Source organism: Arachis hypogaea, chromosome 1 (assembly GCF_003086295.3).
Source record: "Arachis hypogaea cultivar Tifrunner chromosome 1, arahy.Tifrunner.gnm2.J5K5, whole genome shotgun sequence".
NCBI lineage: Eukaryota > Viridiplantae > Streptophyta > Magnoliopsida > Fabales > Fabaceae > Arachis > Arachis hypogaea.
Genome location: NC_092036.1, coordinates 58,640,424 through 58,712,512, shown reverse-complemented (window position 1 = coordinate 58,712,512; position 72,089 = coordinate 58,640,424). Strand labels below are relative to the sequence as shown.

Below are 72,089 nucleotides of genomic sequence, written 5' to 3'. Positions count from 1 at the left end.
GGAGGTGGTTGTCAGTTACGCATTCATAGGTGAGAATGATGATGAGTGTCACGGATCATCACATTCATCATGGTGAAGTGCAACGAATATCTTAGAACAGGAATAAACTGAATTGAATAGAAAATAGTAGTAATTGCATTAAAACTCGAGGCACAGCAGAGCTCCACACCCTTAATCTATGGTGTGTAGAAACTCCACCGTTGAAAATACATAAGTGATAGTGGTCCAGGCATGGCCGAATGGCCAGCCCCCAAAATGTGATCAATAGTCTCCTAAGATGAATAATAGAATAAAACTGAGACTAAAGATGTGGTCAAAAGACACCAGTACAATAGTAAAAGGTTCTATTTATACTAGACTAGCTACTAGTGTTTACAGAAGTAAGTAATTAATGCAGAAATCCACTTTCGAGGCCCACTTGGTATGTGCTTGGGCTGAGCTTGAGCTTTACACGTGCAGAGACTTCTCTTGGAGTTGAACGCCAAGTTGTAACGTGTTTTTGGCATTCAACTCTGGTTCATGACGTGTTTCTGGCGTTTGACTCCAAAATGCAACATGAAACTGGCGTTGAGCGCCAGTTTGCATCATTTAATCTCGAATAAAGTATGAACTATAAAATCCATAAAATCCATTTCGAGTGTAGGGAGGTCAGATTCCAATAGCATCAACAGTCCTTTGTCAGCCTTTTATCAGAGTTTTGCTCAGGTCCCTCAATTTCAGCCAGAAAATACCTGAAATCATAGAAAAACACACAAACTCATAGTAAAGTCCAGAAATGTGAATTTAGCATAAAAACTAATGAAAACATCCCTAAAAGTAGCTAGATCATACTAAAAACTACCTAAAAACAATGCCAAAAAGCGTATAAATTATCCGCTCATCAGTATTATTTGTGATTTTAAATGCATGACATGAACAGTGCATATTTTAATTTAAATCAAAGGATGTTGATGTATAAGGAATAGGAATTTAGAGAATTATTATGACTTCTCTGAAATAAACAAAAATTTAATCCTTGAATCAAAAGAAACAGCAAAAGAAAAAAACTATAAAAGCAAGGTCCAAGGCTCTGAGCATCAATGAATAGGGAGGTCAGACATGATTAAAAGCTCAAGGAGTTGTTTTCCTAGTCATATGCTTGTTGTGTGATTGTGTCAAGTAATCCTTGAGACAAAACACTAAGAGTCAAGATCAAATGCATTTAACAGAGTATGCCAAAGGCTATGAGTACCACTGTCTAGGAGTAACTAAAAGAAAAATTAGAACTTAAAGAGAGTTCCCCAATTAAGTGCTTGTGGTGTTTCTGTGTCAAGTAACCCTTGAGACAAAACATTTAAAGTCACGGCTAGGCTCAAGGTGCAAAGCACCAAAGAAAAGAAAATTAAAGTAAATTTTGCTGTGTTCAAGGTTTAAACTGGAGTATAAAGATCAGAGACTTCATAATATGATCCAAATTCTAATTTTGAATGACACTGACATTCCTCTTATTCAAAGGATAGTGAGATGCCAAAACTATTCAAAGTTACAACGAATAAACCCCATTTTAAGAACAGACTTGAGCATGACTAAACTCTCACTTCTCATGCAAAATCACATCTTAATCAAGCACTTATTTTGGTTGCTTGAAGACAAGCAACAATTCAAGTGTGGTGTTGTGATGTGTGAGCATCTTTCTTATCTTCTTCTAGTGAATTTGCATTTAAATTGTTGAGTTTAATCAAGAATTAATTATCTTTTAGCCACTATGGATGATACTTTGAGTCTCGTGCAATTTTGTTTATTTTAGGTAGCATTTGGCTTGATTTGATGGAGAGGAAGCTTGCACAAATGGAAGGAGCACAAGAATTAAAGGAGATGATCAGCGAGGAGCGACGCGTGCACGGACCTGACGCGTGCGCGTGATTTGGAGATTTGTGTAGCGACGCGTGCATGTACCTGATGCGAACGCGTGACACGCGAAGAAGACCATCGACGCGTATGCGTGGCTGACGCGTACGCGTGACATGCGCCACATGCAGAAAATGCTGGAAGCAATTTCTGGGCCCCATTTTGGCACTTAAGTAAGGCACAGCTCTCTACCAAGATAGGCGCAGATCCAGTGAAGCCAAGTGGTCCCCACGTTACAAGGCATGGATTATTTAATTAATTCTGATTTAAATTTAAATTTTAAAATAGGAAAAGATATTATTTTAATTTTAGAAATTAGATTTTAAATTAATTAGGATTAGATATAAAAGATAATATTATTCTATTCCAATTTACATTCCGCACTCTACAGTTTACCTGAATCCTTATTTTCTCTCTAAGTCATGAGCAACTAAACCTCCACCGTTAAGGTTAGGAGCTCTGTCTATTTGCATGGATTGATACTATTATTTTTCTATTTTAATTCATGTTTTGATATATATTTCAAGAATTATTTTCGTTCTTTATGTTATGAAATTGGGTGGAACGGAAGTATGACCCTCTTTCTAATTGAGTTCTTGTATAACTTGGAAAAGCTCTTTACTTGAACAACAGCTTGAAAACATATTCTCCTAAATTTCTAATTATCTGAATTTAACGGGATACGTGACATATAATCCTCTTATATTTGGGTAATTAGGATTTTTGTAGCATAATAACTAGAATTAAACTTCACCCCCTACTTGGAATTAATTGACCAAGGAATTGGCGGTTGATGAGAATTAGAGGAGACTAGAAAGGTCTAAGGACTTAGGGTCTAGTCACATATAGTTTGTCATGAATTAAATCTTGCATGATTAAAATAAATTAATAAGAAAAGTCAATCCGAAAAATAGATAACTTTGAAGCCTTAATTGCCTTCTTCATATTTTTTCTCCCAACTTATTCACTTGCCTGTCTTTCTAATCATTTGAATTTAGTGTTTATGCTTTTGAATCTTCAAAACTATTTTCTGTTTGTCTGACTAAGCTAATCACTCAATTATTATTGCTTAATCCATCAATCCTCGTAGGATCGACCCTCACTCACCTGAGGTATTACTTGGTACGACCCGGTGCACTTGCTGGTTAGTTTGTGGTTGTAAATTTTGCACCAGCAACGGGGCGGGTTTTTGCTCTACCCGACCTTATCCCGCCCTATAATAACTCGCATAGAACCCGCCCCGTTCTTACCCGCGAATAGTGAAAAGTTGAACCCTAACCCGCTCCGCCCCCGTGAGTACCCGTCCCGCCCCTATAATTATTAAAATTCAATTAATAAAATTAAATTTCAAAATTTATATAACCATCATCACATACATAACATAAAATAAAGTAAAATTTTAAATATGATACAATATTATTAATCATTTTACTAATTATTTTACATATATTACACATTATATATTAAAATTATATATTATATATATACCGGGGTGGATAGAGGCGAGTATTACCCAAATCCGGCCCCGCCCCGTCCAAGAACCCTCTCCGAACGGGTAGGGACAGGATAGGTACCCGCGGGTTTGGTGGTGTTGCCATCCCCTAATAATTGACAATGCTATCGAGGATAAATATTACTTCATGAGAGCAATAGCAACCTCAATGAAAGAAAAATTTGAGAAATATTGGGGGAGTGCAATATGATAATATCTCTAGCTTGTGTTTTGGATCTAGGTAGTTATTAAATTCTATTTTTCTTTAATTTACATATTTGAGATTGAGGTTTAGAAGGGTCTTGGAGAAAAAGGCATCAACTGGTTAACCAAGCTTTTTAATGAGATTTTAAGGTCAAAAAAAATGCCTGATGAGTGGAGAAAGAGCACCTTGGTACCTATCTAAAAGAATAAGGGGGATATACAAAGTTGCAGAAACTGTAGAGGGATTAAGCTTATGAGTCATACTATGAAGTTATGGGAAAGGGTGATAGAACGGAGGTTGAGAAAAGAGACACAAGTAACAGAGAACCAATTTGGATTTATTCCAGGAAGATCTACCACTGAAGTGATATACCTATTAAGAAGGATGATAAAGAGGTATCGTAGTAATAAAGGGGATCTACATATGGTGTTTATTGATTTGGAAAAAGCGTATGATAGGGTACCAAGGGAGGTCTTATGAAAGGTTTTAGAAAAGAGGAGAGTAAGGATCGCATATATTCGGACAATTAAAGACATGTATGATGGGGCCACAACTAGTGTGAAGACTCAAGGTGGTGTGACAGAGGAATTCCCTATTGGTATAGGATTACACCAGGGATCATCCTTAAGTCCATACCTTTTTACATTAGTCTTGGAAGTACTCACAGAGCACATCCAAGAGCCTGTGCCATGGTGCATGCTTTTTGACGATGATATCGTCCTTATGGGAGAGTCAAGGGAAGACCTAAATAAGAAGTTGGAGTTATGAAGAGAAGCTTTAGAAGTGTATGGTCTGCGCATAAGCCGTAGCAAGACGGAATATATAGAATGTAAGTTCAGTCTGAGAAGGAAAAACCCCAATATAGAGGTGAAGATTGGAGAAAACATCCTACGAAAAGTTAAAAGTTTTAAGTATCTTGGGTGCATCATACAGAATAATGGAGAGATTGAACAGGATGTAAATCATAGGATCCAAGCAAGTTGGTCAAAATGGCGGAGTGCATCTGGTTTTATATGCGACAAAAAAGTGCCTTTAAAACTTAAAGGTAAATTCTATCGCACCGCTATAAGACCGGCTATGTTGTATGGTACGGAGTGTTGGGCGGCTAAAGGGGAGCATGAACATAAGCTGAGTGTGGCAGAGATGAAGATGTTGAGATGGATGAGTGGTCATACGCGATTGGATAAAATAAGGAATGAAGATATAAGGGAGAAAGTTGGAGTAGCACCTATTGTAGAAAAGATGGTTGAATCGCGTCTCAGGTGGTTTGGACATGTGAGAAGAAGACTGATAGAACATCCAGTCAGGAGGGTGGATAAGATGGAAGATGGACAAAGGGCGAAAGGCAAAGGAAGACCTAAGAAGACCATCCAGGAGGTGGTCAAACGAGATCTACATGTAAACGATCTCTCTGTAGACATGATACATGACAAAGCATAATGGCGTCGTTTGATTCATGTAGCCGACCCCACTTAGTGGGACAAGGCTTTGTTGTTGTTTTTGTACATATTTGAGCTTGTACCTACTAAAATTCTATAACAATATATAATGCCAATACATATGTTTGGTGTCCAACATTTTTTTCCAATTTTGCCATTCCTAATAATCTATCCCACTATATGTAAGTTAAAAAACTTCCACTACCTTATCTTCTCTCTTATCACATGCATTCACGTTCTCTCTTATCTCATTAATTCACAATCACGGAACTTCTATAATTATCTCTTTCCTGTCTTACTATCATCTCCTAGATTACTGTTACGGCATAATAGAAAAACTTTTTTCTTTTCTTATTCATCTTCTCTTGCATCCTTCTCACTTTACTTAGATATAACATAAAACCTAATAAAAAAATAATTGGTGTCTAAATTTAAGTTCCAATATTGCTTCTAAAGAAAAGTTTATTATTAAAAAATTCTTTCATCAGTCACATTAAATAAAAAATTTTCTATCCATTTTTCCACAGTAATATTATTTAAGATTTTTGTATTAGATGTAAATTATTGTTGCAGATTTTTTTATTTGGATATATTTTTAAAGAATAAAAATAAAATAGTTCAATAGGGACAATTTTTAAAAAAATAAATTTACACAAAATAATTTTTCTCTTATCATACCCTTCTAATATACTCTAGGTACCTACACAATATATAATGTCAATTGGCATCTAGATTTAAGTTTCAATATTACCCTAGAAAAGTTTATTATTAAAAAAATTTCTCCCATACATCGAATAAAAAAAATTTTCACACATTTTTCACAACAACTTTATCAAGAATTTTCTATTGGATTTAAATTATTTATGTAGATTTTTTTATATGAATATTCTTTTAAAAGAATAAAAGTAAAATAGTTTAACAGAAAAATATTTTTTTGAAAAAATTTACACAGAATAATTTTTGTACTAATATATCAAGATTTATTTTATATATAATATTTATTCATCTGAGTTTATTCATGGAGTACCTTATAAAAATTATATTTAAGTACTTTTTTTATCTTATAACCATTTTATATTTTGGGATTCAAAATTTTGTATTTTTATTTTTATTCAAGCTTTATTTTTATGTTTTATTTTAGTTCTGTTAATAAAAAAAATATTAACATTAGTTTTAATGTTTAACTTTTAGGATAAATAAAAAGATGGGATCTTTTTTATAAATTTGATGATTAAAAAATTATTTATTATAGAATAAGTTAAGTCTATTTTTAACTATAGTAATATATATAATTTACTCTTGAATGTAATCAAAATAAATATATATTTATTTAATTTTTAAAATTTTATATTAATTATTAAAATCATGATATAATGGATGTACTCCTATAAAAAAATAAAAATTGATTTCATAACTATTTTTTTGTTGGAAAAAAACATGACTCAATCACTATAGAGTATAATTTAAATAACTATAGATAAGTAACATAAGTAATAAAAAACATACATAAAATTTAACTTTTTTGTTATTTTGTACAAAAATAAATATAATAAAATAAATCAATGTTCTGATACATAATAACATAAAATTTAACATTATCCTTTTCTAGAGTTATCTATTTTTTTAGTTTTTATCTTTATTTTTGTACTTTATTTTAGTTTTATTAAATCGAAAAGTACTAATATCATTTAACTTTAATTTTTAATTTTATCATAAATGAAAATATGTGACTTTGAATGTATTAGATAATAAAAAAAACTCATAGTAAAAAAAAAAGTTAAATGTACTCATTTGTTACCTTTATAGGAGTGTAGATGATTCACATAAAAGTTACGAGATTTTTTTTTTTTGAGTAATTACCCAAATCAGTCCCGAAGAATTTTAAAATTAGACATTTTAGTCCCCAAGAAAAATTAATACACAAATCAATTCCCAAGGATTTACTCCGGCAGACAAATCAGTCCCCAGTTCATTTTCCGGCAAAGTAATTACCCAGATCAATCCCCAAATATTTTAAAAATGAACATTTTAGTCCCCAAGAAAAATTAATGTACAAATTAATCCTCAATATTTCTCTCTGTTAGACATAACAGTCCTCCGTCCAAAAATAAAATTATTATTATTATTATTATTATTATTATTATTATTATTATTATTATTATTATTATTATTATTATTATTATTAATTGTACAATAATACTGTACCATATTTTTTTGTATTTTTAAACAAAAATAATGATAAATTTATTCATTATATATATATATATATATATATATATTTACTCAATAATAATAATAATAATAAAATTATTAGAGATTATTCTACAAGAAATTTAAGATTAAAACTATTTGATATTTTTGTATTTAATATAATTAAAAGATGTGCTATGTAAAAAAAATATGTTTGTATTAAAAAATATTTATTAAAAGAAAATATTTTAATTTGGATTTATATTAAATACATGTTTTTTTTAATACAAACATATTTTTTAAAATAGTACATCTTTTGATTATATTGAATACAAAAATATCAAATAGTTTTAACCTTGAATTTTTTGTAAAATAATCTCTAATAATTTTATTTATTATTTATTTATTTATTCATTTATTATTATTATTATTATTATTATTATTATTATTATTATTATTATTATTATTATTATTATTATTATTATTATTATTTGTAACACTCTACCACACAGGGCTTTACACCTAGGATGTAAAACAGAGGTGGCGAGGCGCTACGACCTCTAAAAATAGAAATTTAATATATAATATAGTGAAAAGGACTTATATCTAGGATCCTTTGAAGGAAGGGATAAAACAAGATTCAATAAATCGAAAAGCGTAACGCTCACGAAGCGATAAAGTAGACAGTGCAAGATAGAACAAGCTAAGGAGTTGATATACCAAGAGTTCCATAATACATATAACAAAACTCAAGACTCGGCTCGCGAAGATAAACCGGCCCAAATAAGTGTATATACATATGTAGATATATAGGAAAACTCAAAAGAAAATCCAAAATACAGTTACAAAGCCTGAGTCTCCAAAATCACCTCTAAGAGGAATTAATACAGCATATATATAATAGGTGGAGATAATAAGAATCTAAGCAAATACAAATGACCAACATAAACCCAAAAGATGAAGATCTTCGCAATATCAGAAGCTTTCAGCATGCCTCAGCGAGGAGCCTCACGTCCTACATCTAAAAACCACAAAATCTGCATGGGTGAGAACCAGAGGTTCTCAGCATGGTAACAGTGCCCACATATCTAACATATAATGTCTTGGAAAAGCCGAAGGCAATCCTAAAACTTCCAACAGATAATCAAAGATTATCACATAACTAAACCATAAGGATAAAACAGTCAACTAGCTAAGGGTCTTCAGAACTATCTAAAACTCCCATTTCCAACTCCTGCAAACCTCCCAACCTCCACAGTAATAGAAATGCAAACACAAGTATATCAAGCAAGGAATGTACAAGTAGGAAGCAGATAAGTCAATTAGGCAATTAGCAAGAAATAATGCAATCAATTAGGCAATCCAGACAATTCACATATAATGTATATGATGCATGTCTGTCCTAGTAGCTAATGAGTCTCATTTGTCGGTTATAGAGCCAACCCGACAAGTCCTAGTAGCTAACCATCAGACGGTCCCTTTGTCGTGCATCCCCAACTCGAGAAATTCTCCATCATAACATATTTATCATCATAATCATCATCATAATCATACAACACCCACTCTTGGTGTTTATCACGGGGGCGAACTCATCCAGACCTTTCACAGTGTCCGGCCACACTTATGACATAGGGTCAGTAGAGTATCAAGTCTCAACCTGGAGTACGTGGTGGCTAGTCACTGCTTTCATCCAGGAAAACTCGTGTCTCAGATAATCGTTTCACATCCATCCATACACATTCCATAATCATTCTTTACAACCATATCATTACTCATCATAACCCGGGGCAAGTGGGACGAAACCACAACCCTTGCGTCCACCCGAAGAGCCTCTATACTAACCAACCTGGAGCAAGTGGGGCAAAACTACAATCCTTGCATTTACCCAAGAGGTACGTTCTCATATGCCCAGGAGGAACCAAGGAGGGGATCCTGTCCTCCCACCATCTCACTGGGGGCGATTTTACATTACCAGGAGGAACAAGGAAGGAGATCCTCACCTTCTACCATCTCTCTGGGGTCGCACTTTCGAGAAAGAGAACTCAATATAAAACAATCATCCACATTCAAATTTTCATTCCCAGCCATAAATTACAATTCATCATAGCCATCCAGCTTAAAATCACAATTTATACCAAGCCATAAACCATTATCACACATAGCCATTCGGCTCATATCATATACACAACCATTCGGCTCAAATCGTCTACATAGCCATTCCACTAGCCTCCTCCACAACTCATAACCTCATTATAAATCATAACTTATCATTATACCCACTTTCTTCACCCACAAGCTACCCATTTTCTAGCTACCTCTCAATCACTATGCATTCCACATTGATCTAAGATTTAAAGGGATAAATTGGGGGTTTATAAGTGTGAAGTAACACCTTGGAAGGTTACAAACTTGTTGGAAATGCGAAGAACTTGAAAATAGAAGCTTTAGTAAAGAACTGGGTTACGTGCGTACACACAGCGGTGTGTGTGCGCACACCCAGGAATATTTTTAAACGTGTGCGTACCCACAGGTCTGTGCGTATGCACAGAAAGCAAAATCTTCAAGGTGAGGCGCACGCACAATGTGTGCTAGTGCCGCCACCAGTATGCCATTCCCAACATGTGCGTGCGCACATGTCTGTGCGTACGCACAACTCGAAATCCTTCGTTAGTTACGCGTGCGAACACAGGGCGTGCTAGCACCACCACCAGTAGCCCTGTCTCCACGTGTACGTGCACACAAGACTGTACGTGCGCACAGGATCCAATTCTCGCGGAGTGTGCGTGCGAACACAAACCAGAAATCACAAATCCTGCAGAAGTTGCAGAATTCAGATTTTTAACCGTAATTTCCAACGATCATATCTCCTTCCACAAAATTTGGATTTTCACCAAATTCAAACCATTTTAAAACTTGTAAAATTATCTTTCTTTTGATATAAAAAGTATCAAATTCTAAAAACAATGGCTTGAGATATGATCCATTGAAGTTCACTAAAAATTCATTTTTACCAACTTCATAAACCTCCAATTTCCCGAAACATGCATTTTCCAATTTCATTCAAAATCAACTAAACCTCAACCATTCTAACTTCAATCATATTTCAACTTCCCAATCCAATCCACAACCTACCAATCCTCGTCCTTCATCAATCACAACTCAATAATTCAATCTCAACACAGATTCAACATTCAAATTTGAACCACATTCAATAATCTTGAATTTCCACAATATACAAAATACTTTATCAATCTCTTATGACAATTTCATCATCAATTTTACTATCAACATAATACCAAAAATAACTCCATTTCACTAACCATCAAACACACACCAAGGCATACATATCTTGCATACAACATCTCATCAAACCTCCAAAAACCAATATCCAGACAATCATGCCACAATTCCAACAACCAATCAATCATAATCACAAATTTCATTCCTATCCTATAGGTCACTAGCCTAAGTTTTCACAGCCACATTATATTTTAGATACAGGAAACCAAAATCATACCTTGACCGATTCCCGTTCCACCCGGAACACTCTCAAATTCAACTTCCAAAATTTCCAAACTCCACCAACAGATTTCCAAGCTTGGGATTCTACACTAAAGCTTTCCAAAATCACCAATCAAGCTCCAAAACACACATATATAATGCCTAAGCCACAATATCACATCAAAACACACTAACTCAATACCCAATACCTCAAATTCAATACTTTCACTATGATTTGAGATATCTTACCTTATCCAAAGATTAAGAGAGAAAGAACAAGCCTTTCTTTCAAACTAATTTGATTATATAACACAAAGGAGTTGAAAATCTCAACATTATCACCCAAGAAACTCGAAACTCAAGGCTAGAATTTCGAAGAAGAAATTGCTTATATGGATTTTGTAGAGCTCAACGCCATGGTCGCGTAGCCGCAAACGGTGTGTCAATCGGAGCTCCGGATCAAAAGTTATGATTAATGAAAGTTTGGAAGTGAATACAAGCAGGGGTTTCTAATCTTTCCCCATTTTCCCTTTGTTTCAGCGTGTGTGTGTTAGAGAGGGGAGAGAGAGTGCTGAGTTTCTAATAAAAGAGGGAGTTTGGCTGGGCCTTGGGCCCAATTTGGGTCAGATTGGTCCGGTTTGGCCCATTCGACTCAATTTTGAGCCGATTTTCTTAAAATTGGTTTTAAAATTCTCGTTTTAATTTTCTCTATCACATTAAACTATAAAACCCTCATTTCTCACTTTCTAAAATATATTTTAATTTATGGGTTAATTAGGCATAAATTTACTGGGTTTTACATTATTATTATTATTATTATTATTATTATTATTATTATTATTGAGTGACTATATATATATATATATGAATAAATTTATCATTATTTTTATCTAGAAAATAAAAAAATTATGGTACAATATTATTATGTAATTAATAATAATAATAATAATAATTATTATTATTATTATTATTATTATTATTAGAGATTTTTATAAGAAATTCAAGATTAAAACTATTTGATATTTTTATATTTAATATAATCAAAAGATGTACTACTTTAAAATATGTTTGTATTAAAAAAATATGTATTTAATATAAATCTAAATTAAAATATTTTCTTTTAATACATATTTTTTAATACAAACATATATTTTTTTTTTACATAGAACATCTTTCGATTATATTAAATACAAAAATATCAAATAGTTTTAACTTTGAATTTCTTGTAAAATAATCTCTAATATAATATAATATTATTATTATTATTATTAATGAGTGACTATATATATATATATATATAAATTTAATGAATAAATTTATCATTATTTTCGTTGAAAAATACAAAAAATATAGTATAATATTATTATGCAATTAATAATAATAATTATTTTATTTTATTTTATTTTTGGATGGAAGACTATTATGTCTAACAGATAGAAACGTTGGGGATTGATTTGTACATTAGATTTTTGGGGACTAAAATGTCCGTTTTTAAAATCTTTGGGGACTGATTTGGGTAGTTACTCTGTTGGAAAACGACTAGGGACTGATTTGTCTGCTGGAGTAAAACCTTGGGGATTGATCTGTTTATTAATTTTTCTTGGGGACTAAAATGTCCGATTCTAAAATCGTTGGGGACTGATTTGGATAATTACTCTTTTTTTTGAACTTTTATTTTTAGAGTAGTATTCACTTCTGAGTGTAATAATTATGAACTAATATATGTTGGTAACTAATTGCGATTGAAGAGAAGATAGAAAGAGAATAAAAATGGAGGAAGAAAGAGAGAACAAGCTAATATAAGAGTGGTGGTGAGGCATACGTAGATAGATAACGATAACAAAAAACAATAATAAAAACAAAAATTAAAAATTCTAAAAGAATAATAAGATTAAAGATAATTTAAAATGTTGAATATAAAATTATAAGAAATAAAATTTTTTTAGCTATTAAAATTATGCGAGAAAAAGAGTGATTTAAATATAAATTTTTGTATCTACTTAAAATTAAATATAATTGAGAAATAAATAAATTTACAAATATTTATAAATTTTTATCTTCATTGTTACACATATAGTAATAACATGATGATTTTAGTATTATACCTAAATTAATTTAAATTCAATTATTCTATATATTAAAGAAATTAAATAATTAATAATTTTTTTATTTTTTATTTAATTATTCTATACAAAATTTTTGAATGTTTGATATCTTAATTTTTTTTAAATGATAAAATATGACTTAACAAGTAAGTATGAAAAATTAGTATCTTTATAATAGTTATACATCTAGATATCTAAGTCAAACAAAAAAATAATTCTTTTAATAAATCTTTAACAACTCAAAAGTTAACACAATGGATATATATGGATCAAAGTGATAAACAAAAATGAGAGCTGTGATTATGGTAATATGATATGGTGGTAATTGATTGCGGTCGGAGTTATTAGAAGAAGAAAATAAAATAGAAGATAAAACAAGGCAACATAACAGTGACGACGAGACAATAATAGTTATACATGTAAAAAAATAATAAGGAAAAATAATAGTGTATAATATGATAAGATGATATAATCAAAATAAAAATTAATAATTTTAAAATAACAATAAAATTAAAGATAATTAACGATGTTCAATATAATATTAAAAAAATAATTTTTTATCGATTAGAATTATGTATAAAAGAAAGAATGTTTTGAATATGAATATAAATTTTTAAATTTATTTTAAATTAAATAGAATTAAAAAATAAATAAATTTAATATATAAATAACTAATTTTTAAATAATATTAAATTTTTATCTTGACTTTGTTACATATAATAACAACAAATTCTTTTTTTAATTTTTAATTTAAATTTATTTATTTTATATTTTTTTATATATATTAAATAACTTAAAATATTTTATTTTTTATAATTTATTTTTTAATTATTAATATTAAATTTATAATTTTAAAAATAAAAATATAAAAATATTTTTTTAACTCAATAGAAAAGTCTATTGAGCCGCTAGTAATGAAAATACCGAAGGTTTAGTATCCAATTCTTTTTTCTTATTCTACTCTCATTTTTATAATTTAAAATGATAGATTCTGTCACGTACTCATGTTCTCTAAATTATGTAACTGCTTTACTTTCAACCTTTCAAAGAAATTTAAAAAAAATTGTTCACCCTCAATCGTAAGATTATAAAAGTGGCTCCAATTGCACAATAGTTTAAACAAGGTAATTTTATAATTTTTTTAATTATTGATATTAAATTTATAATTTTAAAAATAAAAATATAAAAATATTTTTAACTCAATAAAAAAGCGGCTGAAAAAATTAAAGTAAAAATATTATAAATTAATAGACGACATTCAAAACTTTTAAAGAAATATTATAGAAGCATTATCATTTTGAAAATACTTTTGCATAATTGAGAATAGAAATCTACTCTATCGAATATTTCACTTCATATATTAACTAGAACTTTAAATTAGGACAATTTTATATTACTTTTTTATTGTATGCTTTTATAATTTAACATTTTAAAAATTTTTTTTAGTAAATACTTATCAAATAAGATCACATTAATATATATAAATAAGATCACATTAATATTAAAATAAAAAATACTTATCAAATAAATTTAAAAAATAAATAATATATTAACAAAAAAATAAAATTAATTTCTTAAAAATAATAGAAAAGCGGCGGCCTGTTGAGCGATAAAGTGAAGAATATATTGCAATAAATATACGATGAATATGCTAAAAAAATTCATCATAAGACAATAATAAGTGATGGAGTTAACACTAATTGTGTAGTTGCTTCTTCTTCTAATGTAGTTAGTTATGAAATAAGTGAAATTAATGAAATGCTGAATATAGTTTGAAAAAAAAAAGTTTAGTGTCTATTAATGAAAGTGCTTACATTTTTTAACGCAATTCTAAGTCTTTTAGTATTTTGGAGCGGTGAAAAGATCATAGTTTAAGTTTAAGATTTTATTTAAATGGCAGCAGATATATTAGCAATTTCTGTCTCAACGGTGCGCTTCAGTGTCTTCATTTAGTGCTGGAAAAAGAGCTATTAATGAATATCGTTCTTGATTAAATCAAAAGTCCATTGAAGCTCTCATTTGTGGAGGAAATTGGCTTCGCAATAAGTATGGTTTGAAGAAAAAATCAAAAGTAAAAAATTTAACTTTCAAATATTTCTTTTTTAATTAGGTATCATGTTATAAAAAATATTTTTCTTCTTAAATGTGAAAAAATTTGATATTGATATGATGTGAGTAGTTGGAATAACAAAGTTAAATTTTCTTAATATATGAATGAGGTATCATATAACTAATACTAAGATTATAACCACAATTTTTTTTCAATATTTTTTTTGTACTAATAAAAAAAGTGTTTATGGTATTTACATTGTTCAAAAATCTAATAAAATGTGTATGTGTGAATTTTTTTCAAGGTGTTAGAACAAGAAGATAAAATCACTTTTAAATTTGGAGGATTAATTAATTAATTATCCAATATTTCCTTTATTTTGTTTTGATTTAAGTAGTTATTAACTTTTATTTAATGTTATATTAATTTATTTATTATAACTCTGGATATTGATAGATTCTTTTATTTTGATATGTTACGTATCTTGGAAGTAGTCAAATAAAAATATATTCCTATACATTTTTTTAATTAATGATAGTTATTTATCGATAATTTTTTATAGTGTCTAAATTTTTTATCAATATTATCCTTGAAATTGTTATTTTATATTTTATAATTTTAAAAATTAAATTATACCTTAAATTTAACATTGTATATTGATATTATTTATTTATTTATTAAAAAAAATAAATTTATTAATAAGTTTCAGGTCAGACTAGATTTTAAAACAAATCAGGCTTAGTACTTATTAAAAAATCTTTCAATAAAAAAATGATAAAATCTTATGTTTGAATAAGTAAAAATAATATCACAACGTAAATAAAAATTAAACTTCAAAAAAAATCTTCGACGGAATAAAATCTTAACTGATAAATGATAATTAATATTATAACAATAAAAATAAAAAAAACAATGACATGGGAAAAAAGAAAAAGCAAATACAAAAGAAAAGAGTCAAAGAAAAAAGGTAAGAAGATGAAGAGAGTGACAGAAAAAGAGAAAAGATAATTGTGTGGAAATATGAGCCTGTTGGTGGACGAAATTGTGATTCATACTTAAATTGTTGTTCGAAATTGATTCTCAGGTAATGGCCCCAAAAACTTGGTGCTCAATACCATGGTCTAAACATAATTTCACAACTTCGCTCAACTAACCAGCAAGTGTACTGGGTCGTCTAAGTAATAAACCTTACGTGAGTAAGAGTCGATCCCACAGAGATTGTTGGTATGAAGCAAGTTATGGTCATCTTGTAAATCTCAGTCAGGCGAATAATAAATGGTTATGGAGTTTTTGAATAATAATAATAAATAAACTGAAAATAAAGATAGAAATACTTATGTAGATCATCGATGGGAATTTCAGATAGGCGTATGAAGATGCTGTGCTTCTTCTGAATCTCTGCTTTCCTACTGCCTTCATCCAATCCTTCTTACTCCTTTCCATGGCAAGCTGCATGTAGGGCATCACCGTTGTCAATGGCTACATCTCATCCTCTCAGTAAAAAAAGACCAAATGCTCTGTCACGGCACGGCTAATCATCTGTCGGTTCTCGATCATGTTGGAATAGAATTCCTTGGTTCTTTTGCGTTTGTCGTCACGCCCAAAAATCACGAGTTTGAAGCTCGTCACAGTCATTCAATCCCAGAATGCTACTCGGAATACCACAGACAAGGTTTAGACTTTTCGGATTCTCATGAATGCCGCCATCAATTCTAGCTTATACCACGAAGACTCTGATCTCACGGAATGGAAGGCTCGGTTGTCTGGCGAGGGCAACCATGCGTCGTGCATCAGGAATCCAAGAGATACACACTCTAGCTTTCGCTTGTAGAACGGAAGTGGTTGTCAGGCACGCGTTTATAGGGACGGATGATGATGAGTGTCACGGATCATCACATCCATCAGGTTGAAGTACGAGTAGTATCTTATAACAGGAATAAGATTGAATTTAAATAAAATATAGTAGTAATTGCATTTAAACTCGAGGTACAATAGAGCTCCACACCCTTAATCTATGGTGTGTAGAAACTCCACCGTTGAAAATACATAAGTGATGAAGGTTCAGGCATGGCCGAATGGCCAGCCCCTCAAAACGTGATCAATGTCTCCTAAGATGAATAATGGAATAAAATCAAGACCAAAGATGTAACGTGGTCAAAAGACACTGAATACAATAGTAAAATGTCCTATTTATACTAGACTAGTTACTAAGGTTTATAGAAGTAAGTAGTTGATGCAGAAATCCACTTCCGGGGCCCACTTGGTGTGTGCTTGGGCTGAGCTTCAGCTTTACACGTGCAGAGGCTTCTCTTGGAGTTGAACGCCAAGTTGTAACGTGTTTTTGGTGTTCAACTCTGGTTCGTGACGTGTTTCTGGCGTTTGACTCCAGAATGCAGCATGGAACTGGCGTTGAGTGCCAGTTTACGTCATCTAATCTCAAATAAAGTATGGACTATCATATATTGCTGGAAAGCTCTGAATGTCTACTTTCCAACGCCGTTGAGAGCGCGCCATTTGGAGTTTTGTAGCTCCAAAAAATCTATTTCGAGTGCAGGGAGGTCAGAATCCAACAACATCAGCAGTCCTTTGTCAGCCTTTTATCAGAGTTTTGCTCAGGTCCCTCAATTTTAGCCAGAAAATACCTGAAATCATAGAAAAACACACAAACTCATAGTAAAGTCCAGAAATGTAAATTTAGCATAAAAACTAATGAAAACATCCCAAAAAGTAACTATATCTTATTAAAAACTACTTAAAAATAATGCCAAAAAGTGTATAAATTATCCGCTCATCACCTATATATATGTTTGTTTATTATTATGAAGGATATAAGTTTTTAGAATTATTTTATTTGATTGACTTTTGATATTTTAGCACAAATAATTAAATATATTAAAAATATAAAAATATGCATATATAATTAAAAAGACAAATAACTTAGTGATAAAAATATTACAAAAGACTCATTTATTATTGTATTTTTAATAATATAATAAAACTCTACATAACTATTCATAAATCCAGGCCAGTTAAAAAATATAGACTTTTAAATAGTACTAAGTTTGGATTTATTTTTATCAGACTAAATCAAATTAGGCCAAGTTGCGGGCCTTTTAACCTTTTTCTATCCTTATTTATTACTAACACAACTATTTTACACGTACATATAAAAAAATATATCACTCATTAATTAACTACCATATAGAGAATTGAGATATATATTTGGTATTATAAAAAATTGATTATATTGATAAAAAAAACTTTGATTATGTTGTTGTAATTGATTTAATTATTTGGGTAAAAAACCCAAATGAGCCAAGGGGAGCTCACTTTAACCCAAATCAGCCAAATCAAACTTTGATACCTCAATCCACCAGAACTCATTTTTATATAATTCGAATCAATAGGATTCGAATCAGGTTTCCACGTAATTTGAATTGATTTAATTCGAATTACTTTCAAGAACTGCTCCAAGGTAATTCAAATCAATAGGAATCGAATTATGCATGCAAAATTCCTTAGTAATTCAAAACGACTAACTTCGATATATAATAGGATAGTTTGAATTATATCAATTCGAATTAGCTGGAGAAGGGCACACGAGTGAAGTTCGAGTCATATTGATTCGAATTAGGTGAAGTTGGTGACACTAAGTAATTCGAATCTACTTGATTCGAATTACAAGGGTTTCGGCTATATAAGGAGTTCGAACCATGTTCATTCGAATCACTTTGTCATTCTCATACCCCACCAAATCCCAGAGAAAACGACCAACATTTGGGCCGAGTAAGACAAGAGAGGCATATTCAGGCGATGGGGGACGATCCGGGGAGGCTTTATCGTTTGGATGGAGTTGCTCATATCGCTGAGGTGATCAACGACGAGGTTAGTGGTTTATGATGTTACGCTGTTGATAGTGTTTTTTGTTAATGGTTTATGGTAGTGATTGATGAAAGCAGTTTATGATAGTGGTATTTGTTAATGGTTTTTTATAATAGTTTATGTTACTGTTAGTGGTTTAGGATAGTGGTTTAGGATAGTGGTGTAGGCAAGTGGTTTTTGTTAATGGTTTTTTATAGCGGTGTATGATAGTGTTAGCGTTTTAAGGTAGTGGTTTAGTCCAGTGGCGGGAGACGACGTGGTCGTGGAGGCAGGAGGAGGGGGGCTGCTGCTAGAGAGGGTGCCCATCAGCCTGGGGGGGATGCAGCTGGAGGAGGTGATGCAACTGGTGTTGATAGGGCCCATCAGGGGGGCATGATGGTGAGTGGTATGGTTCTGGCATGGGAAATACCACGAGTCACGCTGACGCTGGCTTGGGGGTGGACCTCTTGGAGATTATTTCGTCGGTGTTCCCGGTGACGATCAGACCCTTTAGGAGAGTACTCCATGGGTGAGTCCGGGCTCCATGTTTCCAGACTTCCTTGCTAGTGATGGCATTGTCGCCGAGTTCGGTGGACCGCGTTTCCTTGAGGACATCCAGACCATCATGCAGGAGGATGAGGCTGCACGAGGACGGGTTCACACGACAGGGACACAGGCACCGCTAGATGTAGATCTGAACGAGCCTGCCACGGTTCCTCCTGTGCATACTTTTGCCCTGGGTGGGACGCCAGCATCGGCCCAGACTCTGGGGTCACATTCAGTTGCGGGCCCGTCATTATCCAGACCCGTGCATGTCCCGCCCAGGACCCCGGCACAGCCAGTTCCGGAGGACGACGACGACTCGATTGAGGATGAGGAGCCACTTATACGGAGATGTTACAGGACACGGGTTCTACGCCGTTGTGGCACGGGGTCGCACCTCTTTAGATGATTTAGGGATAGTGGTGTATGTCATATTATTATGTTTATATTATGTACCTCATTTTTTGGTTATCAGTATTATGTATGGTTTCCTTAATGTATTTGTTCATCCAGCAGTTACTTTGATGTTATGTTATGTATTATCAATCATCCCATCAGATGGTTTAGTTTGTTTAAGTAACTTAACTCCATAATTAGAAAGACATTCAAGATACATATGTGGTACGAATTACAACTTTCATCACTTATAAAATACAACTAAGTTCCACGTAGAACAATGGTTGCTAACTGAAATAAAATACATGTGCTAATACTAAAAGAAATAAAAACATACAAACCAACGCTACTATTAATTCCCAGCTGTCCTGGTGGGTCGTCCGGCTTGCGGACAACTCCGACGAGTGTGTCCTAGCTGCCTGCAGAGGCCACATCTCTTTGGCCGGTTCGGATCTGCATCATCCATGTTGGTGCGAATGCGGGTGGACCTTGGACGACCCTCCCTCGCACGCCTCATGTTCGGATCCGGTATAACGGTAGGTCCGGCATAAGGTGGCCAGAAACCCTCCGGAATGGGAGGTGTAAATCCCATCTGATAGACACCGAAAACGGAACTAAGGCGATAGACCTGGTGGACGTAAGGCTGCCAAGTAAGACGTGAATAAGTACAGCATGCCAGTGCGTGAGGACACGGGAAATGAAGTGCTTGGAAGTATCCACAATCATAAGTCTGAGACCCTAGTGAGACCTTGTACGTACCAAGTGAGAATGAACCTGTCGGAGTCGTCTCTACCACCGTGTACTCCGAGTTATCCCTGTCATAAACATTCACCGTGAAGCACCTGGCTGTCTTTAGGTTGGCCTCGATACACTTTACTAGGTATTTACTGAATTGTTGTCCGGTACCCATCTGAGCCTCGGCCTCCCTCCCCTTACGGACAAATAGCTCAGCCAGCCTTCCGTATGTGGCCTTCACCAGCGAGCAAACAGGGAGGTTCCTTACCCCCTTCAGGATTGAATTGACACACTTAGAAATGTTGGTCGTCATGTGCCTGAATCTCCGACCCTCATCATAGTACTGTGTCCACAACGAATACTCAATTCGGTTCACCCAGTCACACATTGCCGGATTCTCAAAGCGCATAATGTCAAACCAGTAGTCGAACTCCACTTCGGTCTTCGCATATGCGGCGTTAACAAGAAGCCTCCGGGCATCTTTTCCCTTGAAGGTTAGGGCAAAATTCGCTGCAACGTGTCGAATGCAGAACGCCCGGTATGCAGCCGGAGGTAGCCATCCCCATCGGGAGCCTCGAACGCTGCCTTGATGCCGTTATGCCTATCTGAAATAACTAACAGACCCGGCTGAGGTGTGATGTGCTCACGGAGGTGGGAGAGAAAGAAAGACCATGACTCAGCATTCTCACCCTCAACTAGTGCAAATGCCACGGGGAGTATGTTGGAGTTTCCGTCCTGTGCAATCGCGACTAGCAACGTTCCGCCATACTTGCCATATAGATGGGTGCCGTCAATACTCACCAACGGCTTGCAATGACGGAATGCCTCGATACAAGGGGGGAAAGTCCAGAACAGCCTATGAAAATAAGCCTGAGACTCGTCATGCTGTCCCCCAACTCGAACAGGGCAAGTCCTGAGGACTGCTACAGTGCCAGGCATCGTCAGCTGAACTCCTAACACCCACTGAGGGAGATCATTGTACGACTCATCTCAGTCCCCATAGATGACGGCAACGGCCTTCTGCTTCGCCATCCATACCCTCCTGTACGTAGGCCTGAACCCAAAGTATGCGGCCGTGGCATTTTGAAGCACCTTGATGTTGACGGCAGCATCAGCCCTAACCATCGGCATAATGAATGTCGCTATCACATGGTAGTCCAGACTCCTATGGTCGCTGGAGATGGAGGTGGCAAGACAGGTATGCGGTCCGTTGTACCGCTTCACTTCCCAGATGCCCTTCCGCTGTCGAAGACTCAACCGAATCAACCATGTGTACCCATTCCCAAACTCATAACACTTTCCCATATACCTGCGGTAGTCAGACTCAACGACCTCGTACTGGACCCCTCGGGGGATGCTGTAAGTCTTCACACTCAACAGCGCCTCATCTTTTCGTCCTGCCTCATGGCGTCCAGGTCCAACGATGAAAAATGGGGTGGGTACTGCTATGTGCCAGAACTAGATCCACCTGTAGCCCTTCTCGGATCAGTAGTTCCAAGATCATCGTCGCTGTCATCAGCGATCATATCCGGCTCGACATCATCGTCATCTGCATCATCAAAGAAACCCTCACCAACACCAGCCGGTGTGGGACACTGCACTTCGGTGGGAACATGATCCCCATATCGAACCTCGTCTCCAACATTGCCGCTGAGATCAACAGCAAACAATGGGGAGGCAACAGGCTGCATCGGTGGCTCATACACAGGAACGGAGGATGAAGCAACCGCAGGTCTCGAGCTCGAGCCGGCAACCGTGGCTATAGTATTGGCATTCCGGTTCGAACCACCCGAGCTAGATACCACATCAACCAACTTTGCCAACAACATTGGTGTCCTTACGTCGGGAAACTGCCTGCGACAAAGCATCATAACCTGCAAGTCCTCATCACTCCCGATCGTGAAACAATCATACTTCACGGTATCATGGAGCACCGTCGTTGGGATGCGATAGAAAAACTTCTTAACCCTTTTAACTCCTTCCAGACCAAGCTTCTCCAGCACAGAGCTAACGAGAGCATCGTAGGTGGTTGTTGGCCTCACGATAATACATAGGGGATCCTTATCAGTGAACTTCACGCCGGACCGAGTTTTCCTCTTAATCGACCCTCTGTGATGTACCAGCACTAGAAAACTATCCTCACTAGCCATCTCACCTATTTGTTGAGAGCAACGTCAGTTCACAGCATATATATAGAGCTCCGGTTCATTGTAATTCGAATCAACTACATTCGTACTATACATATATAATTCGAATTAATTGAATTCGAATTAAAATTCGTTACTAATTCGAAGCAATATGTTTCGAATTATGTGCACGTTCAACCTATCTTAGTAATTCGAATTAACATAACTCGAATTATTCTACTCTAATTCGAAACAAGTTGTTTCGAACTACTTGGTAGTCATCCATGGATGTAATTCGAATTAAGTCACTTCGAACTACTTGGGAGTTTAATTCGAAACGAGTCAATTCGAATTATATAATAATTTGCTTCTAGTTGAAAGGTGTCTAGAAATTCAGTTTGGCTGATTTCCGTAAATTTTCAACTCCCATGGCTTAATCACGTTTTTTACCCTAATTATTTTATATTAAAAATTTGATTATTTTAATAACTGATATTTTATTAGAAAAATACATAAAATATATATAGATATACACCAACTAATTTGATAGCTAATTATTAATATTTATATATTATTCTATTTTTTTATAAAAAAACAACTATAATAACATATACAGGATAATATTATAATTTTTAAGTTTAAATGTTTAAATTTAAAAATTAACACACGCATGTATATATAGCTGCATTTGTTTTTAGAGACAGGACAGAACATGACATTGAAACGGAGACAATAGGACGGAGACATTAAAAATTATTTTTTATGTATTGTATTTGGATACGATGGACAAGACACTAATGTAATGTCTAGTATTATGCTTGGATACACATGGACAAGACTAAAATATTATATGAAATGACTAAAATAGCCATGTGATTCCAAATTTTCTACATCAATACAAATTAATTTAATAAAAAATGAGAGTACGTAGGAGTACAGACGAAACTTAAAAAAATATTTAAAGAGGCAAAAAATTTTAATAAAAAAATATATTAGTATTTATATTAAAATAAAATTTATAAATATAATTATTTTATTTTAAAATTTACTATTAATATGTAGGAATACATATGGTTAAGATTAACAAAAAAATAAATTTGAGTTTGATTAATAAAAATTTTTGTTTAAGTTAATAAGCCAAATTAATTTTAAATAAAAAATTAATTTAAAAAAATCTATTTTTACATGAAAAAACAATTAGTTTTTGCATATAAAAATATATTTTTATTTAAAAAAATTAATTTTTTTATCTAAAAACTGATTTTTCTTTATAAAAAACTGATTTTTTTTAAATTATATAAAATCAATTACAATTTATAAATTATTTTTTAGCATTTTAAAAAATCAATTTTACTTTTGATAATATTTATATTTCAAAAGTTTCGAGATTAATTATTTTTGTTATTATTTTATTACAAATCAAATAATATAATATAAGGTTAAAATGGTATTGAAGTAAAACGATAAAAAGAAAAGAATTATCTACCCCCAATAAAAAATTCTACAGAAAAGAGAGAGTAGCTGGAAAAGAAAGAGATAGAGAAAGAACAGGAAGAAAAAAGTATCTCTGAACAACGCAATAGGAAAAATAAGAAGGGGTAATAGTGGAAAAAAAGGAAAACAAAATTTATAAAATTGTCCGTGTCCACTCTTTCAAATCCCGTGTCCATCATTGTCCTTCGTGAAAGAGTGGACACAAAAGTATAAAAAACTGTCTCGAAGACAATATGTCCACTATCCATGTCTCTGCTTCCAAACACTTTTTAAACAAGTACTGTCCATGTCTCCGTGTCCTGCCCCCGAAAACAAACGCTACCTGTATGTTTGATTGCTGAAATATAGTAAACATTGTTTTTTTTTTCAATAATCCATTCTCAAGAATACTAAGTGTAACATCTTATCACACAGAACCTTACGTTTAAATTATAAAGTAGAAGTGGCGAGGTATTACAACTTTTAAAATAAAATACGTATATAGATATAATTGAAAGAAATTATAAGTATGAGCTTTCAAAAAGAAGTTAGACAAAATCGTTACAGAAAACACATCATACTCGTCCGGATAACCGTAAAACGGATAAACAAGATCGAATGGAAAGGATAACATATATACATATCAGAGTTCAAAAGGATACAAAATATCAAGTTTCAGACTCGACCTGTGAAGGTAAAGCCGGCTAGAGTATACATATACATATATTTATAACCCAAAAGCATCCTAAAAGACAAGATAAATACACCTATTTCTCTAAGTCAATCTCTAAGAGGGACAAAATACAAGTTATATATAGAGGAGAACAAAATTACATATATAATATATACAAAAAGTAAAGGCCCAAAAGATAGTTCTTCGCTTGCATGGTCTCCAGACGCTCAACGAGGTGCTTTTCGAACTGCATCTAAAAAACAATAATATATATATGGGATGAGAACCGGGGGTTCTCATCAAAGTAAAGGTACCTACATAAATAATATATAAGGTCCCGAAAAAGTCAGAGGCATTCCTAGAACTCCAACACTCAGATTTTATCTTAAAGATTATACTAAACCAGAAATTCTGTAATTTATCTAAGGGATTCTAGGTCTAATCTAACTCTGCACCTTCTGTTTCTTTCAAACCTCCTAACCATCGGATGGAACAACCCTCAACACACCTCTACCAAGAGAGGGTCTCTCAGATACATACACATACAAGTCAAACAAAGAAAGCACGGATAGGGTACAAATACAACAAGTAAGCAAGTAGCAGATAAACATGGCTAAGCAGTTAGGCAAACCAAAACAAATACACACTCAAATAAAACATACAAATACATATGATGTATGTCTATCCTATGGCTGATGAGTCTCATCTGTCAGTTATATAGCCAAATCTGACATGTCTGATAGCTAACCATGGACAGTCCCTCTATGCGCGCATCCCTAAGCTCAAAAATATCCACGGAAAAATCCTAAGCTCAAATATATATATATATATATGGGTGAATCCAGAGAGTTAAAGTGTCCGGTCACATTGTAACACTCTAATATTCAAATCCTTATACTCGAGTCATAAGTCAATGATAATAAGGTGGTACGACTCTCAAGGTAGATTTATAATACATGTATATAAGTTGAAAGAAAGTATTAAACGAGAAACCTGAAAATGAGTAAAATAAAATCGCAAATCGGGAACACTCATGTATCAATAAAAGAAGGATAAAGCGTGATCAAAAAGCAATAAGAAATAAAACATTAAGGAAGAGTAAGATAAAGACAGGATATAAATATTTGACATAAGTAAATAGTCACTAGTTGCAACCTACGAAGTTACGAAGTTTATGCCGGGTAGGGTATAGAATTAAAATTATATTTAACAATAGTATCTTTCGTATCTCTCCCAAAATATATATAAATGCCTCTATAGGCAAGTTCTCAAAATGAATAGATACATACATATAAGTTTTTCAAAATAAGTGTGGAGATAATCTAAACAAAATATAAACAGAGCCCAATAATCTTCGCCATCTCTCAGATGTATCACAGCTCGCTGCTGAGCACCTAGACTTGCATTTGAAAAACAAAAGATATATACAGAATGAGAACTCTCCAACCCATGGATTTTTAGTACGGTAAAAATGCCAAATAGATGCTGTATAAGGCAACACAAACTCACTAAGCATTCTTAATTCTCTACACATCATTATATCCATCTTAAGTCCTCTCTTATCTATAACTTGACAACTATCATAAGAGAATTCTAAGTCAACAATCCTCAGTCTCTCACAACACTTCAACAAAAAAATAGAACCAGCACCAGCCCTCAGCGTTAATCAACACTAGCATGAGGGACTTCTCAATTCTACAAACACAAGCAATTCAAACAAAAAATACACAAGTAGGTTCAAGTAAAGCAAGTAGCATTTAGTCATGTATCATATTCAATTAGGCAAACTAATACAATAGGAAAACCCAAAAAAATCAAACATATGCAAATGATGTATGCCTGTCATATGGTCGATGAGTCTCATCTGTCGGTTATCAAGCCAACCCGACATGTCCGGTGGCGAACCCTAGACAATCCCTAAGTGCTCATCCCTAAGAGTCTATGCATATGTATACTCATTTATCATTTAATCAATTTCATCTCATTGAGAAAATCCAGAGAGTTTAAGTGCCCAGTCACAACTTGCGTCGAAGGGCCAACAGAATCTTAGATCTCAACCTCGAGCATGTGGAGCTGACCCACTGTATCTATCCAGGAAAATCCAAAACTTATATAATTTCTCAAATCTCATATCATTCTCGGCCGAGAGCAAGTGGAGGCAAACCACTACATTTTACCCGGGAGACTCAAACCAAATCTGGATCAAGTGGATCAATACCACTGCATCTACCCAGGCAGGTATATCACAATCAAAATCATGTTCAACATCAATCTCATTATCATTTCATTATCAATCTCCTCTTCAGTATCTTCTCAATTCATATTAATCTCAATTAATCTCATTCGTCATCATTATTCATCATCATAATCAATCATTACTCACCATCACATTCATCCTCATCACGCATCAATTTCACTAACTCAGCTCTTTAATATCAAATCTAAATGCAAGATTAGAAGAATTGGGAGAGAGGATCTTCAAGCTTAATTCCTATGAATCAACCTCTAGGTGATCATGAAATTCAACCCAGATTCAAACAAACTCTTAGTAAATTTAAATCATTTAAAATAAGAATGAAAATCCTCTCTTAGAAACAACAATACATAGATCAAAGATAGATAATCAATGAACTCATTCCATTAGAGATTAACAGAGCTCTTCCCCTCAATGAGAAGGAATTAGTGATTCATTGCTCTAGAATTACAGAATTCCAAATGTTCAAAAGTGAAAAACGGTAAAAAAAAGTCATTGATGATCTCTCTCTTTCTCCCTTTTATACCTTCTTGCTTTGCCTTAAGATTCAATTTCAAATTCCCTTCAATTCCAAGTTTAATTCAAGATCTAATTCAACCGAACATAGCTCATGAGTATTAGCAAAGTGAATTTACCCCATAATTCCACCAATTTGGATGGTTAATTAAACTCCCAAGTGAAAGGGTTGATCTTGTGGAAAATAGCATGGAAAGCTCTCAAGTTGTCGTGCCATGGTAACACCTAAGTTGGCCCAAATTGAATGTGTAACGTGCTAGGTATGGGACGCCCAAAGTATGGCGTAGGATAGTAACATAACCTCAATAATCTTTAGCCCAAATGTCATAGTATAATGCTGAGGTGTGGGACGCTGAAGAGCTTAACGTGGGATGCCAAAGCCATTCCTTGAGTACCCAAAGTCACTTACATACAAGTAACGGGCGGGCACACTAAGGAGGTTGGCGTGGGACGCCAAGGCAGCATCAATAGGCCAAAAACACTTTGGCATGGAGTGCTCGGACTCAGAAGTGGGATATCAAAGCTTCTTTAATCAAATTTGGCCCAATTGTGAAGTATTGAGCACAGGCATGGGACGCTGGGGCTATGGCGTGGGATGCCAAGGTTCCTTCAATAATAATTGGCCTAAATGCAAATGTGTGGAGCACAAGCATGGCACGACAGGTCTTGGCATGGGATGTCAAATTGAATTTGTGTGTACACATGGTCCTGAAGATAGCACTAGTTGTGCGTGCGTGAAGTGATGCATACGCACAACATATATAAGAATTCTATTTCAGATGCGAATGCTTGAAGAATGCGCATACGCATGTTTCCCACTTGCTTCAACTTTTGTGCGTACGCATCATTCATGCGTAAGCCCGTCCGTCGTTGCACGCCACTTCTCCTACGTTGAACAGCAAAGCTTCTAGGATCCCTTTCTTCATTCTATGGCTTTTAAAAGTGTGCCCTATCAAAGTGTATCCTCCAAAGTGTATTCTGCTTGAAAGTGTGTCATTTACTCTTTTTGTTCTTCTTGGGTCTTGTTTTGCTTGGTTCCTCTCCAAAATCTCCTAAAACATATTATTCAATGCATTAAACATGTTCTTTACTAATCTATGCATTTATTTCTAAAAGAAAGAAAAAACTATTGAAATATGAATGAATTTCAAAAAGAAAAACTACTAATGATGCAAATGCATCAACCTACAATACAGCAAAAGAAAATCATCACTACAAGTAAAAAAGCCAGGTACATGATGAGGGAAAATCGTCGGTAAAGATTTTTTACAAAAATAAGCGCGTTGTAAGTATAGTTCTAAACCGCAACTAATCCTCAATCAAATTTAAATTGTTTGTCACTTAAGCAAACCCAATAAAATTAACCGAAGTATTTAAATCTCGGGTCATCTCTCAAGGAATTACAGGGAAGTGTAGTTTATTATTGGTTATGAGATTATATCTTTTTGGATTTTGAAATAGGAGACAAGAAATGTAAATAACAAGGAAGTAAAATAAAAATTAAGAAAAGTCCTATCAAGGATTGAGAATTGGAATTCCTATCCTCATTATCATCATCAATTGTGATGGTAATTGCCTTTTGCTTTCACTTAGTTAAGCTCTAACAATGAAGGTAAGACAAGTGAGTAAAATCAACTTAGGTTCACAAGTCCTAACATAAGACTAGATTTAGTGAAGTCTAAGCCAACTAGCAAGTCTCAATTACCAATCAACAAAAGACTTTTGATAACTTAAGAGTCTCTAAATAATCAATCCAAGTTAAGAACATAAAAATCTAAATTAAAATCCTCCCAAGCATTTTATCAAACACTTGGAAGGCACAGAATAAAAACAAAGAAAATTAATAAGAGATAATAAAATCTAATATACCCAATTGTAAGACAAAAATAAACCATAATTGAAGAAAGAACAATAACATAAAAATATAAATTGCATTAATCTAATCAAAGGGGCAAGAGTGCATCAATAATGAAGAAACAAACGGAAGCAAAAACAAATAAACAAGAAGTAGTAAGATGCTAGAACAAATAAGAGTGAAGGAAAACTAAATTAAAGTAATGTGAAAATCTGAATCTAAGAAGAAATAAGACTAGAAATCCTAAAACCTAGAAAGATGAGAGAGCCTCTCTCTCTCTCTCTAGAAACCTACATCTAAACTTAACTAATGTGAATAATGAGAAGTCCATCCTTGATTCTCCCACTCTGCAGCCTCTAATCTATGTTTTCGGGCTTGGAATTGGGCCAAAACCAGCCCAAAAATCACTCCCAGCGTTTTCTGATATCTGCAGCACGTGACGCTTTGTCACGCATACGCATCGCTGAATCAAAAACTTGGTCACGCGTAAGCGTCTCACGCGTACGCGTCGCTTGTATCCTGCACCAGTTACGCGTATGCGTCATACCACGTGTGCGCGTCGCTGCCAACTTCCCAAAACCTCAATTTCTTGTGTTCCTTCCATTTTTGCATGCTTTCTTTCTATCCTCCAAGCCATTCCTGCCCTATAAACCCTGAAAACACTCAACAAACATATCACAGCATCGAATGGTAATAAGAGAAGATTAAAATTAGCTAATTATATGAATAAGTGTGAGAATAATGGATAAAATATACTAAATTAAGCACAAGATAAACCCTAAAAATGGGGTTTATCAATCTTCCTACACTTAAACGATAGCATGTCCTCATGCCGAGTTCAAGAGAACCAAAAGAGTGAAGTCAAAATGGTAGAACTTATGCAGTACAACCTATCTAAATGCAAGCTACCTACATGTATCTAACTATTCTAATTACTATATATATATATATGTGTGTGTGTGTGTGTGTGTGTGTGTGTGTGTGTGTGTGTGTGTGTGTGTGTGTGTGTGTGTGTGTGTGTGTGTGTGTGTGTGTGTGTGTGGTCAAAGTGAGTCAAATTTATAAGAAATCATATATGCATAATCAAGGGCTAAATAAATCACATCAAACACATTCACTATTGAATTGAGTTACTTATGAGAATTCACAAACTTGCAAGACAAGCAATGATCAAGTATGGACATATGGAAATGAGCAATTGAGCCTGATGATTAGATTTTTGACGGTTTAGAATTTCACTAATGAAATCTCGTTGTAAAGTATAGTTTCTAAACCAAACAATAATCCTTTCATACAAAAAAGTTGTTTGTCACTAGTACAAACCCCTAAAATTTATAAACCGAAGTATTGGACCTCGGGTCGTTCTCCCTAGGAATTGTAATGAAGTGTCTTGTTATTGGTTGTGAGTTATATTTGGGGTTTTTAAGATTTTAGACAAGAAATATAAATGGCAAAGAAAATAAACTAACAACTAGCAAAGCTCTTGGCAAGATATGAGAACTAGAAGTCCTATCCTAGTTGTCCTCCTCAATTGTGATGACAAATTGTCCATTGCTCCCACTTAGTTAACCTCTAACCATGGAGGAAAGTCAAGTGGATGAATCAATTTGATTCCTCAAGTCCTAATCAACTCCTAAAGGAAAGACTAGCTTTAGAGGCATTCAAATCAATTAGCAACTTCTAATTATCAATCAACAAAGGAATTAGATAACTCAAGAGTCACTAATTACTCTACCTAGGCCAAGAGGAACAAAACCTACACTAAAATCCAACCAAGCATTTCATCAAATACTTGGAAGGCACAAAAGAAAAGCATAGTAATTTGAGAACAAAAATAGAATCTAACAACAATTATTGCAAAGAATTAACAACAACAATCAAGGAAATCACAATTATCATGAATTACCTCAAACTGCATTATTGAAAGAGGAAATAAAAGAACAACAATCTATCCAAAACAAAATGAAGAATTACAATTATTAAAGCACATAACTAGAAATAGGAGAAGGAGAAGATTAAGAATTGGTAAAGGAAAAGCGAATCAAAGCATTAATTAAACCTAGATCTAAGAAGAGAGATTAACCTAAACCTAATCCTAATTCTAGAGAGAAGTGAGAGCTTCTCTCTCTAAAACTAACTCTAAACTAATCCTAATTAGGCTATATGCTAGATTTCTCCCTTCCCCTCAATCCTTCATCCTTTTATTCCTTTCTATCAGCATTTGGCGCCAAAATGGGTTTAGAAACCCTCTCAAATCGCCAGGCACGTGTTGCTTTAATGAAGTCATGTGCGGTCATCGACGCGTGCGCGCACGGTACGCGTGCGCGTCCCTGGTCGATTCTGCAATGTGCGCGCGGGCGCCTTGTGCGCGTGCGCGTGCTTGGCCAAGATCAATTCTTTGTCTTTTGTGCTTCTCTCCACTTGCATGCTTCCTTCCTTGTTCCTTTGATCCATGTCTAGCCTATTTCAACCTGAGATTACTAGCAAACACATCAAGGCATCTTATGGAATCAAGGAGAAATTAGAATTCATCAAAATGAGGCTCAAAAAGCATGTTTTTACACTTAAGCATAAATATGGGAGTGATAACAAAACTATGCTAATTCATAGGCTAAATGTGACAAAAGATTATCAAAATACTCTAAATTCAATACAAGATAAACCCTAAAAATGGGGTTTATCAACCTCCCCACACTTAGACCTTAGCATGTCCTCATGCTAAAATAAGAAGGAACTAAGGGGTGTGACATTTATTGAATGCAACTAAACTATGGTTAAGTGGACTAGGATTTGAATCTTTGATTAGCATAGACTTCCCCACCTAACTATATAATGACCTATACAAGTTCAAACTATTCTAACTACCCATCCCACACTTTTTTTTTCTTCTTACATATTCATGCATTCTATTCTTTAATTCATAACACTTATGCATTGATTCCTTTTTGTTGAACTTCACCTTGGGGCATTTTGTCCCCTTTTATTATTTTTTCTTCTCTTTTTTTCTTTATTTTTCTATATACATTTTTTTTCTTTTCGTTTCTTTTTTTTCTTTTTCACTTTTATTTCTTTTTCTTTTCATTTTTCTTTTTTTTTCTTTCAAACTATATACAAGAACATCAATGCATAAGGTCTATACATTTAATCAATACATGAGTATGTATCCAATTCCTAAACATGAAAGTGTACTACCCTTTTTATCCCATCCAATGTTCCTAAGCCTCACCAACTTTGAATAGTAAACACTCTCACTAGCCTAGGCTAATTAAAGATCCAAACAAGGACTTTCATTGGTTTTTCGCCTTGGGCTTGTAATGTGCTAGAATGAGAATACGTTGGTTAAGCATAGGCTCAAAATTGGCTAACAATGGAGAGTAAAAGGTAGGCTATTTGGGTAAGTGGGCTAATGAAATAATGGCCTCAATCATACAAATGCATGAATATAAGAAATAAATGGACATATAGAATCAAACAAATCAAGGATCACAATCATAGATAGAGAACAATTTCACACAAGAATGGAAAATAAGTGGTTATAAAATGTAACCACATCAATAGACTCAAGTCTCACAAGCTTGTGTTCTAGGCTTAATACATGCTTCACAAAGTATGAATTCAAGCAAGTTTCACCAAAAATTTTCTTTCAATCAATTGGGTTAATGCCCTATATTTAAATTTCTCGAAAAATCTCAATATTTGACTAAGCATTGTTGTGATTGAAAAATTCAAAAATTTCCTTAGTTTACCCTTTCCTTTTCCGCTTAAAACCAATTTCTTATGCAAAAAGGGTGACTAAGTTTTTACAATTCAAAGTATGATTTCAAATCACAACCACAAACTAAAAAGAAAGATATGCAAAAATCCAACTAAAAGTGTGAAAGCTATCATCTAAAACATCTAAAGATCTAAAACATCTAAAGATATCCATAAGCATCAAAATATCTAAAATCCAAAATAAGCAGTAAAGGTATCCAAAGTAAACTCAAAATGTATCACAATATATACAAAAGATATGCAAAATAAGATACTAGGAGAGTAGCCAAAAAGTTCACCGGTCCCCTCCCCACACTTAAGATCAAGCATCGTCCTCGATGCTAAACCGGAGGATCAGTGGAAGGTATAACGGTAGGCTCTGACTCTGGCTGTGGGACCGGCTCCGCATGGATCTGATGTGTCTCTGTGGTGTCTGGGGCTGATGGAGGGGCATCCTGCTGAGTCGGTGCCTCCGCATCCTCCTCCAAATGATCCTGCTCATCGGAGGCCGGAGAGTCGGGAAGCAGAGGTAACTCAGCACCCAGAGAAATGAGCGCCTGGTCCATCCGATCCAGTCGGCGTCTGACATGGAGTCTCTCGCGCTCTAAAAACTGAAATAGGCGCTGGACCAGTAAGTAGGTGGGCTCAGGTGCTACAGGAGGAACTGTCGATGAAGAGGGAGCTGCTGCTGTAGAGGAAGATGGGGCTGCTGTAGGGGCTGATGGTCCAGCTGTCCCCACTACTGCTCTAGCCCTGGAACGGCGTCTAGCTGGGGGCTTCTCGTGCACCCAACCACCCTAAGGAATAGTAACTTCCCTGTCATCTGCATCAGGGGGTGGTGGTATCACATCATCATCTAGCCAATGGACCTCAGCTAGGGCCGCCATACTCGTGACCAAAGTAGGAAATGGAAGTAGGCCACGAATATGCGCCCGCCACATGCACTGTCGGATAAGTCGAGGAAAATAGACATCCTTCCCCTCCATAACACACCCAATCAGCAGAAGCATCTCCATAGGGATCTCAGAGAAGTGAGTGGTAGGCAAGACATAGTGGGCAAAGATCATCTGCCAAGTCTTGGCCTCTCTGGTCAGTTGAGCAAATAGCATCCCCTTAGGCTTGGTGTTGTTCGCATCCATGACCCATGTAGCATCGGATAACCCAATCACGCGCCTAAGCGCCTCATAATCAAAGGTCATGCTGTGTATGGCAAACTTGGCCTGCTGATGGGCGCAAGTGCCATCAGGAATATGTCAGCACTGCAAAGCCTCCTCAATGGCAGTCTCAGTAATCATGATCTCTCTACCCCTCAACTGTACCGAATCCAAAGTGGGACGGAAGAAGTTGCAATAAAATTCCTTCACCCAAGAGATGTTAATATCCCCCAAATCCCTGTCAACAAAATCTATACCCAACTCAAGGATCCGACTAGTAATGGACCGTCGGACATCATTGGGGAGAACAAGCTTCTTCTCGGTATTCAGTTTTGTTGTCCGATACTTGGAAAGTCGAAGCTCACAGTAGAGATTGGGGAACTTAGTCGGGTCAGTAGAAGGTAACAGCTGATTTTCTTTTTCTTCATCATTTAGAGGATTCTTAGCATAATTCTTATAAATGGAGGGGATAGAATGTGTAGAGTGTTTTCTTTTCTTGGAAGAGGAGGCTATAGCCTTTCCCTTATCTGACATCCTGAAAAAGAAATATAATAGAATATAAGCAATAAAGCATGTAGCACAAAGCAAAGAAGGCATATTCAATATGTAAGAAGAAGTAGTGAAAACTTGGTGTTCAAATAAGCATAGATGGAAACATAAACCAAGAAATCAACACAACTACAAAGTATACAATTATAAAGAATAAGCATGTTCATCATCACAACTCAAAGAAGTAGTTAATGCATTGAGTAGGGAGAAATGAAGTGAGTAAACTAAACAAGTGAGTGAGATGTTAGTGTTATGATGAAAGAAAGCTTGCCAACAAAAATACACAAAATGCATACAATGTGATGGTCACTCAAGTCAACAACTCATATTCATTAAGAAATGAAATCATCGTACCTCTGAAAGAATGGTTAAAGAAGGTTAAATGGGAGTAGAGGTTAAATGTGGATTAGAGGCATGATGACATTTAGGTTCAACGAAAATAGGAGTTGTTGCTCATGTTCACAATATCCAAGATCAATCCCGGAAGTAAAAAATAACGAGAATTAGCCCAAAAGTACAATAAAGACCAAAATGAAATGAATTTTCTTGAAAATTGGGCAGCATCCCGGCTTAAAATTGGACGTTCCCGGATGGCAACATAGCACAAATTAGCATGATTACAATATCAACTAATCACAGCAGCAAAAAGATAGCATACAGGCAACACAGATTGCATACAGAGCAGCTCAAAATTGGCACTTATCAGACAAATTAACAAACAGAAAATAGACACAAACGGAGCACTTATCAGGCCTAGAATCCTCTATACAGTCCTAGCTACCTAACCGCAATTATTTCTAACTAATCCTAACATGCAACATTTAAATTCAAACTAACTAAAAGAAAATTACAGAAGCTAACAAAATGTAATAATGAAAAACAAACAGAGTATGAACAGGAACCTGGGAGCGGGAAAAACTGAGAATGGTAAGGAAAATTGGGATTAACTGAAAATGGACGGGGGAAGAACTGTAAACGCCGAGGCAGAAGTCCGCGCCGCCGTGGACGGTGGCGGTGAAGATGGCGGCTGCGGTGGTTGGGTGTTTGACCGAAAGGAGGAGGAGAGAGTGAGTGGAGGAAAGAGAGAGGATGAGCGGGGTTGATGGTGAAGGACGGCGGCCGTTGGTGGTGGCGACGCTGCTGTCGCGGTGGTTATGGGGGAGAAGAAGAAGAATGGAAATTGGGGGAGAGAAAGGAGTGCGCGGCTGCGCGACACTCTTTGCGTTTTAGGGTTATCCCTTTTTTTGAATCGACGCGAGCGCGCACCTTGCGCGTTCGTGTACATTGAGAAAACTTGGGACCCACGCATGAGCGTGCAGTGTGCTCAAGCGTGGATTGGCAGATTATGCAACGGCGCGTGCGCGTACAGCGCGCGTACGCGTACATGTGGTTGGGCCTGAGGCTTAGAGTGGGCTTGACGCGCGCCCAACTCTCGTGGCAAAAGCCTAGAGTGGCGGCAGCATGTAAGGGACGCGCGCGCGGCAAGTGCGCGTCCGCGTACGTTGGTAATTTGTGATAAGGCGCGCTAGCGCGATGCGTGCGCTCGCGTCTGTTCCTCCCTGGGCATGTGGGCGCGCACGCGGCAAGTGCGCGTCCGCGCAAATCGAGTTGGGGTGGGGGCTTAAAGTTGGCCCAGATCCAGCTCAACTCTCTGGGGCTTGGCTCAAAAAAATTGCAGTAGCAGATCAACGCGGGCGTGGCAGGTGCGCGTCCGCGTGAACTTTCATGTTCTCTTAATCTGCGCGCACGCACGTAGTGCGCGTCAGCGTGGGTCAGGTTGGGCTCATGGCATAGTGGTTGCCCAAGAGAGGCCCAACTCTCTGGAATGTGGGTGGTGGTGCATCCGCACAGGGACGCGTGCGCGTACGTTGTGCGCGCGCGTCCACCCTCCCTTTTTTTTCAGAAAAAATTATGCTCAAGTACTCCCCATACTGTTCACAACTCCTTATGCATCTACTACAAAACACAAAAGTGCAATTCACAAAAATGCAATATGATATTATTCATCTACTACTAAACACAACATACATGTGACTAAGCTAACAATTAAGTTGTACAAACAAATTTATGTGAAACATCTACCTACAATGGTAACTCAAATCACTTATTAAGCAAATTTAAAAGAGAGTGGAAAGAGTTTACCATGGTGGGGTGTCTCCCACCTAGCACTTTTAGTTTAAGTCCTTAAGTTGGACATTTTGAGGGACTTATTGTCATGGTGGCTTATGTTTGTACTCATCCTTGAATCTCCAAGGATCTTTGCTTCTCAATTGGTTGACAGAATTTCCAACCATCTTCATCAAGCTTGGGCAAAGTTCTACCCAAGATATGAGTCCCCATAGTTGGTCTTCACATAGCGAACCGGGATCCCATATCTTATCTTCACACCCATCCGTTAGTTGAGTTTCATGATTTTTTCGTACGGGTGGTTGACATAAGGGTGATTGACACATAGAATTCTCTTTATTCCACCAATGCTTCCTTCTAGACCCATATACGGTGATTTCCGTTCCATCCTCATTCCTATACCTTAGAGTCTTGGCCTTTATGATTTTTATACCAAATTTCCAACCACTACACAACTCTCTCCTATTCCTAACTCCACAAAGAGCTCTAAGTTGACCATCATATTCAATTAAACCATATTCAAGTGAGAAAGTGAAGCTTAGGGATGAGAGTTTTACCCACTTGAATGTTGTGTTGGATGGTGACTTGGGAAGGGAGACCTCCCCACACTTAGACAATGCAGGGCTACTTTTTTAGGCTCTTCTTTGATTGTTTCCACCTCTTCACAAGCTTCTTCAATTTCAACCTTTTCCCTTTTTTCACTTGGCTTGGTGTTGTCTTCAAGAACTTTGATTTCTTGCCTAATGGGAGGTGATTCAATTTTGGATAGGAATTCATTGATGAACGAATCCATTTCTTGGTCAACCTCTTCATATTCTTCAATTTCAATATACACCATGCCATTTTCGTTTTCCTTGGGAGGTTGTGCATACTCTTTTATAATTTCAACTTCATATCCAATGGGAGAGGATTCCATTGTAGAGAGAAATTCATCCATGATTGAATCCTCTCTTGATAAACCTCTTCCAAGTCTTCAACTATGACATGCCTTGGAGGTTGCGCACCTCTTCAACATCAATATCAAGCTTCTTGGAAGAGTTCTCCATGATGCTACATTCCCATGGACTTTCAACATCTCCCAAATCTTCAACCACTTCTTCCTTTTCTTCAATGGTCATAGGCTCCTCCAAATGTTCTAACACAAAATTTGACTCCTCCTTCTCCACCGAATTTTCCAATTTCTCTTTCATGCTTTGCTCTTCTTTTGACTTTTCACATGTGGTCACGGAAGTACCTTGAGTATTCAAGCATTGGTGGGCTAAAGTGTGCACCACCTTGGTCAAATTGGTCACAAACTCAAGTGTATCCCGCTTCATGGCTTCTTGTCCTTGAAGTAACAAAGTGAGAGGATCGTCTATTGGGGTTTGGGGTGAGTAAGAAGGTTCATTATTTTGGAGAGAGGGTTCATAATGGGAAGGTGGTTCTTCTTGGTAAGGTTGTGGAGATTGTGTGTATTGAGGTGGTTCTTGGGAGTAATCTTGATAGGGTTGTGGTGGTTCTAAGGGTTCTTGCTCAAAGTGGTCATAAAAATATGGTATGGATGATTGGTCATATGATGGATATGGATCATAGGAAGGTGCTTGGTATGGAAAGGCTTGTGAGAATGGTTGAGGTTCATGTTGAGGATGAGATTCATAGGCATATGATGGTGGTTGTTGAGTGTCACAAAAATAGTCATCATAGCCGTCAAATTGACATGCATTAGGATGGGAATTATACCTATAAGTATCCGGAGGTTGTTGCCAATAGGAGTGATCAATTCCTTGAGGCTCCGCCCATCTTTGATGGTTCCATCCATGGTACATGTTGCCATTAACGTTCACATTTCCTACAACACAATTAGAACCAAACTCAAAGCCAAAGTGAGAATTCATAATGAGAGAACAAAATAAAACTAACAAAAATTAAGAAACAACAAAAGATAAACCTATTCACACTATTCACATATGTACAATAACCAATAACATAACACCATTGCAAATCTCCGACAACGGCGCCATTTTGATGATTAGATTTTTGACGGTTTAGAATTTCACTAATGAAATCTCGTTGTAAAGTATAGTTTCTAAACCAAACAATAATCCTTTCATACAAAAAGTTGTTTGTCACTAGTACAAACCCCTAAAATTTATAAACCGAAGTATTGGACCTCGGGTCGTTCTCCCTAGGAATTGTAATGAAGTGTCTTGTTATTGGTTGTGAGTTATATTTGGGGTTTTTAAGATTTTAGACAAGAAATATAAATGGCAAAGAAAATAAACTAACAACTAGCAAAGCTCTTGGCAAGATATGAGAACTAGAAGTCCTATCCTAGTTATCCTCCTCAATTGTGATGACAAATTGTCCATTGCTCCCACTTAGTTAACCTCTAACCATGGAGGAAAGTCAAGTGGATGAATCAATTTGATTCCTCGAGTCCTAATCAACTCCTAAAGGAAAGACTAGCTTTAGAGGCATTCAAATCAATTAGCAACTTCTAATTATCAATCAATAAAGGAATTAGATAACTCAAGAGTCACTAATTACTCTACCTAAGCCAAGAGGAACAAAACCTACACTAAAATCCAACCAAGCATTTCATCAAACACTTGGAAGGCACAAAAGAAAAGCATAGTAATTTGAGAACAAAAATAGAATCTAACAACAATTATTGCAAAGAATTAACAACAACAATCAAGGAAATCACAATTATCATGAATTACCTCAAATTGCATTATTGAAAGAGGAAATAAAAGAACAACAATCTATCCAAAACAAAATGAAGAATTACAATTATTAAAGCACATAACTAGAAAGAGGAGAAGGAGAAGATTAAGAATTGGTAAAGGAAAAGCGAATCAAAGCATGAATTAAACCTAGATCTAAGAAGAGAGATTAACCTAAACCTAATCCTAATTCTAGAGAGAAGTGAGAGCTTCTCTCTCTAAAACTAACTCTAAACTAATCCTAATTAGGCTATATGCTAGATTTCTCCCTTCCCCTCAATCCTTCATCCTTTTATTCCTTTCTATCAGCATTTGGCGCCAAAATGGGTTCAGAAACCCTCTCAAATCGCCAGGCACGTGTTGCTTTAATGAAGTCATGTGTGGTCATCGACGCGTGCGCACACGGTACGCGTGCGCGTCCCTAGTCGATTCTGCAATGTGCGCGCGGGCGCCTTGTGCGCGTGCACGTGCTTGGCCGAGATCAATTCTTTGTCTTTTGTGCTTCTCTCCACTTGCATGCTTCCTTCCTTGTTCCTTTGATCCATGTCTAGCCTATTTCAACCTGAGATTACTAGCAAACACATCAAGGCATCTTATGGAATCAAGGAGAAATTAGAATTCATCAAAATGACGCTCAAAAAGCATGTTTTTACACTTAAGCATAAATATGGGAGAGATAACAAAACCATGCTAATTCATAGGCTAAATGTGACAAAAGGTTATCAAAATACTCTAAATTCAATACAAGGTAAACCCTAAAAATGGGGTTTATCAGAGCCCTCTCTGGATGTGTATATACACTCTAATCACTCAAATATTTGGGGTTAAACCACTCAAATCTCCTCTAATCATGCTTTCTAAATATTTGTTCTTCATCTAACCAATCAACAATTATCTAGTATACAAATGCAAATATCATGAGGGCTTTTCAAGGTTGTAATGGGGCTAAGGTAAGGGTGAGGATATATGTATGGCCAAGTGAACTATTATATGAATCTTTGACTAACCTAAGTTCTCACCTAACACATACACACACTCTATACAATTCTAAAGTCAAGCTTAGCCACCCAAAATCTCACGTTTGCATATTTTTACACACTTATGTATCAATTTTAATTCCATCACATATGCATTAATTTTCTTATTGAACTTAACAATTTTCTCTTTTTCTTTTTCTCTTTTTTTATTTCTTTATTTTTTTTCTTTTTTTTCTATATATATGAAAGCATAATACATCAATGCATATGGTTTCTATAATTTCACACGAGTATACACCCAAATTCTCAATATTTGTCAATAAAAATAAAACACATTCTTATCAACCAAAGTTCTCACATTTTCCCACACTTATTTGACACATACTCACTATCTTAAGCTAACCAAAGATTCAAATAGGACAATTAATTGCTTTTCTGCTTAAGGCTAGTGATGTGGTAATGTAAATAACAAAAAGGGGGTTAAAAAGGGCTTAATTTGGCAAAAAAAGGTAAATGAAATGGTGGGCTATTTGGGATAAGTGAACTATAATCAAATAATGACCTCAATCACATAAATGCATGAATATACACTAAATAATGGACATATAGAATGAAACAAACTAAAGATTGCAATCATAGAGAAGAAAACACACAAGAATAAAAATCATGGTTAAATAATGTAACCATGCAATTAAGTTAAAAAACTCACGGGTTGTGTGTTCTTAGTTCAAAGCCCATATTCCAAACTATATCATGCAAGTTTTAAAAAGTTTTAACTCAAATCAATGTGAATCTTAAATGCCCGTTCTAAGAAAAATAATTTTTTTGAAATTTTCAACAAATTGACCAACATTTATTATTATATATATACTAAATGAAATGTTGTGATTATGAAAAGCCAAAAATTTTTAGTTCACTCCCTATTTTCAATCAAACCAAATTCTCATATGCAAAAGGGTAAACTAAACTCAATAATCCACATTTTTCGAAATCACAACTAATAAACTAAAAGTGCAATTCAAACTAAAAATCTAAGATATATACAAGCCAAAGTGCAAAATGCAACAAAGTAAAAATAAACAAAAGTACAATAAAATGAAAATGTGCAAGTATTGAAAATAAAACAAAATAAAGCAAAATAAAACAAAAGTCTAAAATGGTTCACCAAAATATAGTCCGCCGAAGACGGCGATCTCCCCACACTTAAATCACAGCATCATCCTCGATGCTCCTCAAATCAAGTCAGGTGAGCGGGGTCAATGTTTGCCTCGCTATTGTGGCCTATCGATGGATGTGCCTCTGGCTCTGTCGGCTATGACTGTGCAAGTGCTGTGACTCTGTAGGGATCCCATGCTGATTTCCGCCTTCTGGGCCTCCTCCTTCTTATCATCCTCCTCCTCAGAGTGCTCCGAGGATGTATCAGGCTCTGAGGGGATGTCAGTACGTCCCGAAGTCACAATCAGCTTCAAGTGTGCATAGCGTCGCTTGTTGCACACTCAGACTGCTCATAACGTCGCAACAAGCGCCACTCCATCCAATCCATGCGCTCAAAGAGGCATTGCACAAGGTGGTAGACTAGCTGTAATGCAGATGAATGTGCTGATTGAGATGGTGTAGATGGTCCTGCTGCAGCTGAAGAAGTAGTCAGCTCAATAGCTGCTGCTATGGCCGCTCGGTCTCTGCACCGGGCCACTGGGTGGTCACCAAACCAGTCACCCCAAGGGATAGCCTTCTCCTTACCGTGTACGGCTGGTGCATCATCGCCCTGCTCCCAGGGTACCTCAGCCTGGTGAGCTAACTGCGTGACCAAACAAGGGAATGGCAGGTTGCGTCTGATATTGGACCGGTACATATATCTCCTGATGAGTCGTGGAAGGTACAGCTCCTTCCCATCTAAGACACACCAAATCAGAACTACTATATCGGCCTGGATCTTAGTAGAATGGGTACTAGGCATGACATAGGTGCATAGGATCTGCTACCACAGCTTGGCTTCCTTCATCAGATAGTCGAGCTTAATGCCTCTCGGAGTCTCTTTCTTGGATCCTTGCTCCCAAGAGGCATCAGGAAGGGTAATCGTACAATGCACTGCGTCCCAATCAAAACTCATGCATTTAATATCCTCCTTAGCCTGATGGAAGGCATCCTTATTACTGATCTTAGGCTGAAAGTGGAGGATGTACTCAATAGCCTTTGTAATCAGAATCTGCCTGTCTCTGAGATGAATTGCATCAAGGGTCACTCGGTAGAAATTACAATAGAACTCTCGCACCCAAGACTCGTTCACTCGCACTAGCTCTCTGTCTAGAAATACCCAACCCCTCTCCACAACCCGACACTCGGTATACTGCTTCAGATCGGAGGGTACAGCTAGTTTCCTTTCCATAATGAGGTTCCGCTTATCAAAGTGCAGAAATCTAAGCTCACAGTATAGGTTGGCAAACTTATATGATTTGTTAGAAGGCGTAGCTTTGTCAGCCTTGTCCTTCTCATTAAGCTTTCGCTCAGATAGGCCTAAGGTCGCTGGCTCAGTGGATGGCTGCGGCCTTTTCCTCTTATTGGAGGTGACCTTGGCTTTGCCTTTCCCTTTCCTATTAGACATCCTAAAGAATAGAATTTCCAGGGTACAGATTATCAAATCAAAGCATAGAAATAGAAAGGCAAACAATATGTAGGAAAAACAACAGAAGATAGACAACAAAGGAGTTAAAGCTCAAATATGAAGTGAGTCACTAAAGTTACGATTAACTTGGAAGGGAGTATGAACAGTATTCAAAATCAGTCAGAATTCACATTCCAATTAATTGTGTATAAAGGAAATCAACTTTCTTGGTCCTTAAGAAGCAACATTGCTATGCATCAAAAGAATAGTTAAAAATTTAGTTTAAGAAGGAAAATTTAAAGAAGGGTGAAAAACATGTAGTGAAAAGTCAAAAAGTTAAAAGTAAGGAAGTTAAATGTTAATAGCATAACAAATATTGTCTTTAACCAAGACAGCATCCAAAAAGTCTAAATGACAAGCAACTCACATTCATATCAGGCAATGCAAGTCATTGATAATGAAATATGCAAGGCACAAAGGCATAAAATATAAAGATAAGTCATCATCAATGTATTTGATCACTTAAGTGCAAAAACTGGTGTGGAGGAATTAAATACGTACTTATGAAAGTAAAAGACACCAATAAGCACAACTTGAAAGAACCTCAAACAACAAGGAATAAGACTAGGCCAAATTGGAAGTCTATGAAACAACGTCAATGGTTAAGGAGAAATAAAATTGTAGTGTGACCATGAAGGATAGAAAATTTGGAACCTAACTTCAAATGTTAAAGTCATAAACGAGGATCAAAAGCAATTGATCAACAAGGGTCCATTTGACACAGAAATCTGTCAAATAACTCTTTGTTGCCATCAGTCATGAAATTCAGATAAAGGGAAGCAAAGAAGAGGCGGAAATGCTAGCCGACCAATTCATGAATTGAATTTGCCAGTAATCAAGTAGGAATAAAGTGAAAATGTGCCAAATTCAGTTCACAATTGGAAATTAATAGCATAAAGATTTTAGAAAAATTTGATAGCATTTTGATAGTAAATTGAGCGTTCCCGGATTAAAACAGCAGCATCAACAATCCATATGAATTCCATAAATGTCAATCATCATGAAGAACAAGAATTCATATGAATGGGGCATCAATATATACAGAATAGGACAGCAACAATCATTCAGCTTATATGAAATTCAAATCGATTTAGAATCAAGCAGAAGCCATCAAAGAGAACAAGGCAGTAATACAACTTCGCAGCAACATCAATCAAGCTAGTGTAGCACAAAGCAAATCAATGAAGCAGCAACAGTTCCAAATAGCAGCATGAACCATAATTTGCAATAACAGCAACATGTAGAGTAGTACAGAATATCACATTATCATCACTCAACAAAGCAAATGAAAATCAGTCATTTCAGACAGCAGCAGCGGCAAAAATCAGGCCTAAATCCACTAACCAAAATCCTAAAACTACCTAACCACATGCAATTCTAACTAACTAACTAAAATGCAATTAAACTAAGCTAACTATACCAACTAAACAGAATGGAAAGAACGCAGAAGGAAGAACAGGGAAAACCCAGGAGGGGTTTCTAAAGTAGAAGCAGAGATGGAAACTGGAAGGGGGAGAGAGAAGTGCCAACCCAGAGATGATGGCTACTGATGACGGTGATGATGGTAGAACGGCGATGCTGAACTCAGGAAGCAGAGGAAGAAGCAAAGCCGTAGAGGAAAGGCGGTTCAGGAGCAATGTTTGAAGAATCAGGCGAGATGGTTGAAGCAGAAAGGAATGGAAGAGTATGGGTGATGAGTGGTGGAGATCACCGGCGGCAATGGGGCCGCGGTGGTGCTTGTGTCAGCGAAGAAGATGGGCGGACGGACAGAGAAGAGGGATAGAGAGAAGAAGGGGGTAGAGAAGAGAAAAGGAAAGAGAGGGAGGGGTGGTCGGCGGTGGTTCAGGGTCGCCGGACTGGAGCGGTAATGTGAGGGTGATGGTGGTGAGTGCTTCAATGGAGGGAAGAGGGGAAGAAGAGAAAGAGACGTTGGTGGGATTGAGGGTTAGGGCTACGCGAATGAAAAGGGTTCTCTCGAGGGGGGTTAGTGGATTCAAATCTACGCGTACGCATCACTGATGCTTGCGCGTGGGTATAGAGAAATAAAGGTGACGTGTACGCATGAAGACGCGTAACACACAATTCTAGTGTCGTTTTTGCACAACTTTTTGTAACTTTGCATTGGGGTGGCATTTTTGTATGACGCGTACGCGTCGGTCACGTCTACGCGTGGGAGGCCAGAATTGAAAATGACAAGTACACGTCAGCGATGGCACGCATGGGTTGGGTTGTGCGCCTGGTACCCCTCCCGCACGGTTTCAACCCAACTTTCTGTAACTTTTTAACTAGAGAGCGAAATTCGCATCGACGCGTACGCGTGGGTCACGCGTACGCGTCACACCCATTTTTTTTTAAAACAAGCTATCAAATTAATTCCAAACATGATTAAACCAGTAAAACCACAATTTATACTAAATAAACGTAACTAAAAAAATGAAAATTTAACTTATTACCAATAGAAATAAAAAGAAAAATAGAAAGAATTTACCATGGTGGGGTGTCTCTCACCTAACACTTTTAGTTAAAGTCCTTAAGTTGGACATTTGGTGAGCTCCTTGTCATGGTGGCTTGTGCTTGAACTTATCTTGAAACTTCCACCAATGCTTGGACTTCCAATAAGCTCCAACATCTCTAAGTGAATTCACCAAGTCTTGATGAAATCCTTCACAAGCTTTGAGCTCCTAAAGTTGATCCTCTTGTATGTCGGGATCCCAAATCTTGTTCCTACACCCGTCTTGAAGTGCATCATCATTGTTCCTACCAAGTGGCAAGCAATCTGAATTCTCTACGCAGTACCAAACTCTTCTCTTGGATCCACCCATGTGATCACCAGTCCAACCCTTGCATCTAACTCTTGAAATATCAACCTTGATGAGTCTTGATTTGTAACTCTAACCACTAAACATCCTTCTCTTACGCTTCATTCCACAAAGCCTCCTAAGTTGGCCATCCGTTTCAAGAATATCATACTCAAGTGGGACAATAAAGCCAATAGAAATAAGTTTTACCCACTAAATGAAGGAATATATGGCAACCTAGATAGAGAAGTCTCCAACGATCTTGACAAAGTGTATTCAACTACCATCCATCGCCTTTGGAATACTTCCATCTCCACATCATTCTTCAACCCAATTGGAGAAGGTTCTTCAAACTCAAGGAGTTCATTTGCGGATGCACATTCATCACTAGGATGGCTTGATTCATGGTCATCATCACCAAGGAAACTCGCTTCTTGATCTATTCCATCCAATTCTTCATACGGAACATGCCTTGGAGGTTGTGCACTAGCCTCCTCAACATTAATTTCAAGCTTCTTGGAGAAATACTCTACAACTCTAGATTTTCATGGAGGTCCAGCATCTCCTAAGTCTTCAACCACTTCTTCCTCTTCAACAAGTATGGCTTTCTCCAATTATTCCAATACAAAGCCACGTTCCTCATTTTTCACTGGAGTTCCTAATCTCTCCTTCATGCTACGCTCTTCATTAGATTCTCCACATGTAGCCATGGGGGTACTTTGAGTGTTGAAGTGCAATGAAGCTAAATTACCTACTACCTCAGTCAAGGTAGCTATGAACTCTACTGTCGTCCTTTGCATCTCTCTTTGCTCTTGAAGAAGAACACCAAGAGTGTCATCCATTGGAGATTGGGGGTAGATATGAGGGTTCATTGCTTGGGAGGAAGGGTTCATGAAAAGAGAGTGGTTCATCATGACAGGGATATGGAGGTGGTGTATATTGAGGTGGTAGTTCTTAGGAGTGATTGTGTTGGAATGGTGATGGCTCTAAGTATGGCTCGTATGGTTCATAGGGTGGTTGGTATAGTGGATATGAGTTGGGATCATATGGAGGTGTTTGGTAACATGGGGCTTGTGAGTATGGTTGTGGGCTATATTGAGGAGGAGGTTCATAGGTATATTGTGGTGGGTGTTGATTGTCACGAAGAGGTCCACCATAACCATTGTCTTGGTATGCATCATGGAGTGGTTGTTGCTCATAGTACATTGGAGAGGGTTGTTGCCAAGAGGGTTGATCAAATCCTTGTGGCTTCTCACATCTTTGATTGTCCCATCCTTGATGCAAGCCCTCATTGTAATCTCCACTTCCTACAACATGATTATAACCAAACTCATAGCCAAAGGAGTGAGAATTCATAGTAACAAGAGAAAGTAGAAACAAAAACTAGTAAGAAATAATGAAAATAAACTCCTAAAACTAGAAACAACTAACAAAGAAACGAAAAGCAAAAATATTCACAATATTCACAATAACTAATAATAAGGCACACAATTGCAATTCCCCGACAACGACACCAAAAATTGATGGGAAAAAATCGTCGGTAAATATTTTTCACGAAAATAAGCGCGTTGTAAGTATAGTTCTAAACTGACAATTAAACCTTAATCAAATTTAAATTGTTTGTCATTTAAGCAAACCCAATAAAATTAACCGAAGTATTTAAATCTCGGGTCGTCTCTCAAGGAATTGTAAGGAAGTGTAGTTTATTATTGGTTATGAGATTATATCTTTTGGGGTTTTGAAATAGGAGACAAAAAATGTAAATAACAAGGAAGTAAAATAAAAATTAAGAAAAGTCCTAGCAAGGATTGAGAATTGGAATTCCTATCCTCATTATCATCATCAATTGTGATGGTAATTGCCTTTTACTTTCACTTAGTTAACCTCTAACAATGAAGGTAAGACAAGTGAGTAAAATCAGCTTAGATTCACAAGTCCTAACATAAGACTAGATTTAGTGAAGTCTAAGCCAACTAGCAAGTCTCAATTACCAATCAACAAAAGACTTTTGATAACTCAAGAGTTTCTAAATAATCAATCTAAGTTAAGAACATAAAAATCTAAATTAAAATCCTCCCAAGCATTTTATCAAACACTTGGAATGCACAGAATAAAAACATAGAAAATTAATAAGAGATAATAAAATCTAAGATATCAATTCCAAGACAACAATAACTAATAATTAAAGAAAGAATAATAACATAAAAATATAAATTGCATTAATCTAATCAAAGGGGCAAGATTGCATCAACAATGAAGTAACAAACGGAAGCAAAAACAAATAAACTAGAAGTAGTAAGATGCTAGAACAAACAAGAGTAAAGGAAAACTAAATTAAAGTAAGGTGAAAATCTGAATCTAAGAAGAAATAAGACTAGAAATCCTAAAACCTAGAGAGAGGAGAGAGCCTCTCTCTTTAAAAACCTACATCTAAACCTAACTAATGTGAATAATGAGAAGTCCATCCTTGATTCCCCCACTTTGCAGCCTCTAATCTGTGTTTTTGGGCTTGGAACTGGGCCAAAACTAGTCCAGAAATCGCCCCAGCGTTTTCTGATATCTGCAGCACGTGACGTTTTGTCACGCGTACGTGTCGCCCACGCATATGCGTCGCTGAATCAAAAACTTGGTCACGTGTATGCGTCATACCACGCGTGCGCGTCGCTGCTAGCTTCCCAAAACCTCAATTTCTTGTGTTCCTTCCACTTTTGCATGCTTCCTTTCTATCTTCCAAGCCATTCCTGCCCTATAAATTCTGAAAACACTCAGCAAACATATCACGGCATCGAATGGTAATAAGAGAGGATTAAAATTAGCTAATTTAAGGCCAAAGAAGCATGTTTTCACTCATATTACAAAATTAGGAAGGAAAATGTAAAACATGCGAATTAAATGAATAAGTGTGAGAATAATGGATAAAATCTACTAAATTAAGCACAAGATAAACCCTAAAAATAGAGTTTATCAGTACAACAACATAAAAATAAAAGTAAACATTCAGACAAGTTCGCAAGAGGTCGGATCATCTTCAACAACACAACATAGTTCTTAAAACCTCTTGCGAACTTAGCAATCAAACCACATTATTAGAGCTTGAAATGGTGCCATTTTAGGTAAAATGGCATCATTTGGGGCATAGAGCAAAGCCCCACATTCAATACACAAATTCATAGTAAAGAAATAATTTTCAAAGAAAGAAAAAGAACGCTAAATTACAGAACAACCATGAAGATACAATTTTAAAAGATCATTGATAACTGCCAACAAAAAACCATTTTTCACACAAACATCAAGAACGATAGTACCAGAAGCACATTATTAAGCAAAAAACAGAGGTGTAGAAAATAAAACAAAAGAGGCAAGACCAACCTTAATGGAAGAACCATTGAAGGAATGCACGTGACGGCAATACACGAATGTTTTAGAAGACTTCAAGCAAGCACGAATGAAAAAACCAAAGTAAAAATTTAAGATATAGAAATATTGAAAGGAAAGTAGGGTTATTGTGAAATGAAAAGTCCTTAAGAGAGAATGAAAAATTTGTCAGAAGAAGAAGAAAAAAGAAGAAAGAGAAATGAAGTTAAGTATTTATAAGACTCTAGGGGCACAATGGTAAATTTACCCCTTCATTTATGACGTGCACGGTTACCAAAGTATCCGTAAGAAAACGTGCAAATGATTATGAAAAGATGCAATGGTTCAGATTCACAAACATGTAGAGCACTCAACTTGATCCTTGGAAAGGCGGTGTATCCGACGTGATAAACCAACACCATAAAAGGACCAGTTCGACCTATAAATGCTTGAGTCCGACCTAATAAAGTTTGGTCTCAAGCAGGGACACTGTTTATACCCTGACCCAAAGTTTTAGCCTAGTCCAAAGTGAGTAAAAGTCCAATAACATATAAAGGCTTCCACAAGCACCTACCCGACCTTATGGAGGTCAGGCCCAACGACGCCAACTTTGACTTTAGCTACTCAACAAATTAAACTTAACTCCTACAATTTCTTTCTTTCATTTAGAAAATAGATCTCAATAACCTCCTCACCAAGGAAACGGTTATCCACCATCAAAGGTGAAACTACTCATAAAAGTGGTTACAGATTCTACACCTACAATTATAAATATTCTGACACCCTCATGTGTACTTCGAACCTAATCTATTAAAAACCTGCTAAAACATTTGCTAACTTAAGTATCGGAGTCCCTTGCAGGTACCATCCCCCTGCCCTCTTCACGAGGAATTCGGATGGCGGCACTTCGATACTCGTAAAAATCGGACGCTGCTTCAAAAGAAATTTGGACCTCACGTTCAAGTTTAAAGCAACCCAATTTTAGATTACACTCGGAACAAAAATATAGTACTACTACATTACTAAGTAATAGAATACATTAAAGGGATAAATAAAAATGAAGAACCAAATAAAAAATATAAAATAAAAATATATTACATCTAACTCAAAATTTTAATATATTAAATTATAAATTGTACATATTATAAACTCTTTATTTCTTCATATTTTTTGACGCAACTTTCATACGTACTGCAACTTGAGGAGACTTTGGACCAATGTTGTGCTCTAGGATGAGGAGAAGTCTCTTTGCGACCTTCTTCTCTCTCTTCAGAATCCTTTTCTCTAGTTTTCTTTTTCTTCTTCCCTTCGTCTCGGTCTTTTCCTCTCTTGTTCGACGGTAGTGCAACGACCTTCTTTCTCTCCTCCTCCTCTTCTTCTTCTCTTTGGTTCTTGTTCCTTTTTTTCTCTTTCTGTTTTCCTTCTCTATGATTTGTCCCCTTCTCCTCTGTCACAAACATGATGACGACGACGGCAACGATAACTCTTTATTATATCGTCTATTCTTTTTTTCCCTTCTCTTTATTCTAATTTGCTTGTGTTCTCTTTAATTTATTTGTGTTCTCTATTTACATAAGAATAAATTAGAAATTGTCAAAATTAAATAAAAATATTTTAAAAAAAATTGAAATTTTAATCTTTATTTCAAAAAATTTCAATTCCCTATATTACTATTTTTAAAAAATACTAAATAGACTAAAATTTTGTGTCTTAAAACTAAAATTTAATTTCTATCTTAAACCACCAAATAGAATCTCATCTTCCAATCTCAGCCTCGCTGCCACAAACTAAGGTTGTTATAATTGGCTGCCACTTGGCAGTGAGGTAGAATACTTGTGTCGTGTTTGTATTTTCGAGTACTGATGACCAAATTGATAAGCGAAAGATATTTCCCGCTACGCACCCAAACAATTGGAGCAGCACCAACACCCACACCCACCTGAACCCTTCTTCTTCCTCTCTCTCCACCCTTTAATTTCCCGTTCTTCCTCATTAGGGTTCTTTCAAAGTTGCACTCTCTTTCTTTCTTCTCTCTCTGCTGCATCCCGTTGCGGTTTTCCTCATAGAAAGAAGAAATGGCCACTTTCACGTTTTCATTGTGCCCTCACACCCTCTGTTACCGCCCTTACACCACACGCTCTTCTTCCCTTTCTTGCTCTTTCCCCTCTTCTGCTCTCCCAGGTTATAATCCTTTCCCATTTCGCTTTACATTTCATGTTTCTCTATGCTTTTTTTATTTTCTGAGCTTCTCTCGTGCTTGGTACAGATATCAGAATGTGTTCCTAGTTTTTTCCATTTGTTATTGGCAGCTTAAAGTTTTGTACTTTTACTATTTTACAGAAGTATTGGATGATATGGTGTACATGATAGATATGTATACGTGATGTAATTATATATTTTTTAAATAACTTGGACTTACTGCATTGTGTGCAATTGGTTCTGTTTAGTGTTCTACCAGTTAAGGTCTTAAATTTTGTAATAGGATGTTTACTTCATCCGTTGCTTTTCTAATGTCCCATATAAGGGCTTTGAGGCAATCATTGTTGAAGATACTTATTCATCTCCTTAACACGCTTCGAAAAGGTTTAGATTTGTGGTAAGCTAGTAGGAATTAGGTTTGAGAGATTCGGTTGAGTCCATGTTGCTTGAGAACAATATTAGCCCGGACGTAACTATATATATAGGTATTGCTTGAATGATTTGTTTCAATTTCTTTCATTTTACTTCCATCGCAGAACCAGAGGCAACTGTTTTGCAGGTGGATGTTATTTATTATTCATATGGTTGTGTTATTCTATTTGTTTCATGTATGTAGATAATGTTGGATCTGAAGTACCGAGAAAACGAATAAGAAGAATAGAAGGTCCAAGAAAGAGCATGGAAGACTCTGTTAAACGTAAGATGGAGCAATTTTATGAGGGATCCGATGGACCACCCATCCGTGTTCTTCCTATTGGTGGATTAGGTGAAATTGGAATGAATTGCATGCTTGTTGGTAACTATGACCGCTACATTCTCATTGATGCTGGTGTCATGTTTCCAGAGTAAGTGTTGCTACTGGAATCTGTGTCCTCTTTGTATGTTTTCACAGTCACACATAGCCAACTGGACAAGCCTGAATTGTTACATAGGCGATCATGTATTCATGTATAAGGAAAACTTTATACATAATCACTATCCAGACATGGAATTTAATCTTTCAGCTAAGAGCAAATAATCTGTTCCAAAGTGAAATTCATTTCAAATATTAAAATCCCATTTCCACTTCAAGGTCACTATCAAATTTCTGCTGCATGGTTACTGTTTGCTCTGCTCTGCTCTGCTTTTATTTATTAGTCAACTGATCTTGTTTCACATTTGGATTGTACATTTCAGCTATGATGAGCTTGGGGTCCAAAAAATCATACCCGATACAACATTCATAAAAAAATGGAGCCACAAAATTGAGGCAGTTGTTATAACACATGGGCATGAAGATCATATCGGTGCGTTACCTTGGGTAATGTTTCCTTCTCCATGGAACTGCTGGTGTGAAGAACAATACCCTTCTTGACTAGTTATTTTTGACATATTCCCCTAAGTCTCTGCATTTTTGTAGAGGGATATATCTATGACCTAGTTTTTGATGCATTCTTCCATAATGAACTTAAGGTTAACCTAGATAGGAACTTGCAGTTTGATTAAAAAATCTAGAGCTTGGATAATTTTGCTACTAGGATAATACAAATGTGATGCAATCAGCTTCAAGGGAAATATACAACCACAAAGTTCATTAGGTCCTTGATTGATGACTTTGGTTTAGTAGCATGTTTAAGGATTAGGGATCTTGGTATGCTTGCTACCTATGGTATACTCTCTTAAAAGCTTTAACATATTTCTGATGTAATGGTCGATTGGACGCTTTTCCTATGTGTGACTCTTTTACTTGATGGGGACATTGCCTTTTTTAGGGTATTATGACTCTCACAATTGTTGTCGCACACCCGAAGGATGTGGGGCTGGGGAAAATCCTATGACCAAGTGACCAGCAAAATATATTTGTTTCTTAAAGTAAAACATAGAAGGGTCATTTTTCCTGTCTCTTTCTTTTTTTCTAGTTTCAGTCCTTAGTTTTGTTTCTCTTACTAGTTGATTACTTATTCTTTTATGTCTCTCCACTTTATATTTTATAATGCTCCTCCCCTCCCCTTGGATAAGTTCTCTGATTGATCATGCTTTTATTAAAACAAATTTTTTAAACATGTGTTTACTTCTGCTGTACTATTGACTGTTGCTATAATCACCAGGTCATCCCAGCATTGGATTCTCATACGCCAATTTTTGCATCATCCTTCACAATGGAGGTAAGAAGACATATAGTCTTGTTACTTTATTGGTAATGTGCTGCTCTTCAGTTGTTTAATTTCCATCATTTGTGAATAAATAGTAAGGTTGTATAGTAGGAAGTAATAGAAATTAGATGCTAGTGTCAACATATCTTGAAATTGGCTACCTGCCTCTTCAACTCTTCATTTATGTCACCCTATTGGTACTTATCATTACAAAAACTTGTTGCACAGTTTTTTCATTGAAATTCTGTTCCTTGAATTGGTTATTTTTTTCATCAGTTCAGAAGAAGTGAAACTTCCTTTTCCTCTTGTTAACAGCTTATTAAGAAACGCTTGAAGGAACATGGTATTTTTGTTCCATCCAGACTCAAAGTATTTAGAACAAGGAAGAAGTTTATGGCAGGGCCTTTTGAGATAGATCCAATCACGGTGACCCATTCTATTCCTGATTGCTGTGGTTTAGTACTTCGTTGTTCTGATGGGACTATTCTTCACACCGGGGACTGGAAGGTTAGAATTTACTGTTTTTCTCATCACCTTGTCTTGTTATTCTGGCTTGAATCCTGTATTGCTGAACAATTTGATTCAACAGATTGATGAAACACCATTAGACGGTAAAGTTTTCGATCGTGAAGCTCTAGAGGAGCTCTCTAAAGAAGGAGTAACATTGGTGAGTCATCTGAATCATTGACTTCTTGTCATTTATCTGCGAGTGATGCATACAGTTCCTTTCATTGTAAATATGGTTTTCATGATCGGTATTATGTTGAAATTGGTTCAAATGGGAAACCTTATTCTACTTTTAGACTATTGGGCTTTTCCAAGATATGCATTTTAAATAGCAATCACTATTTTGCTTGGCAAGTTTGGTTTATTTTGGTTCCCTTCACTGTATTAGTGTATTGAATGTTTCTGAAGTTGGTAAAATAAATAGTTTATTTTTGAAGGAGGGATTAGTTGTTGGAAAATGGATCTGTGGGAACCTCCCAGCCCTGGTGCCCACACTAGCAGAGCACCCTGGTAAAGACTAGGGATGATACCTGTTGAGTGATGCTCAACCAGCAGTGAAATAAATTAATAGATTCAAATATCTTCTAAATGACTTCTATATAATTTTGAGCTTTACTCCTCCATGTGACTTGACATCATGGAGGTAGTGTGGTGGAGATGGAGAGGAATGGGCCTGATAGGGATCATTACATATTGCGATTTTAGTTGATTAGGTACTGAGTGGCTAATTTTCTTTACATTTACCCATAAATGTACATCTATATTTGTTGTAGATTTACTGATGTTAAATTGTTAACCTATGCTGGTTTCTTCTAATTTTCTGCCATGTGTTTGGTTATAGCAATGTGTAGCCTCTCCCTTATCTTTTTCCTAAATGTTGAGAAAAGATAGATGCAAATTTGGGCGTTACTTTTCAGATGATGAGCGATTCAACAAATGTACTCTCACCTGGAAGGACAACCAGTGAATCTGTCGTGGCAGATGCATTGTTGAGGCATATTTCAGCTGCTAAAGGAAGGGTTATTACGACTCAGTTTGCATCAAATATACATCGTCTGGGAAGCATCAAAGCTGCTGCTGATTTAACTGGTAGAAAGCTGGTATGTTCATGGTTCTCTCTTTTTCTGATTTACTCCAATAGATAAACAACTGTTAGAAGTGTTACAATTTTATTGTTTTATAACTATTCTATCAGGTATTTGTTGGCATGTCTTTAAGGACATACTTAGATGCAGCTTGGAAAGATGGAAAGGCTCGAATTGATCCATCCACTTTGGTAATTAACATTGAAATAATTGTTTTCTTTCTTTTGGCATAACTCTACTGATATATCTAAAATTTTCCCCCTTTTTTCCTGTTGCCACCTTTTTAGAATTATGAGTTCCTAAAATTTTTAAGCTTCTGTAAGTCTCATTCTCTATTATTCTACCTTTCAATATTTCTAATTTACATAGATTAAAGCGGAGGATATTGATGCTTATGCTCCAAAGGATTTGCTAATTGTTACAACAGGCTCCCAAGTAAGTTGCCTGTGTAGTCCTTTAAAGATTATGTAGTGCATAGTTTGTTTGATAAAGAAATTGGACAAGTTTATGGCATATGAACAAATATGTATTTTTGTGTCAGGCAGAACCTCGTGCGGCCTTGAATCTTGCGTCTTATGGAAGTAGTCATTCTTTCAAACTAACAAAGGAAGATGTTGTTTTGTATTCAGCTAAGGTAAGATAACAAAATTCAGAATCAGTTGGTTGCTGTTTGATTTGACTAGAGCATGCCTGATATAACTAAATCATTCTTCTGCAGCTAATGCACTAATTGAACTTTTATTTTGAAATTTCAATCCATTCTTGTAACAAGCCTCAGATTTTTCTGCATGAGCATGTTGCTTGTGTTCATGTCTGATCCATTTTCCACCAAAGGAAGATAGTTTCAAAAAAATTAGATATAAATTAATGTGGTAAATCTGTCCTCTTCTTTTGACACTATTAGGTTATCCCTGGCAATGAGTCCCGTGTTACAGACATGCTAAACCGCATATCAGAAATTGGATCAACAATAGTTATGGGGAAGAATGAATATCTGCACACGTCTGGTCATGGGTATCGCGGAGAATTGGTAAGTTTTTGTTGGAGGTCAATTTATTCCTTCTTTCTATATATTTCTTCCCCCTTAAAATTTCTTCTTCTTCCCAAATTAATTGTTTTACCCCTATGCATCCTCAATTTAATTGTACCATGTATGTGTTTTATTATGCATGCATTTGCATGACTTTGTCTTTGTTATGATCTGTTATTGATGAGAACATTTATTTCTGCAGGAAGAAGTACTTAGAATTGTGAAACCACAGCATTTTCTTCCCATACATGGGGAACTCTTGTTCTTGAAAGAACATGAATTGCTTGGAAAGTCCACTGGCATTCGACACACCACTGTGAGTTGTTTCACCTTTATCAGATGATAGATGAGACTGAGATGCTAGGGACCTTTTGCATTTAGATTTACATAAACATGTCATTATGCTCCAGGTTGTTAAGAATGGAGAGATGCTTGGTGTTTCACATTTGAGAAATAGAAGAGTCCTTTCTAATGGCTTCATTTCACTTGGAACAGAAAATTTGCAGGTTGGAAGTTTTCATTTTTTGCTGGACTCTTTTTAAGAAAACATCTATAACTCTTAAAATTTCCCCCTTTTTATGCAGTTGAAGTATAGTGATGGTGACAAAGCATTTGGTACATCGAATGATCTCCTTATTGATGAAAGAATGAGAATTGCATTAGATGGCATCATTGTGGTTAGGTATGTTTTTCAGGTCATAAAGTAAGTCAAAGCTAAGTAGAAGATGTCTAGTGACCTAATATTTATTGTCTATTTCAGCATGGAAATATTCCGCCCTCAAAATCTAGATGATCAAGTTGGAAACACATTGAAAGGCAAGATAAGAATTACTACAAGATGCCTGTGGCTTGACCAAGGGAAGCTGATGGATGCACTTCATAAAGCTGCGAATGCTGCCCTTTCAAGCTGCCCTGTAAACTGTCCACTGGCTCACATGGAAAGAATTGTGTCTGAGGTGCTGAGGAAAATGGTGAGGAAGTATAGTGGAAAGCGGCCTGAAGTTATTGCCATTGCTGTAGAAAATCCTGCAGCTGTTATTGAAGATGAGGTAAAGACAAAGTTGTCTGGCAAAGCCCATGTGGATGGGATATCAACATGGAGAAGAGTGTTAGATGGGCATGGGAAGGAAAATAACTCCACTAAAATGCAAATTAGAGGTAAACAAGTGCACATTTGAAATGCATATAAAATTGGGGAGGCTTTATTCACATTCTCTTGTGCCTCTAGATGCGCTTTATGTAAATATCCTGTTAATTTTGTGTTTGAATGCTTCTTTTGAATAAGTCTTGTTCTTGCTGATGTTAACTCAGAAGTATTCTTGTTGCTAATGTCATTTATTTTTATTATTGTTGTGAATCCCACCTAATGGGATAAGGCTCTATTGTTGCATTATTACTGGCATATCTTCCTTAGGTTTCTTGCATTAACCTACTCTCCTATTGTCATTGTAATTTTTATATGTAGATTAAGTGCCTAATGTTTTCATTCTAGCAATTTTCTTACCAAACCAGCATAATCTTGAAGTCAATTTTGTTCCCAGTTTCACTTCTCTTAGCTCTAAAATTATACCTATTTTGTTGTAAATCTGATGATGAGGGATTAATTTGGTATCAAATATTCAAATGCATTTACTGCTAAGTTTCATTAGATTATTTTGTATGCAAGTCTAAGCTGCCGGCAATAAGTATATCTTGGGTTCTGCTTCTTAAATTGACAAGAGACTGCAAATTTATGAGTGATGTTTTTTGCTGTTTGTGTAAAATGAATCAGAATGCAATGGACCTACATGCATATAACCAATCCTTATGTATCTGTTTTGTTTATTTGGTGCAAGGATGTTAATGACTGTTTTATGGTAAAATCCTTCTGCTGTAAATTTCCTAGTATCATATATTCAAATATCAGTTTTTCTTTCCCTTGTTCCATTATTTGGTGCGTTTGTAATATAGGTGTTGAAGGATTAGCATCTGAAGAATACACTACCACCTCAAGTGGAGATGATGATGATATTTCTGAAACAGAGGATCAAGATGAATTTTGGAAGTCATTCGTCGATTCATCGTCAGCTGAGAAGTCAATCAAAGCTAACAATGGTTATGTTCCTCAAAAGGAGAATAAGCCCCAACTGAAGAAAGATAGTTCTGAAGAGTCTGAAGAAGAAATGTCCGAAACATCAAATTTAGAATCCAAATATTCAAAATCTGCAAAGAGAAATAAATGGAAACCTGAGGAAATTAAGAAGCTGATTGATATGCGGGGTGAACTACATGATCGATTCCAAGTAGTAAAGGGGAGGATGGCCCTTTGGGAAGAAGTATCTCAGAACTTGTCGGCAAATGGGATCAGCAGAAGTCCTGGGCAGTGCAAATCTCTATGGACATCTTTGTTACAGAAATATGAGGTTTGTTCCTTCTTATGAGCAACTATGATGTTAATATATAATGCAAATGATAAGGTCACTATGAAATCAAATAAGAAACTGGAGTGTTTGATCGTTTCTTTTCACCTTTGCATCTTAACTTTATTTAATAACATCGGAGGAAGTAAGGATTTTAAGAGAAACTTCAACTGCTGTGAATACATGCTTGTGTTTTACACATTACATCCGAGTGTTATAAATAGAAGGCATTGTCTTCAGCCTATAATTATTGCAGAGAACAAGCATAACAACTAATAGTGAATAAATTGCCAGAATTAAATTATTAAAGTACAATTTTATGATTTAATCATCAACATCCTTTACGTTTTTGTTTAAGCAGGAGGTCAAGAATGAGAAGAATACCAAGAAAAAGTGGTCATATCTTGAGGACATGGAGAGGATTCTATCTGAAAATGAGGAACTGGCAACAAAATGAATGCGAAGTTACGGGAAGGACAAGAAAAATTTGCAGGAGTTTCTGCATGATTTTGGTAATATAAGTCCAAGCATGGTCCTGAAAGGACATGTGTGAATTGCAGGTTTATTGCATCATGGAATCACCATGTTGAACATTCATTCATATTTGGTGTGGGCATGTGGCTATAGACAGTACTAAATGGGATTGGTATTTTATACCGACAGAAGTTAATGAGGAAGAGAATGACGATTTGGGGGATTATTTATCAACCCTTCTCAAATGGCAGCAGGCCGCATGCACCCCTTTATCTGAAATTTTACCTTGAATGATTGTGCTGTTTTTCTCCTCTAAACTTGTATACTCAGCATCATTTTTGTTCTTTATTTATAGGAGGCATCAACTTAGTCCTTAGGTAGCAGTTGATGCCATCAATTTTGTCAGTTGAATGGACCAAGTTGGCATTGAAAGACCGTCACTTGGGTGTTGCTATACACTGAAGGAACTGAAAGTTTACCATAAGATGTATCATAATTGATTTCATTATTTTCTTGGTGGCACTTGCTGCTGTTGAGAATCATATATCCAAATATAGTTGGATTTTGACCAAATACAACACTGAAACAGTGAAACTCGGAAAGGCAAATGTTGTTGCTCCTTTACTTCTCTTCAATGCCAGATTGTTGTGGTGGATGAATTTATTAAAGGAGACAATAGGAAAAAGTTCCTTTTAGATGAACTCATGAAAGTGAGTATGAATCTATCTTACCTCCTAGAAAACCAAGTGGCTTTATAGATGAAAGCCATTTTGTTTTGATTTATCTAAACTCATGCTTCCGTAGGTCAAAGAAAACATTTTAGGTTCAATCTTATAGGGTGGTAGAGGTTGTTGAAATATATATAGCAGTTCCAAGTTCCAACTCAATGTAACAGTGTTCATTATTATCACCTACTTATAGAAAGTTTTTCTCACTTACAGCTTACGTATTTTCCAAACACTAGCCAAGGTTATTTGTTCTTTTCTTTATCAAAATGTCGAAACAACTCTTAGTAAAAGTTTATCTTTCAATTAATCTTTTACACACAAAATTAACTTCTCGTTGTCTCCTTCCTTAGCTTCCCCTCTCCTTCCTTCCCAGGATTTTTCCATTCTACTGCAACCACCATCATGATACCCACCTACGACCTTCCACAACCTATGCCTCTCTTCCTTACTGATATTTTAACCTTTCAATCGCAATTTTTTTCCCCATGGTATTTAGCCCAAATGATTGAGCTAGGTAAGCCGCTGGGAAGCGAAACTAGGACCCAAATGACATATATGTCCTTCCTCCGAACAAAAAAAAAAAAAAGAATTCATAGACCAAACAAAAAATAAACCGAATTCGTGTGGAAGAGATTTTTGCTTTTTTATCTCGGCCTAGCAAATAACAAATCTATTTGCAGCGGAGACCTAGTATAGATGGCATATCTGTACGCCTCTTTAATGCTGCACCCGGGTTCAAGTTCCAGCTAAAGTTGGATGTAGTTTAAGAACCCATAATGTGTGCAAGTAGTGTATAATGACCAAAAAAAAAAAAGATAACAAATCTATTTCTATTTGCAATACCACATTTTCTATGGAAATAGTTCCCAATTCACTGTTATGATATTTCATTCGGTTAATTTCTTCGATTTATGAGATATTTTATTGTTTTGAAAAAAAATTATAGCTATTTTTATTTTGATAATCTCCTTCAATTTGAGATTGATCGTGTTAGCAATTTTTACTAAATAACATAATTTTCTATTCAAAGTTTTCAGAGACATTCTTAACTGTGTACAGATCTAAGAAGGTTTAAGAAAATGGTTGGTCCTAGAATCACTCACGCTATATTGAAAAGACCAAGTGTTGTGAAGGAGATTTGTACTTCAACAGTGCTGGGAGTTGCTACTGGCAGTGTTTGAAAGATGCATTGGTGGAGTGAACAAAGAAACGTTAGGTCCTTTTATGATTTGCTCGAGAAAGCTGTGGAAATTCTGTTTTTGGCGGCAGAAATCATCAACATGAGATGCAGATTGCATGAGCATAGTTTTGTGGAGGTTCAGAAATAAGTTCTGAAATTTGGAATGATGAATCAATACATTACTTGAACTATAGGTTCCCTTTATATACTACACGCACAATAAGCTTATTCTAACTAACTCCTCACTCTAAACTACAAACTGTCAGTTTCTATTTTTGCCATATTAACTAACTAACTCTTCATCCTCTAATTAACTTGTGTTAGCTGGCACCTCGGCTTCCTTTCTCTGCCTCAACTGCATTGAGGTCCGTCCACCAACAAAAGGTGAGATTAGTGTTATTGCAGAGGTAGAGTGAGACTGCTCGTCTTGTGCCTATTGCGGTCTCTATTTTATTTATTTTTTTCACGATATTCAACTGGCTCTTGAATTATGATGTTGAGCCATGGTATCACTGGTGATAATATAAATTTTTTTTTTTGAAAACAAAACAGCTTGACACATCAAGGTGGAGTGTAGAAAAGAAAAGCATAAAAGATAAAATAACTCCGGATCTTTAGTTATCTTTGACACAGTCATCAACAACTACAAGAATTAAGACAGTATCACTCTTTGTAACTCTTAATTGATATATTAATGGTATCCGTAATACTTGATATCTTGTTCTTAAAAATTGGTTGATTTCTTTCTAACTAAATATTTTAGACGTTAGAAAAAAAACTAATCAACCATTTCTTATGATCTTTCTTTCTTATTGTTATCCAATATAGCCAGCGCCAAAGTCATCGCTATTTCCTGTCTTCTCTCTTCCTGTCATGGATCACTCCTTGCTAACATGATTAATGGTTAGTGTGGTTATTAATTTTTTTCATTAAAAAATATATCTTTATTTAATTATACGATGGAACATATATTTATATATAAATATAATATAATAAAATAAATCTATTCAGAGTACTTAAAAGTATAATTAAAATCAGGAACATACTAATATAATAGTAAAATTTGTACCCTAATATCTTTTATCATACATAGATTATTTAAAAAAATAAATAAATTGTTAAAATTAATAATACAAGTTTAAAATGATAAAATCTAACTTTCTTACAAGTATTTTTTATAGTATTTTTATTTTTTTAATTTTTAATTTATTAGTACTTTATTATTTACTTAATAATTAAACAAATTATTTTTATGAAAAATTATTTTTTATATTATCTTAAAGAAGAGACCAATATAACAGTTTAAACAATAATGTAAAAATGATATTTGAAATAAAAAATAGTTAATATTAAAATTTTTAAATACAAAAATAAATTGTATAGATATTTAAGAGATAAATATGAAATACATATCTAAAATAAATAAAACAAACAAACATATTTTTCTATTTCTCACGAGTACTCTCATTTTATCTGTTTTATTTATTTTAAGTATGTATTTCATATTTATCTCTTAAATATTTATACAATTTATTTTTGTATTTAAAAATTTTAATATTAAATATTTTTTATTTAAAATATCATTTTACGTTATTTTTTAAACTGTTATAATGGTCACTTTTTTAAGATAATAGAAAAAATAATTTTTCATAAAAATAATTTGTTTAATCATTAATTAAATAATAAAGTACTAATAAATTGAAAATTAAAAGAATAAAAATACTATAAAAAATACGGTAAGAAAGTTGGATTTTATCATTTTAAATTTGTGTTATTAATTATAATAATATATTTATTTTTTAAATAATTTATGTATGATAAAAAAATATATCTACTTGTTTAGAGTACAAATTTTATTATTATATTTGTATGTTCATGATTTTAATTATACTTTTAAGTATTTTTAATGGATTTATTATATTATATTATATTTTAAATTTAAATATATGTTCCATCATGTAATTAAATAAAGATATATTTTTTTAATGAAAAAATTTAATAACCAACTAACCATTAATTATGTTGGCAAGGAGTGACAAGAAGAATGATCGAGTGAAAGGACAGTAGACAGCGATGATGTTGCCGCTGGTTATACCAGAAAGAACGGCGAAGTTACGGTCGAGCAGAATTCAACGACGTTGTCAAGGGATGATACACGGAAGAAAGAAAAATTGTGTGAGAGGGCAGTAGATCGCGACGACGATGCTTGTAAGGACCAAAGCTACATGATGAAGAAAGAACGGAGGAATGAAAATATACTTCAATAAACTCGAGTAGAGTTTTAATATTTTAAGAAATTATACCATTACCCATCTCAAATAATAAATTACAAAATAATTCAACTATAGTTAAGATAATGACCAATTAAAATGTGACATATCATGAAAAATAACTTACATATTATTTTAAAAAAGGTTAGGTAGAATTCACCTATATATATTATCAAACTTTCACACAATAGTGTCATCTCTCTTTTGTCAACTTGGCTAATTATAAGACACAATGGAGCTTATTTAATAGTTTCAACTTCCATTGGTAGAATTCTATCCTCCAATAAAAATTCAAACACCACTTTATTCTATCCTAAAATTCACGTTCCCTTATGACATATCTATTTTTGTTTGAGATCTAGAAAATTTTTGTAATACTTTTACTATTAGAATGTCACACTTCCGGTTACATCACTCTAATAGCGAGAATATTACGACGACTTCTATATATTTAATAATAAGTAGGAGCCTTTAACTCGAAATTGTATCGCTATTTTCTTTGAAAAATCGAAAGTTATTTTTCTTTTTACAAACATGCGTATATAAACAAATTCAATCACAATTTTCATATATATATATATATATATATATATATATATATATACACACACATAGGACTTTTTATACAAGTAACTTACAAATATACCAGACATACATATCATTACAAATCACGACTCCTTTCTCTCTTACAAAAATACATAATAAGGCGAGGAAAAAACTATAACTAAGATATATACAACACAATCAGATGCGCAGAAGAAACTCCTTAAACTCCCGTCCGTCCTGAAAAGATATATCTGTAGGAGGTGAGAACCTAACCACATAGTCTCACCAAAGAAATTTTAGAATTGTTATAAGAGAATACGTATAAAGAAATGAAGGAATTTCAACCACAGTGATCATTGTTCGTCTTATGAATCTTTTTAAAAAATCAACAATTATAAAAAAATTTCATATTTTAATTTATAAAAAGAACCAATTAAACATAATATCCAAAAGATTTCACTACATACTAACGAACCATTCTAACCAGACTTATCGATAATTCAACCAATTACAGCCTTCGACCCAAAACATAGTCAAACCACGGCCTCCGGCCTAACATATAATTAAACCACGGTCTCCAATCCAACATATAAGCAAAACACAACTCCCGGTCCAACATATAATCAAACCACGACCTCTAGCCTAACATACAATCATTCAACCACCATAATTTCGAAGCAACAGTCACAATTATAAATAATAAAGTTCAAATATAATCAAGAGCAATTACAATAACTATGACAATTAGTAGTTAAACAGAAATATTCACATAGGCAAATCAAATACAATATGCACACTCAAAGAATGTCACATAAATGCATATGATGCATGCCTGTCCTACTGGTCATGAGCTCACGTGTCGGTTAAATTACCAGAACCCGACACATCCAGTAGCTAACCCAGACATGGTCTCTCAACACGAAGGGAATCCTCAACCTTCTAGAAGAGAATCTTCAACCTTCCAAAATAGAGAGAGATTGTGATGTAACGATAGAGAATCTTCAACTTAGCACGTTCATACCACAGCCAGAAATTGAATCGAAGGAAATCCTTAACCTTCTCCAATCAATTTTCCGATGTAACAAGAGAGGGAATCCTCAACCCCACTTGTCCAGCACAAGAAGAGAGAGAATCTTCAATCTCAACTTGTCTATTTGTGAGAAGAACAAAGCCACCGCCGTCACCACATCAATCAGAATCTCATTTCAATCATAAACACAACCAAACATAACCCTGATCATAATTAGGACCACAATTCTTTATAATCATATTTCAATCAAACAAAATCTTAATCATAACCAAAATCAAGTTAATAATACAGAATTGAATCAAAGAGAATCCTCAACTTTCTATCCAATTCCCCGATACGATAAGAGAGGGAATGCCCAACCTCAACTTGTCTATCGCAATAAGAGAGAAAATCCTCAATCTCAACTTGCCTATTCGTGAGGGGAATAGCGCCACCGACCTCATCGTCGGAGAATGATTTACAAACATTCATCATAATCATCACTAATCAACCTTTATCTCATAATTCTTGAAAAACACAAATCAATTTCCCAAATTAACAAAACCATAAAAATTCTAGTTTTCAACCAAGTTATTAAAATGACTTCAATAATTCATTCCTTCAAATCCATTTGAAATTTCTGAGAACATAACTCTTAAATTAGATTTAACTGAATAATACTCACTTTTGTTTTAACAAAGTACTTAAAACTACTTTCAAATTCATTCTCTTCAAAAACAAGTTAAATTCTTATATTTACTCAATCAAAATCCTCAGACTAACTTCAAAACCTTTTTCAACTTAAAAACTCTTTCAAAAGACTAAAAAATTATCCTGTTTGTAATTCAAAATCTTAACTGAAACAACATAACTATCTATTCTTTAATAATTACTTTAAAGGTCGCTAAAACACCAAATATCATACTCTTTTCATTAGTTAAATCAAAATCGTATAAAATAATTCTTCAATCAAATTAACCAAAATAAAACTTCCAAATTCTCATAAAAATTTTGGCAGCATCTCCTTTAAAACTCAGACTTTGTCACCCTTTTTGGGTCCCATCCAAACATCTCTTAAACCCTTCTCAATCATTTTCAAATATTAAACCATTTTCAATATTAATTTAATTCCAATAACTCAAGAAAACCGGTTTAACAAAGTCAACCAACAAACCAAAATACCCAGCCTTCTCAAAGAGTCAATAAATCAATCAAGTAAACCAAAATAAATCAGTTTAATCCATCAAACTCACGTAATCTTTAAAATAAATATATTTTTCATATCAATATCGACTTGTAACCATTTTTGGTAATAAAGCGGTTTCAAAAAAAAGCTTGTACCTCGATCCCAACTTAACTACGTGACAAAACCCCTTCTTCTCCTAGCTGGACCCTAAATTATCAAAACCTTAGAATATAATCTTCACCAAAATTATAACAGAGCATATATACTCTAGCGGTGAGGATTTTTAAGACAGGATCGACTTACTGCGGTTAAAGAGAATCAAGACAATAGAGCGTTAGTAACTCCAGTCGTGTTTTTCGACAACCAGAACAGCTGCGAGGTCTCCTGTAGCTCGACGGTGCGCTCCAATAGTGGTGGTAACCCATCAACAGCGGTAACGGACTTTTAGTTGCGATGGAAGCATGGAGGCGGCGTAGCCAGCGACGAACGGCGGTTACTCCTTTTCTCTGTCGCGGGCTTGATGGTGACAATGACACTGAACGACAGCGACGGCCATAAAAGCTCGGCGATGAAGCTGGCTGCGACAGGAGGCACAAACAGTGGTGATAGAATGCAGCTTCTCATCCGCGGCTTTCCCTCGGGGTGTGTCTCTTCCCGCTGGTCCCTCTCTCTCCCTCTATGACAATGCCGGCGACGAAGGCGGTAAGTAATTTGGAGACGACGGTGACGGCGGCCCCCAGCACCGCGAACGCCGTCCCTTCCTTCCCTGGTTCGCTCTCTCTTTCTCGGATCTCTTTCTCTCTTCCTTCGTGTAGTATGTATCTGAGTGAGGATGATGAGAGGTTAGAGGGTAAGTGAGTGTATCACTTAGGTTAGAGTTTTGGTTGGAAATGGATCTTCTCTAGTTTTTTATATTTGAGAAAATACAGTGTGATTTCTCACCTTTAATTCTATAAAGGACTAGATCTAATGTAGGTATTTTTAATAAAAATAGGGGTAATGTGATAATTGAAAATAATTTAATCAAATAATAATAATATTATATATAAAAATACTATTAAATTATTATTTACAAATTATTTTCAAATAAATACTAAGTCAACAAAAATTGGAGATAATCAACTTAATTTTTTCTTTATTCATAAAATAAGGTTTAAAGTATAAATATTCAGAATAAAGCATATAAAATTCTCATTATTTTTCAATTACTAAAACTTTAAATTATAAATGAGAAATCACCCGATTTGTATATAAAAATCTTTAAAAATATAATTTTAAATAAATATAATAAATAATAAATTTTATTATTAATTTTTCAAAAATCCAAGGTCTTATAACTTTAGAAAGAAAACTTTCAAGGACCACATTGCAACCAATTATCTTCTCAGAATTTAATTCTCCTTCTATCTCCTAGTTCTGTAGATAAACCATTGATAATTCTCTCTCTCACATATTGCTCCTTAATCTGAAATTGAATGTAAGAACCAGAAAAATTAATTAACTATTTAATTAAAATAGAATAAATATAATTAAATTATCTGGAATAGGTTAAAAATGATAAAAAAATATTAAATTAAAAAATTTGAGGAAGAAAATAGAATTTAGCGTAAAACTTTGATTTATCGCAAAAGAGCGCGTATAAAAATACTTGGGATAGAAAACCAGACACTTATTTTAAAGGTTTTGTTTTGAGATTGGGTCAAACGAACCAAAAACACGAATCGGGCCCAAGTTGGCCACAAACCCAATATATATAAGCCTCATTAAGAGGCATTTCAGCCTCATTTCCATCAAAGAGTGAGGAGAGGCACTAGACTGAGAGGAAGAAGAGAAGAGAGGGTTTTACTATTCATCACCTTCTTCCTTGGACCATATCTCCTTCTCTAGAGTTCCGATTGACGTGCCATTTACGGCCACACGATCCTCTTGTCGAGATCTTCAATTTTATCCGAACAAAGTGGTAAGAAATTCAAATTCCTTACTCCAATTTTTTTCCCTATGTCAAATTCAAAATTTGACTTTGAGAAATTGAAATTTTCATGGTTTTGGTTGTTTTGGTGTAATCTAGCTTGGGTGATTAGTGGGTTTCACCCCAAATTTTAGTGGACAAGGTAAGGAATCCATAAACCCTTGTGGTTTGTCTAATTATGTGAACTCTAGTATTGATTTTGGATAATTGTGTGAATCTAGCTTAAAATTCATGTTGATTAGAGTTAGTTTGGCTAGTCGGATTGCTTGGAAGTGAGCTTTGGTGACGGAAATTGTTGAGTTGGTTTGGTGGCTTAATTGGAAGCTTGAAAAAAATTGGCCAAGGTATGGTTTTGATTTTTTTAGGTGATATATAATGTTGTATAAAACTTAGGCTAGTTATCTTAAGATAGGATTGAATGATTGAGTATCTGATTAATTGTATGAGGATGTGGTATGAGCATGGTGAATGAAGATTTGAGGTTGAATTGTAAGAATTTGATTGATGAAAAAGATTGCACCGGAAAACGTGATCGGATAAGTTGATGAAATGGAATGATTGAATATGATATGTGAGTAATTTAATAAATTTTGAATTATGTAAATTGATGATTTGAAATTATTACATGTTGTTGTGGAATGTACGTGTGTTGGGTTGATTGAAAAGTGGATATGAGTTATGTGATTGAACTTTAGTATGATGCTATAAAATGATGAGTATGAATTTTGATGATAATTGATGATATTTGTGAATATGACATTTAATATAGGAAAATGCTATAGGAATTGAAAATTGTAGATTGAATAGATTGGTAGATTGATTACTTAAGTTATTAGGTGTTGGATGTGTTGGATGGTTAAAAATTGATGGATTGAGTATTTGGAATGGTATAGAATTGCTTAGAATTGATATTGGTATGTGTGGGATTAGAAATTGAAATGAGTGTTTTGAATAGAGACTTTTGATAGTTTTGGTAAAAACTTATTTTTAACTAACTTTGACGAGCTATAACTTGGTTTATAGACTCTCAAAGTTTGTGAAACTTATCTTAAATGAAAGTTGGATCCGTTAGTTTATAATATTCAAAGAACGAATGGAAAACGATTTTTAACGAAAAAGTTATGCGCGTTTGAAGTTGTGGTAAAAAAAAAAACTGAATTCTGCAGAAGTTGCAGAAAATTGAGATCATGCGTATGCATGACCCATGCGTACGCATGAGAGGCATTACAGATTGCAAAGAGTCAGGTGCGAGTTTTGTGCGCATACCATGCGTATGCATATAAACCAAGTCATACGTACGCATGAGGGAGTTTGGTGCGCATACCATGTGTATGCATAAAAACTAATCATGCGTACGCATGACCCCTGCGTATGTACAACTCGCATTTTCAGAATCAAATATTTTTTGTGTGCATACCATGCGCACATACAGAAGGGGACTCGCGCGTAGGCGCAAGGCAGGTGTATGTACGAATGTCCTATTTTGCTAAAAATGTTTATTTTAACTATTTTTGCCTATCCACTCTGTTCTTTCACCTCTGTAACCCCTGTTTAAGATCTCCTAGCTAGTGATTAGGCAAGGTTAAAAGGACACATTTGTTACGATTTTTAGAGACGGTGACTTAGGTTTGTAATGTTCTGTGGATAGGTTAACTATGGTGGATTGGTAAAGTGTTGTATTGATGTTGAATTGAGAATTGAACGTGAATAAGAAATTATGAAGGATTGAGGTTGAGGAATTCGATAGTTATCACTAGAATTGAATAACATTATTGATATATATTATGATTGGTAAAATCACTCTGAGCCTCGGGCAAGGATGGTGGTTGGATCCTGCTTGTTAAGGTTGTGGCACCGGCGTAGGGGCTGTGACAGTCTCCCGTCTACGTTCAGATGTTAGGACTGAGACAATCTACTGCTCGCATGACCTTTCGTGCCATAAGAGTGAACTCGGTATTGTATATATATATATATATATATATATATATATATATATATATATATATATATATATATAACTTGTTTACTTTACTTACTACCTTGTATATCTTGGAGCTTGATGGGTTGAAATCAAATTCCACACCAAACTCACCGGCAAGTGTACTGGGTCGCATCAAGTAATAATAACTCATTTAGAGTGAGGTCGATCCCACAGGGATTGATGGATCAAGCAATTTTAGTGGGTGATTAGTTTAGTCAAGCTAACATTGGTGAATTGGGTGAAATTGATCAACAGAAAGTAAATGACAGTGAATTAAAAGTGCAAAAGAATTAAATTGCTGAAACTTAAAGAGCAAGAAAGTAAAAGAGCTGATACTTAAATTGCAAGAAAAGTAAATTGCAGGAACTTAAAATGCAAGAAATGGAAATTGCTGAATCTAAATTGCTAAGAACTGTAAATTGCTTGAAGAATAAAAGGGAATTAGGTGCTGGGATTCAAACAGAACTGAAAATGTAAAGTGCAGTAAATCAGAGAATTAAGAGATGAAGAGAATTGCAAAGGATCTAAACAGAAGTGTAGATTTGCATAAGAACTAAAACAGAACTGAGAACTTGCTTCAGAATGAAATTCAAAGAGACAATTGAGATCAAATCTTTAATTCACAAAATCAGAAACAAGGAACTCAAAGGAAAAACTCAACGATGGAGAGATCCAAAAGAATTCTCCAATCAGAGTTCCAAAATCAAAATCAGAAAGAAAGTAGAAGTTGCAGAAGAAAGTAAAATGAAAACAGAACACAATCTCAGATTTGATCTCCAATCCTTTAAATTGAAAAAAGAAAATTAAAAGAGAGCTCTCTATTCTACTCCTACTACTCCCTATTGGAGCCAGCTTTCTTAATGAAATGAAACAGATGCCTTTATATAGGCTTTACAAAATAAGAATGAAATTGAAATTAAAAATAAATTACAACTAAATGAAATTCCTGATCTAGCTTGTTCTTGTGCCTTTGAGTGATGATGTAGGCTTTGCTTGCTTTGGATTTGAAGAGAGATGGGTCCGGTTGGCCTTGGTTCAATTGGTTTGGAGCTTGGGTCAAGGTTGCTTGGTTCAAGTTGGTTGGAGGCATGGGGACCTTCCAGGGAAGCGCTCAGTTAACTCAAATAACGTAGTGCTCCATTCTTGAGTTATTGGGCTCATGTTAAGCATTTTGGGTTCAGCAAGGTAGCGCTCAGTGAACTCAAGCAACGCAGCGCCCTTTGTGTGCAAGGTGAGGCTCCCTAGTTCGAGTCTTGGTGAGGACACCTTTTGCTAATTTCCTTGATTGTAGTCATGGTTGTCAAACTCGCGAGTTAACTCGTAAACTCATACAAGTTTACGAGTTTAGTTAGTGGAATCGAGTTGACTCGGACACAAACTCGTTTTTGGGTAGACTCGGGTTGACTTGGCTAGACTTGGATAAAATCGCTCAAACTCGTGAGTTTGCTAGTGAGTCAGCGAGTTTAAATTCGTTGCCCATTTTTGCCAAAACGGCGTCGTTTTGGCCCAGAAAAAAAACCTACAGCTAACCCAAACCCGGTAAGTGTAACCCTAATTCGAAACCCTCAGTCCCTCACACTCTAGTGACTCCACCAAGCCCTCACGACCAGCCTCACTCCTAACTCTCCTCTTCTAATCGCCAGCATCTATCGGCGCCGTTGTCTGCACCGCCACGCAGAGGCCGGACGCCAGACGGATCCTTCATCCCTCGCCTTGTCGCCTCCCCTCGTCTCATCCCTCATCCCCCACCGCTCACCCCACGCAGAGTCGCAGAGCCCACTAGGTCACCACCACGGAGTGAAGGACCACCACACAGAGGCCACGCAGAGTTGCAGTCTCACAGAGCCCACCACCACGCAGAGTCGCACAACGCCAGAGCCCACCACCACGCAGAGTCACACAACGCCAGAACCCACCACCACGCAGAGTCGCAGAGCGCCAGAGCCCACCACCATGCAGAGTCATAGAGTGCCAGAGCCCACCACCACGTAGTAAAGGTTCACCGCCCCTGTTC

General features: G+C 35.5%; 3 protein-coding genes across 4 annotated transcripts; 1 reads left to right on the top strand and 2 right to left on the bottom strand.

The window, feature by feature from the left end:
* Positions 1 to 20,021: 20,021 nt before the first annotated feature.
* Positions 20,022 to 20,813, bottom strand: LOC114924398 (uncharacterized). Its single transcript, XM_029288859.1, has one exon. The coding sequence runs from the start codon at positions 20,811 to 20,813 to the stop codon at positions 20,022 to 20,024; it is 792 nt and encodes a 263-aa protein (XP_029144692.1).
* Positions 20,814 to 42,383: 21,570 nt separating this feature from the next.
* On the bottom strand, positions 42,384 to 44,969 carry LOC140174066 (uncharacterized). Its single transcript, XM_072198575.1, has 2 exons — positions 44,759 to 44,969; positions 42,384 to 43,169 (listed from the first exon to the last, which is right to left on the bottom strand). The coding sequence occupies exon 2, from the start codon at positions 43,166 to 43,168 to the stop codon at positions 42,545 to 42,547; it is 624 nt and encodes a 207-aa protein (XP_072054676.1). The 5' UTR covers position 43,169; positions 44,759 to 44,969; the 3' UTR covers positions 42,384 to 42,544.
* Positions 44,970 to 51,206: 6,237 nt separating this feature from the next.
* Positions 51,207 to 59,779, top strand: LOC112805027 (ribonuclease J). Of its 2 annotated transcripts, none has more exons than XM_025847582.3 (17): positions 51,207 to 51,561; positions 52,196 to 52,424; positions 52,756 to 52,865; positions 53,667 to 53,723; positions 54,027 to 54,218; positions 54,301 to 54,378; positions 55,136 to 55,318; positions 55,414 to 55,494; positions 55,673 to 55,738; positions 55,845 to 55,937; positions 56,208 to 56,333; positions 56,536 to 56,649; positions 56,744 to 56,839; positions 56,918 to 57,015; positions 57,094 to 57,491; positions 58,284 to 58,735; positions 59,094 to 59,779. In XM_025847582.3, exons 3-17 carry the CDS (start codon positions 52,845 to 52,847, stop codon positions 59,187 to 59,189), a joined length of 2,151 nt encoding a protein of 716 aa, XP_025703367.1. In that variant the 5' UTR covers positions 51,207 to 51,561; positions 52,196 to 52,424; positions 52,756 to 52,844; the 3' UTR covers positions 59,190 to 59,779. The 2 variants fall into 2 exon arrangements, with proteins under 2 accessions (XP_025703367.1, XP_025703366.1); XM_025847581.3 differs by having other exon boundaries at positions 52,756 to 52,879.
* The last annotated feature ends 12,310 nt before the right edge of the window (positions 59,780 to 72,089 follow it).

Bases quoted from the DNA above. Each gene is read 5' to 3' on its own strand.
- LOC114924398 (XM_029288859.1), bottom strand. From the start codon at position 20,813: ATGCGCTTTGAGAATCCGGCAATGTGTGACTGGGTGAACCGAATTGAG.
- LOC140174066 (XM_072198575.1), bottom strand. From the start codon at position 43,168: ATGTCTAATAGGAAAGGGAAAGGCAAAGCCAAGGTCACCTCCAATAAG.
- LOC112805027 (XM_025847581.3), top strand. From the start codon at position 51,456: ATGGCCACTTTCACGTTTTCATTGTGCCCTCACACCCTCTGTTACCGC. The intron at 54,219-54,300 runs GTTAGAATTTAC...TTGATTCAACAG, and splicing joins TTCACACCGGGGACTGGAAG to ATTGATGAAACACCATTAGA. The intron at 56,650-56,743 runs GTGAGTTGTTTC...ATTATGCTCCAG, and splicing joins CTGGCATTCGACACACCACT to GTTGTTAAGAATGGAGAGAT.